This window comes from Sinohyriopsis cumingii, chromosome 8 (genome assembly GCF_028554795.1).
Source record: "Sinohyriopsis cumingii isolate HCF-2022 chromosome 8, ASM2855479v2, whole genome shotgun sequence".
Taxonomy (NCBI): Eukaryota; Metazoa; Mollusca; class Bivalvia; order Unionida; family Unionidae; genus Sinohyriopsis; species Sinohyriopsis cumingii.
Genome location: NC_142968.1, coordinates 116,095,471 through 116,167,559, shown reverse-complemented (window position 1 = coordinate 116,167,559; position 72,089 = coordinate 116,095,471). Strand labels below are relative to the sequence as shown.

At 34.9% G+C, this 72,089-nt stretch overlaps 2 protein-coding genes and 1 long non-coding RNA gene across 3 annotated transcripts in view; 2 read left to right on the top strand and 1 right to left on the bottom strand.

The window, feature by feature from the left end:
- Positions 1-2,902, top strand: part of LOC149794457 (uncharacterized) — a 13,072-nt gene extending 10,170 nt beyond the window's left edge. Inside the window, exons 7-10 of the mRNA XM_089966572.1 lie at positions 1,174-1,260; positions 1,568-1,667; positions 2,071-2,552; positions 2,714-2,902. Coding sequence (XP_089822698.1) covers positions 1,174-1,260; positions 1,568-1,667; positions 2,071-2,552; positions 2,714-2,740 — 696 coding nt within the window. The 3' untranslated portion in view covers positions 2,741-2,902. The remainder of the gene's footprint in view (positions 1-1,173; positions 1,261-1,567; positions 1,668-2,070; positions 2,553-2,713) is intronic.
- Positions 2,903-6,941: 4,039 nt separating this feature from the next.
- Positions 6,942-15,316, bottom strand: LOC149794456 (uncharacterized). Its single transcript, XR_016422630.1, has 3 exons — positions 15,214-15,316; positions 14,479-14,580; positions 6,942-11,211 (listed from the first exon to the last, which is right to left on the bottom strand). It is a non-coding gene; the product is annotated as an uncharacterized LOC149794456 (long non-coding RNA).
- A 26,237-nt stretch (positions 15,317-41,553) lies between these two features.
- LOC149794455 (uncharacterized) lies at positions 41,554-70,045 on the top strand. The gene is made up of 10 exons (XM_089968704.1): positions 41,554-41,678; positions 44,340-45,031; positions 46,303-46,612; positions 49,386-49,496; positions 50,224-50,424; positions 51,262-51,549; positions 56,371-56,597; positions 57,447-57,589; positions 58,315-58,375; positions 58,923-70,045. Exons 2-10 carry the CDS (start codon positions 44,438-44,440, stop codon positions 59,031-59,033), a joined length of 2,046 nt encoding a protein of 681 aa, XP_089824830.1. The 5' UTR covers positions 41,554-41,678; positions 44,340-44,437; the 3' UTR covers positions 59,034-70,045.
- Positions 70,046-72,089: the final 2,044 nt, after the last annotated feature.

Here is a 72,089-nt window from a genome sequence, read left to right as displayed (position 1 = left end):
CTTTGGTACACCATGCAATTCAACCACTCAGAAAGGAGCACTCCTGCACTGAATGTTTAAAAATGATAAAAATTATAACGATCACGCAATGACAGGCAAAACAATGATGCTGGTATACAGTGTCGATGGAAGCACGATATACTTTTCAAAATTCAAGGGGCAAAGATTAGCGTTGCATCATAATATTTGAAAACTTTAAACATTTGCTGTCTATTCCAATTTTCATCAAAATGTATAAAAAATTTTGTTTGTAAGTAAAATAGCTCGCTTGTCTGGTTTGTATTATTTATAAATATCATTATTAAACAAACAATCGAATATTTACGAGCAGCAATGTTCCAGGCGGTGACAAATTACTCCAAACTGTAGCGAATGGTGATCTGGGTACTTGCAGTTTACAGCTAGACTCATCTTATAAGCTAGTAAATACGGCAGTTTATGTCCCTTTTGGATTCACATTCGGTTGTAATTCGTTCAATATTTCTCCATAAATCATTTCCGCTTTATTTTGTTCGATTTCATTCGTTGTCTTTGATTTTCTTCTTTCAATAATTGAGCATTTCGAACTTCAGGCATGAACCTTAGAGACTTCAGGAGACTCCACTTTGACCTTAGTCTCCATCACTACTTACTTCAATATTTCTTTATGTCAATTCAGTTTCCTAGTGACGCCGTTTGTGTTATGCAATAAAAATCCTTTCGTGCACTTGACTCATGCGTCCGTCACAACAAAATAGATGGCTCTGAAGTTTCTTCTGTCCTGAATACGAACATGAGACCACAACCTCACGTCAAGATTTAAATTTAACGTCAATTTTCGGATCACCGTCCATCACTTCAATGTTTAATAATCAAATTACTTCATTGCACACTTCACGCCATCTTTACGAAAGCAGCCCGTAAGCTCTTGTGTGTCATTGAGGTTTTAGAACATTCATTTCACAAATTGGATACACTTCATCATCAGCATTATCACTATCATAATCATCGTCGTCATCATCATCATCATCATCATCATCGTCTTGATTATAGCAATAATTCTGAAAAAGACATTGGTTATACTAAGTGCAATAAAATCAAATTCATGTAAGGTTTTACCCTCAATAATGGATCTGAAAAAAAGAGACAAATTGTATTACAGAACTAATACAGAACGTTTCCCTCATATTGTAGGGATGTGTACATGCCTTGAATAATGCGTACTACTCAAGAAACATCGGAATAATATGGGCTGTGATGGGTATTGGGGAACTTATTCAGGTATGTACTTCTCTAATACTGTTTTAAGCTTTGCTTACCTTGTTCACCTTTACATGAACAAATGCATCCCTAAAAGAATCTACGTACTGCTTTGTTTACCTTGTTCTCATTTTACATGAACAAATAATATTAATTTCCACTTAAGAAAGGTACGCCCAGCTTTGTTTATCTTGTTCCTTTTTACATACACAAACAATATTTTTTTCTTCCTTTCTAAGCCACCTACTGCTTCGTCTACTGTGTTCCCCTTTATTTGAACAAATAATATTTATTTCTACCATCGTAGTTGCATACTGATTTGTTTCAGATACTTTTGATAGTCTTTGCTGTCACATTGATCAAGCACACTAAGAGCAAAATTGAACCCTCGGCCTCCTCTGCGACTTCTGAAAGCCAGATCTGGACAGGTAGGAGATTAGTATGCAACTTAACTTTAGGAAACCTTTACAATTACTTATATCTAAAATAGTTACTGTGCTTCTCGTTATGAAGGAATTTCTTTCAGACGGTAAGGACTTTTCTTTCTCGTCACATGACATGAACATGATACTTAGCTGAGTTAGTTGAAAGTATTTATATCGTTTAAATATATATAAGTGCAAGTTGTATTAGAAAACCTCGATAAAATTGTCATCTTGTGCTCCTCAATATGCCTAGCAATAACTACGTTTCAAGTTAACCGTATTTTATTGATACAAAATCTACAACTGTAAAAAAACAATACATAATGAAGCTTCATTATCACCATTTATCCTGTCACAGCATTTGCACCATAAAAGATACTGTCATTGTTTTCTGGGTATCTTTCAGCTGAGAGCGATGCAATAACAAGTGGACATAATCAGCTGCCCCCAATAGCAACGACTTTAGAACAAAAACCATCATCAGTTCTAATAAAGCAGCCCCAAGCAATGACAGCAGTTGCACCTTGCCAGCATTGCCTCACTTCCAATCAAACACCACCAACTACAATATTAGCAGCAGCACCACCACCGCAACCTCAACCAGCATTGCAGTCAGCTCCCACAGGCCAATACAATTTTAATCCCGCACAACCGTTTCTTCCAGGAGTAGCCATGCTCCTTCCATCACCTCTAGATTACAGTCAGATGACGAGGCAGAATCTTTACATTGCCATGGCGCCTATGGCGGCTTACAACATCCCGACAACCTACGCACAATTACGGCCAAAAACAGCTACGGTACAGGTAGCACCAATACCGTCAGAGCAACCAACTTACGTAGAGTCAACAGCAGTTATGCAGCCTGGAAACCAAAGGAGTTTGACAGTGGTATGTTTTTTCCATAAGACACACTGTGCCCCAAACCGTACTCCTCCCTTCCCACACACACACACACACACACACACATGTACACAGTCTTTATCAACCTATTTGTATCTGTCTTTATTGTGGGCATTAGGTCTTATGTTGGTTTTCTTTTCCCTTTCCAGACAGAAATTACCGAGGAGGAGAACTGAGAAAAAAAAGCAGGACATATTACCACAAAGATCCAAGCAAGAATGATGAACAATAGTTTATCATTTTGAACTTAGCAGAAACTCATTTTACAATCAATGAATTTGGAATATAATATTGTGTAGTTACTTTTAAAATTATGTAATCCCGTGTTATATATATATATATATATATATATATATATATATATATATATATATATATATATATATATATATATATATATATAGGAGAGAGAGAGAGAGAGAGAGAGAGAGAGAGAGAGAGAGAACATGTACTCCAAATATACATGTGAAGCTGTTTCTTTACCATGTTGTCCTTAATAAGAAGGTGAAAGAAACAAGAGCTACACTTACGTTATGACCGAAGTATGCCATTCATATTTGTATATCCCATAGGTAATAAGTAAAGAATATCTAACTCTTCTTCAAGTCTTCATTTAACAAAACTTCTAAGGTAGTGACGTTAGTCTTTTTACATAGCTATAATCAGGATGTTAAAAACTTGTCTTTCTAAAACCTTTTTATTTGTCGCTGGTTGGAGGACTGCGATTCTGAGGCTGTTCTATGTTGTTAAAGGTAAAGGATGCTTCCTTACTGGACTGTTCTTCGCAGCATATAGAAGATTAATTGATAATAATATACTCGGGACCCATGCTAAAGGGCGACAGTCAGCCGAACAATATAAGACTGTCGAGATTCAGACCAATACCTAAGTCTAGCTATAATACGAATTTTTTGTACCCAGAATTGCTTAAAAATTAAGTGTACCCGACAAGAATTGCATTCATTTTTATTATATCATATCCCATTTTAACGTTATGTACAGCTAAGCTAATCTGGGGGTGGGAGATAGGATGGGGTGGGGTTTGTGGTGATTTGGTGATATAGACTAAATCGTGAAAAACAGTGGATGTGGAACGAAATTCTTGATCAAAATTAAGACATAACTGGCTTCCAATAATAGATCTTGTCTACATCTCAGACGTCCTTCTTTCTTAAGTCATACATGGACTTCATCGTGCGCGTGCAGATGTAGTGATATTTTAGATGATTCATTGAATAAGGGAGTCGACACAAATATAGCAGATACATGTATGAGAGACACGAGAGCAAAGGAGAGTTTTCAGACATATTTCAGCTAACTTTGTCCAGCGACTGTTCGCTATAAAGGTGTGCAAATACGTGTTTTTGCTTTGCATCGCATCTGACAAAGCGGAGGTGACAGATAAATCAAGGAATCTCTTAACAGTAGTTTCTCATTAAAAAAAATCTTTAACTTGGATCGATTTCCTACATAAGAAACAGTATTAAATGTCTTTAAAGCAATTTCATGCAAGTCCTCTGTTGATAAATTTGTAAAGGATCGGTGTGTTTTTGTTGCATGTATGTTCTTGCGTGAAATAATAGTGTAAGGCTATTAATTATTTCTTTTTCATTCCAAGCACTAAATAAACAGCAACAAAAAGTAGCAAACGGGAGCATATGCACCTGAAAATAAAACTCATAACAAGAGCACGGTGTAATTTGCAATTTTCAGTTACTATCTGGATTCTGTGGATTTTGTCACGTTTCTTGTTGGTCACCCTGACCATTTACAATGCATGCCTATATATACGCAATGAGCAATGGCGTCTGTTTTTTTCAATCTGCATGAAAATATTGACAGTTGACTGAATGGTCAGATGTGTACTTTTATTCTGTTTCCATTAAAGCATGCGTGTACTATAATTTATACCGAAAACAGTGTTTAAACTATTCTTGTAAACACCTAGTGTACGATGACTTAAGATTTAGTTAAGGCGTGACGGTCCGCCTACCTACGGACAGTTTTATTAAGTAGTGAAGCGTGACTGTACTTGCAGATATAGCTTGTTAAGTTAATGTGTATGCATGTATCAATAAACAATTTTTTCCATACGATTTTCTATCTATGTTATTTCCTACGAATAAATTCGAATGTATGTATTTAAGCACACATATATGAGTTGTTTGCACGGAAATACACATATTAAGTACATATATGAATGTTTCATGTTTATGCAATCATTTACAAGTTAGCAGACAGATTAAATGAAAATACAAAAGCAATAAAACCCCAAAACAAAGCTAAACAAACAAAATAAAGCAAAACAAAATAAACAAACAAAAAACAAGAAAAAATAATACAAAGGACAAGAAAAATAATAACAGATTCAAAGGCTAGGTTTGCACTCCCACCCACGCCATTTCCTGGCAAGAACAATTTTTTAAAAAATCACATGATTGCGGATTATTTTTTTTTTCGCTGTATGTTTTATTTACCATTTGCATGTTAAATAAACGTGTATTGGACGCATTTAGAAGTCTTGCTTGGTCATAAATATTATCCAGTTTAATTATAATAACGCTTTTACTTATAAAGTGACTGTTGTGTCCGTGCTATTATATTAAAATGTACTGCGGAAACGAAGTTTTGAACCATCAAAACTGTTACACGTGTTTGGATAAGTGCCCAACTATCAAGCAATCACTAATTCAGTAAAGCAAACAAACATTCAATCTACCCATGTGTCTAACATTTTAAGTGTTCGTACAATGCGTATGTTCATTATATCATTCATTCTACATTATAGACCACAAGTGACGAAATAAAAGTGAACACATTGGCTTTGCACATCCAGTACTATGGGTAGGCGCTAATAATCTGCATTCCTGAAGATAAATAGGAGAAATTAAGGAAATAAAGTGAAATTTACAGTCACAAAATAACTTGAATAGTTGAATAGTAACTTTATTACGCATTACAAGCACGATGCTCGCTCTTTTCTTTGTTTTATTCCACTGCTCTAGGTACACTTTCCATTTTACTGAATGACAACTAGTGTTGTTGTTTCTGTCTTCGCATGTTCTTCTACCAGCTTGATAACGACGAGAAACGAAATTCGACATTCTTGGTGTCGGTGCAATGTTAAGTTGCACATCCTGATACGGTCATACAAGGGAGAAAAATGTTTTTATCTTGAAAAAGTGACAGAGAATTCAGACAATAATGTTGATATTAATGACGAACTAATTTGTTCGGCAGAAAGGAACAATGTCCGCTATAGGCATAAAGTTGATTTGATTTGAAAAATAATAAGTAAGTCCCTTCCAGGTAATCAGTATAGATATCAAGGTTATTTGCTGGCTTTCTCGTTATTTTATGAATGCAGTGCCGACAGATTCTAGTGAACAAGAAATACTTAGAAAATGGTGCTATCGTATGCCTCAGTAACAAGTAACTAAAATTATATCATGCTGTAGAACTGAATATATTTAGAAGAAATTAATTATTTTAAAACCCGACTGCCTGCTATCATCATAAATAAGGCATTATTTCCGAATTTTAAGAAAATCGAGACACACAATATCAAGTCGTGTGAAAGTTATGCCTATCATTTATTTTCATTCGGGTGCTGTAGAATTAACAAACATTCGTGAGAATATGTCACCTTCAACATCTTTGAAATCAAGTAATATATATTTTCAAAAGTAAAAAAAAGAGTAGTGTATACAAAGAAAGCAAAATATGGTAATTTGTGCTCTTCAATTTAAAAAAAAATAACATCTCGGCATTTAGGTAGAAATTTTTCTAATATTCCCTCTTTTTTCATAAATCCTTCAAAGTAAATAAACCTTGCATAAAAATATTTGCATCATCTCAAAGCCAATAAACAAGAATAGTGTTACAACTCTATGGTCTTAAACTAGGTAAAATAAAAAGCAAAACCAACAAGTTCTGTAAAAATTAACAAATATCCTGTATAAGTTTTAAAAGCAAGAGGAATTTGCAGCATTGTGAACTAAATCCAAATTTGTTTTAAAGTTTTATCACAAGTATGAAAGAATAGAGTGTTCTAAATTAATTCCAAGTCAATAATGTACTGTCGTACCAAAGATCTTGATGTATTACAATCACATTGTCCAATACGCTTGAATGAATTCACAATAGACCCAAATGCTGCTTTGGTCCAGACCATCGTATGAGCACTTTGTAATTCAATAGTTTAAATAAAAAGTTCCTCTCAAACAAAATCCAAACACAATATTAAATACATCTGCAGAATGAATACAAAAGCAGGAAAGAGGAACCAGGAGTCAATATGAACCTCTCAATGACTCTACAACATCTCTATTTCGCAATTTCGGTACATAACAATATCATAAGTACTACCCAATTCTCGATAGTTGAATACTTTCTCTGGGGCTGATTTTGTTTGAAAGAAATAGCATATAAGATGATCTATACCAATTTTGTTTTCTTGAATTAATGCTCCACCAACCCTTACATCACTTGCATCAACATAAAAAATAACTTGTATGAAATATGGAGTTGAAAGAGCCTGTAAACTTTTTAATATGGTCTTTAATTTATCGAAATTCTTCTGACAATTGTTTGAACAAAAACTTGGTGTCCTTACTCAAAACAATTTGTCAGGGGCTCAGCAATTATGGAAAATTTTAAACTAATTTTCCTATCATATTCAGCGATACCCGAAATTCGCATCAGTTGCCTGTTACTTATAGGTACTGGAAATCAGTGTAGCCTAGACCTTAACTTCTACATGTTTGACTCAATTGTGTCCCACAAAATGTTCTAGAAAAGTAAGACAGTCACGGCAAAATTAACTTTTACTTAAATTATTTGTCAAATTGGTATCTCTCAATTGATCAGATAACTTCCGAGCGATTTCGAGGTGATAATTCCAAGTGTCGTTGTTTATAATGATGTCATCAGTGTACACATCAAAGCTATCTATACCATACTGTACCATGTTAATTAAGTGGTTGAGTGCTCAAGGAGAATTATTCAAATGTTATCACTTTAAATTGCTAAAATCGATCTGGAGTCGCAAATGCAGAAATTGAGTGGAATTTGCCATCATCTGTTCAAAAGGTCGAACTTGATGACATTTTACATTTATAATTTTGTCAGTGCAGTCCTCGATTATTGGTATTACAAATAAATCTGTTTTTGGTGACACTGTTCACTTTTCTATAATATGTACACAAACAGAAAGTTTTATCTGGTTTCAGCACAAGAATACGCAGCAAACTCCAATTAATTTTACTTTATTGAATAACACAGTTCCGCAACAAATATTATATTTCCTTCCTTTAACGTTCCTGTTTTAGAGGATTCATCCTTTAATAAAGCTATTTCACAGGTGTAGAATCCACAATTTCAAAGTTATGGTAGATTTTATTTGTTCGTGTTGGAACATCTGGAAACAAGTGCTCGTATTCACATAACAGTTGTTTTAGTTCACATTGTTTGTCCTGAGCATTCAGTATTTTCGAATTCTAAAGACTAGTTAAACCAAAGTCACTACAATCGGATTTTCACGCCCCAGTTTAAATAATCCTCACTATGTATGAAACATGCAACTCAGTTAACTGAAGGATTAACAGGGTAATCTCCATCAACATACTCCTACAACATATTTATATGACAAATTTGTTTCTGATTTAGCTTCGTGAATGTTAACGATGTAATGTGTCACTTAGCCTGGAAATGATTTTGAGGTATGGGCAAGAGAGCCAGAACTTTATCACCAGCCTGAAAAAATCATTTCTTCTGTTATACATTAATTTAATTTTTGACAGAGTAGAGTTTCTTGCTGCTTCACAAGCCTTTCACAGCTTATATTTTAAATAAGAGACATAGTCAAGAAGATTAATCACTGACTCGTCGGTTGAAAGAAGTTTCTCTTTTATGGATTTAAATGGTCTGCGGACAGTATGTCCAAAAACTAGTTAAAAAGCGCTAAAACCGAATGATTGTTGAACTGATACCCTAACGACAAACAACATTAAATGAATACCATCTATCCTACCTTGTCAAAGCAAAATGATCGAATCATTTTCTTCAAAGTCTGATGAACTCTTTGCCATGCCCCTAGACTTTCAGGATAATATCAGAAGATGTAAATTGTTGGATGCCTAATTTATGCATAACTTGTTAAAATTTCCATACATAAAAACTGAACCTAGATCAGATTGGAGAGATGTGAGAAGGCAAAAAGTACAAAAATATATAAAGGTTTTCACTATGATTTTAGTCTTAACATTCCTTAAAGGAATTGCTTCCGGAAATCTTGTTAACGCACACGTTATGGCCAACAAGTATTGAGTACATTTTTTCGCTTAATTGTTCGTCAAATACAGGAATAGGTTTCAGATGAGCCTTTGGTTTCTTCTGATTGGATTTGCCTACCATTTAACAAGTCTGACAATATCTACAGTAGTTAAAAACATCACGTTTAATTTTCGGACAATAAAAACGATTCATTATCGTGTGAAAAGTCATAATGACTACCAAATGACTAGCCTAAGAACTTCATTATAATACGATTTAGGAACAACAATCTGATACCACATTGACCACAAGTGGATGCTTCTGGTTGCCTCCAGATCCTCATAAGGACCGCTCTTCATTAACCAAATAACAACCAGGTGTTTGCCCAACGTCAGTTTTTTTTATAGCCCCTGATCACAGACTCTTGTTCCACAACGGGTGATTTTATGTTTTCACCTTGACTGAAGTAAAGAGAATGAACTGTAAAAAGAGTATTACTGCGATTTATTCCTCTTGACTTGTCAAAACCAGGAACGACATTAACCACATCAAAACACTGACCAATAATGTGTCAGTTAAAAGATGAATGTCCTGATAAACATCATTCTCTGGAGCTGTTAGTGCTATTCCTCTAGCACCTGCACAAGCAGGATATAAATTATGTATATTCATTTTCAATAGGATCAACGTTTTAATCCAAACAAGACTATTCAGTTACAAATGGATTGACCACAGCCTTATCTCCAGCTGATTCGTTGCCTAGCAAAAAATGAATACCCTCAGTATACATGGAAATCACAGCTCCGACAGTCGCCGGTCTTGGAACTAAGTCCGATGATAACTATATATTTGGGACAGAAATTTCAACAAAGCCACGCTATATTTCTTGAATGAGAACGCTTTTGCTAGAAGAAGACTTCTCAGATAAAGCATAGGTACCTGATAATGAAAGACACCGACAAGCTCTTGCTTCCCTTAAAAATCTAATCTTTTAATAGGGATAGGATTGGCAGAAACACCAATATGTGATATAGAACCTTTCGACATGAATGATCCGTAATTCACCGTAATATAAATGAATATAAATTCCAAGTTTCTACCTTTTTCTCATCATAGTATGTCTTGACATTACTATCGACGTGGTTCTTGAACTCCTCAATTAACATAAGCTGTCTAAGATTATTATAATCTTTATCAACCGTTTGAGATATACAACTCCCATCAAATAGTTGTTCTGTTTGCCCCAGCAATCTCAACAGATATTTGGCCAGTTTATTTTTTACAGTTCTTATTCCTCTGCTGATATGCACCAGGTGCCAACTCATAATTCTTCAAGATACTTTCCTTAACTTCATCGTAATTAGAACTTGCATGTAATAAGTTCACGCTGTAATAATAAAATCCAATTCTCTCTTGGCCATTTTAAACTTTCACAAGTTTCTCAAAATGAGGAAAATAATGGTCAACTAATATTTTTTGAAAAAGGAGATTATGACATAATATTGTTGGCAACATTAAAATCTAAATTTGGGAGGGAGATTTTTCTGCTTGCTACTTCTAATTCTTTTAATTTCAATTCCGTTTGCATTATCTTGCATCGTTTTCTCTTCTTTTCATTTCTCTTTCCCTTTTTGCATTTTAATTTCAATTTATTTCTTCCTTCTGCGTTTACATTTTCATATCTCTGTCTTCTTTTCCTTTTTGAATTTGCTTTTGCTTTTTCCACTTTGTTCGTTCTCTCTTTTCTTTCTTATTTTGAATATGCATCATTTCTTTATGAAGTGGAAACTTTCTTAAATCTATTTCCATCTGGTTTTAAAATTTCAATTCTTAAAATTGAATTTGAAAGCCTGAAATAAATTTACCAATCAAACTCAAAGCACTTATTTCAAACAGATCTTTTTGCACCAATTATTGAACCAAAATATTTATTATTTTTTGTTTCACAAAAATGCATTTATTCCGCTAATAGAATATTGTTTGACAACCTCAAACAACTCGTCCTTTCTAAAGATTCTATTCTCTCAAAAACAATTTTAATTTATCTGTATTTTTCTGGAATCCGTTTCACAGACGGGAACTAAGTTAAAGAGAAAGGAAAACCATTAAGTGTTGTAAAACTTATCAAATAAATTAATTATTCAAGTTAATAAACAAAAGATTTAGAGAAACTTATAATATTGTGAACTAAACATAAAATTATTTAAAATTTCCATATCAAGTCCAAAAGAATAGAGTGCTCCGAATATAATCCAAGTCCAGAATGTGCTGACATACCAACAGTCCTGATGTAACACAATAGCATTGTCCAAAACGTCTTTGAATGAATTCCTGTCGAAGAAAATCCAGACACTATATTAAATGCTTCTGCAGACTGAAAATAGAACACAAAAACATGAAATAGCAATCAGGACTCAGTCTCCATATTAGTATATCGCTACGATTTTGTTTCGCACTAGTACTACCTTTTAAATAGTTCACATCTTATCCGAACATGACAATTTTAGCAATACATCTGTACGTTACTAACTTTGCAGTACCCGCCTGTCATAATCATCCAATCAGAAAATTAATCCAGACTATACACAGGATCATTATATAGGATAAATCTAAAAGTTGTAAACAACTCATCGATAGATCTAAATAAAAATTAAAATCTACAGTCATGGATAAAAAGTTACAAACTCAAAAATATAGATATACGTATTAATAGCAACATATAAAGAAACTAATAGTCACGTCAAAAGTCTAATTTTGTAGCTGTAGGACACACGTCACAATTTAAGAAAAAATAAAAATAAAAATACTCATTTTCATGAGTGTATAATGGTATGTACGCTGTGTTTTTATATACCATGAGATGCATACATCATGCATTAAACAAATAGAAGCTTACCGAGTGGGATGAGTACAACTGTGAACAACATACACACATAATAATGACGTAAACTTGCATGTTGACACAAGAGCTGATCTATTTCAGATAAGATTTTTCTCTAAGTAGATAATCAAGCCTATATCATCAACTTATCCAACGAGATCTAGAAGTTGATGTTACATATGACTGGCTCGTAGTTCTGATATAATATTTAAGAGGAGCTTATATGTTATCATTGTGTTTTATCTTGAGCGAGAGTTCTGCTTATCTCTGTGATATTCCGATTCATCTGGTTCGGTTTTCTACTAAACTAGAGCCCGTATTTTTTTATATAGAATTTTTGTCCAACTGAATAAATCGATGTATACCATTAACACCTCTGTTAGCGCGAGATCTTGTATTATTTGTTTGTGATCTGGTGTATCAATGGCTGAACCTACCAACGCTCTAAGAAGAATTTTAATAATACGACGTTAATTAAACTTAGGTCATCCAATTAATAAATAATTTGATAATGAGCAAGATATAAACATATTTATTAATTAATATTGTAATTAATTGGCTGAGCTTGTTGCCACCCTGGGACCGAAATTCGATCGGACTTTGCTCCATCGTGCTCGTAAACCTTTTATTATTATTGCCTTAGGTTTTGTAATAAGAGAGATGTTAAGATGCTCTTTCATCTGACTGGCCGAGTCTATTGCCTCTTTAGACATCATCACGATCTTGATAATGAGAATGGACTATGCATATATGCATTTAACATTGAATATTTATATTTCTTAAATAAAAAAGAAGGTAATATCGGCACCGTATAAAATTTGGAAGATAAAATTCATGAGTAAACGAAACAAGTCACCCCTGCAGCTGAAAGTTTCCCATGAATTACGAATTTCTTTAACTTTCCATGGTGCGATCGAGCTAAAGTTTGATGATCTAACTGATACGTTGCAATGTTTGACCCAAATGTTTACTTCTATAGTTAGATCAAGAGTTGTTAGGTTTATATTGTCATATTTACAAAACGATTGCTAATTTAACTATATGACCTTTTTATTAGTATGCACGCGTTTTTCCTTTTTAACATTTCAAAAGCAACATTGGATTTTTGAATGGTTTGACCTATTTTTTTGAGAGCGATAGACTTTTTGTGCGTCAAAGAATACGGGAATCACCCTATCAGATAGTAATAAATACTATAGTGCATTAATTGGTATCTTAGATGTCTAATTAATGAGCTTTATAATTTCCGTATATATTCTATGTTATCTCTGCAATAAAATATAATAGAAATTGAACGATTTTTCTGTATCTATCACTTCCATATATAATTCCTTCCAAAATTCATATGGCTCTAAAAAACATGCGCTAGAAGACATTTGTGAAACAGATTTTCATATCAGAAAATATATCATACGATATAAAATGAGAGTTTACAGTTGCATTAATAATGTAGGTCATATCACTATTACAGAAGGGCGACATAAATTTTACATACATAAAGCAGACGTACTCAGGTCTCATATAACCTTCTACTGTGTGTGCAATCTAATTGTTAGCTAAAGTTTATAAACTCAGCGGGAGCCAAGTCAGAGCTAATTTGATTATCCTCTTGAGATGAAAACTGTCATTCTTTTAAACCAATACGAAATATGTTACGTCCAAAGTGGGGATGGTATCTACGATCTTGTTATGAGATTATTAATGGATGGATGATTATGGATGGATAGCTAGCTGAGTGAGTAGACGGATTCATGGATTGATGGTTAGTTTTTACTTCAATGTGGACAACTCAACTTGAAATATTCCCACTTTGCTTCAAACACAAGTCATGTGATTCAGTTCAGACGTTTCACTTTGTTAAGTTTAAAACAGGTTGATTTTTTTTAAAGTGGTGCTTTTGTAGAAATGGTTTATATTTGTTACTGTTTTTCAAATGGAAATTTAGGCACCAAAACGGCTATTAATAAAAGCAATACTTCAAAGATCACGGATATAATGCTACTATAATTAATATATATATATATATATATATATATATATATATATATATATATATATATATATATATATATATATATACATGCATATCTAGATCACATATTAGAAAGGCATATCAAACTTGAACTATGTTGTATTATATTGAACCATGTACAGATTATCGTTTTAGTCCAGGATGTAATTCAAACGTTGTGCAGATCTAACGAAATATGTGATTCACTTAAACTGTTAAGATGAAGTGAGACATTGACCATTTAAGGTGAAGTGAGACATTGACCATTTAAGTTGAAGTGAGACATTGACCATTTAAGCTGAAGTGAGACATTGACCATTGGTTACTGTACTAGCAAAAAGCAAAACTTAAACTTGATCAATGTACCGTATATATATCCTTATACCATTTACTTATTTCTCCGAACACAAGCAGATCATGGATTGGGTCCTGCTTATTGTTCCAAAAAAAAGGCAGATTATGGACTGGGGCTTAATTATTTCTCCGAATATTTTTTTATGGACATGGGCTTAATATTGCTGGAGTTTAGTATTATCAACGATAGCTCCAGTCCATAATCTGCTTGTGTGAGGTATAATACGTTAACATTTTAGGATTAAAAATATGCCCCATTTAACTTGAACGTTCTAAAATTATTATAAGTGTAAAGAAATTAATATAGACGGAAGAGAGACAAAACGCCTACACCAAAGATGTGGATGAATAAATTCAGATATCATGTCAATATGGCGATCTATGTAACTACTTACATGATTCATGTGATTGCTTTATACTGAGGTAGGATTTTTGGGATTGTCATTCTGTATTGTTGGCGTGCTATCAGAAACTTTAGTTGATTACTTTCCATCGTGCTTCAAATTAAGGCATATGTGACAAAGTGTAAATAAAGATGCAAATTGACCAAAAAGGCACAAAGATAGAAAAGACGTTTATAACACCTATTGCTAGCTGCAGAAGTGTGCTATTGTGAAAATCGTTATGTGAACAGAGGGGTGTTATTCGGGTCATCTTTATGTCAAATGAGATTTTTTATCCAAGCCACCCTTGTGCCAACAGAGGGGTTGTGTTCTTGCCATATTTATATCAGCAGAGGGGTGCTTTCGATGCCATCATTATATCAACCGAGGGGTGCTATTGTAGCCATTTGTATGTCAACAGAATGGAGTTATCCATGACATCTCTATGTCAACAAAGGTGTGCTGTCCAATACACCTTTATGTCAACAAAGATTTGCTATCCGGTTCTGTTTGACCTAGATGCAAGTCATACTTAGGTATAGTATATTACTAGGTATTTCCGTGTTTTCTAAAATCATTTATTGTCTACAGTGAGAAAATAAAAACAAACAAATCAAACAAAATATTGAAAGCTTATAAGAATTTCCAGTAAGTGAACCGCTTTCACCTTAATCACCTGATGTTTCATATAAATAAAAAAATCTGAGAATCTCTAGATTTTGTTCTACCAGTTGAAATATCTCTTACCGTCCAACCCATCCATTCACCCATGCACTGAACTGCATATGCACGAATCAATTCCTCCCTTCATCCATCCAATAATCAATCCTAAAACAAAACCCTCTCGACCGTCGAGGACATAACCGCAAAAAGTTAGCACTTATAAGAAATAATAAATACAGTATTAAAATGAAACGACAAGCTTGCCTCCTGCTGAGTATTTTAATTAAGCCACGCATACAATAGAAACATTTTTCAGATCCGGGTATATCGGCTTGAAGCATTCAGCATTGATGCCATCAAAGTATTCAAGGTAATTGAATTATTAACATTGGATTGAAAAGGACTCAACGTTTCTGTAAATAATTTATATGAACTCGAATCTAGTTTATTACGATAAGATCAATGTAACAATGACATAAGAGGCATATAAAAATACATTCTGTAAGCAAATTGTATGTAAAAAAAGGTACACCAATTGCAATAAGTTATATAATCACGTAAGTAAACAGTACCATGGCATAAGCATTCAGCTTAGTATTATTAGAAAAATGTGCTAATATTTCAGAACACCTGCTCACTTTTACTTTGAAACGGGTCATCTGAGTTCAGAACATTTGGGCGTTTTCAACTCAATTTTTGTAAATAAAATTTTGTTTTCTTTTGGAAAAATAAATCATGCACATAAGTAGTGAATGTTATCCTCAATATTATTTACCTTATCTCCAAATCGTACTTACGCCATCCTGCCTCTTCTAAAAGCAATCAGTGGTCCTAAGATTTACAGAAATGTTTTCTTTCTTTACTATGCAGAACTGCTAATATCAGAAAGTCAGCCTTGTCAAATGCGAATCCTCCAGTGTAGTTCTCGTAAATGTGTTATAATAATGACAATTTCAGATAATATAAAGTTGAACCACAATTATTCAAATTATTTGTAATACACGTTATTTACTTATTACATAATCAACCATTCCTAATTAGCTCACATACAATGTTAAACACTGCCGTTGCTGACAGCTTCATTTCATTTCCAAGCATTAACTTTCCCCAGAATGTGTGTGTTTGTGTGTGTGTGGGGGGGGGGGGATGGAGGGTGTGATTTTGATTTTTAACGTAACTTTAAAGATTTTTCAGTCATATCGCTGCGATGTCTGCTGTGTGGCACTTAATATTGAAGTCAAGCACTGAGGCATCATGCCGGAAACATGTAGCACCATCTTCCGCCAAGTTACATTATCCTGACACCAGGCCGACAAGCCCTAACACTAACCTCTTAATGCTGAGCTGCTTGTACCATTTGTATAAGTCTTTGGTATGACTCTGCCAGGGTTCTAACCCGCGACTTCCCACATCCGAGGCGGACGCTCTAACCACTTAGGCCACCGGAGCGGTCTACCCAAGAATCTACTATATATATATATATATATATATATATATATATATATATATATATATATATATATATATATATATATATATATGTGTGTGTGTGTGTGTGTGTGTGTGTGTGTGTGTGTGTGTATTTATGTAGCGATATCGTAAGCGACGGACGAAATCAAGCTTTAATTTCAACCCATAATTCCCCACCCCCGAATTTGTAAACATTAAACTTAATGTTGGAAAATTATAATTACATTCAAGCAAGTAATACTGAAACATAGAAAGTTACATATACATTTCTACATGGATTGCTTGTGCAGTTATTCGACCGCTAATTGAATAGACAAAGAGAAATATACAAGCAGAGATCTTCAAACGTATGACTAGAAACAAAACACAGGAAGAAATTTAAAGAAGTACACCTATGTGCAGAACGGTAGAAAAATCAAGGCAGTTAGTACGTCTTTGCGAACTATAGAACAAACTGTTGATATAAGCATGACAAGGGTAGCACACCTCTGCTTCCATAAAGATGGCCAGGATCATAAATCAATAATACATATAATACTTTAATTCCGTTGTATTTGTATTAATCCTTGCGCAATTATATTTTTAATCTATGATGTACTTCTAACTTTAAGTAGGTCTAGCTAAGTACTTGATTCAAGGTAAGTTCAAAGTAGAAGTTTTTTTGGGGGAGACGGGTTTGGGGGAGGGAAAATTATTGTGCACTATTCTCTTTATTAATTGGCTGCGATCGTGGGAAAACTATTTTAACCCCGCCTTCTGGAATGTTTTATTTTCAATGAACATTTTTGGCCTCCATTTTTCGAATCGACTCGCAATAGGGAATTGGGAAAAAATGGTATCGCCGGTTTTAATATGTAATGTCCATTTTTTGCGAGCTAAGTTTCGCAAAAGCTGGACATTATTCAACTCGTTTCATAAATTCATTATTAAATCATTACCCATTTGAGATCCTCCATGTATGCTACGAGCGAGATCTGTTATTGATCATCAGTGATCTTCCACGTGACTGAATGAACCTGTCAGAAATGATTAGATTTTGATCAAATTTGTTAAATGGTCCTATATCATACAGATTATGGATTGTATCTGATTATGAGCATGTTTATAGGCATATTTATGAAGTATTCTTGTATTTAAGTGGCTGAAGACGGTAAATAGGCGTTATCGTCATTATCTGATACAGGTCTATAATTAGTGAGATGTTAATAAGATCACTTTGCATCTAATTGTCTGTTCTTTTACTTCTTTAGATCTAGAGACTAGGAATTGGTAAAGATGTTGATATCATCCAGAATTTGGATGAGCGCCATAATGAGCAAACAGACTATATGTATTAATTATGACTTTATTGTGGCAACATGTTTCATTGTTATTTTCTTCTATTTTTTATCACACATTGGTAGAATAGGTAAAAGCAAATCGACATAACATTTGGGAGGTACATTACATAGGGTTGTATTCTTACTCCCCTGCTAAATAAAATGCACTAGAAACCCCCCTTCACAGCGCTCAACTAGTTTGGATAGATGTTCAACAAAGTATTTTTCCCTGATGCCAATTTCACCATTTTGGTTTATAATAATTATTATATATGCAAAAATTTATAGTCGCAATACAAGTTAGGATTTTCCAACCATTTTCCAAGTTTTCTAATATCTAAGAGATCTCCGACTTCAATAGCTTTCAACTAAATTCCGGCTGTATATTATTTAATACCAGGAATTTTCAAATCTGAATCCAATTATCTTGCTTAAAAATGACGACACTCCTGAGCGTGTGAAATCCAAATGATTTGGGCATGTACAGTAGCATGTAACAACTAGGGTCCAAAGTAGCAACGGATGTATTTCAACTTTTAGTTTAGGTTTCAGTTACTTCTGTAATTTATTTACTCTGGAAATGTTTTGTCCAGAGTTACAATTGAACGAGGTGACAATTTAAAATCTACTTCTGAAGCATAATTTCAATAATTTAATTTATCAGTTGTATTTATGGTTTTTAATTTTTGTAATATTCTGAAATTTTGAAATTTTGTACTCGTATATGTTATATATAATACATTTTCATGAGTTTGAAATAATTATCCATTTAAGACTAAGTTCATTCCCTCTGAGATGAATAGTCTGCAAATCCTAGTTGTACAACTGTTAATAAGTTTGCTTTGACGTCGAGATACACTGTAAATGTACATCTTCAAAAAGCATACTTTCCAAGAGAGAAACTCTGAATTTCACGAACTTCTGTGAGTTCGTTGGGCGATTAGATTTTCCTGTAGATACAATACAGTGCTCCAAGCAGCCATTGTACAGGATATAATTCAAGGGACTAAAATCATTTCTGTATTGGAAACAGTCGCATATTAAGTGGCCTCCCTCGATCGAATGCTCTCCCTGTAATTCCCGTGTTCCTACCTACCAGAGCGAATCTGAAGTAGCAAATTCGTCCTCTGCCAACGACTGTCAATTGTACCAATACAGAGAACCCTTTAAATACACTCCTACCCCATTATCTACATACATATAATAGAGAAATACGAACTGATATGGATACAAGTCACACAAACAGAAAAATAGTGTTATTTGTTTCCATTTGCATCGCTGCCTGCGAAGAGGTATAACAATCAATCGTAGAAGGAACATACCTAAATATAAGATCCGAAGTGAAAGTTCTCATGTCCGCCGAAGCGACCAGTTCCCAAGAATTCCAAATAACTGATAAATATTTAGGCAGATGGAATGAGCTTATTCTGAAGGTTTGGTCCAATTAGCGTGTAAAGGACGTGGTATCGACAGGAATTGTGTTTTTTACTTTTGACGATCAGTAAAGTATTTCTTTGCATAGAAGTGCTTTCATCAGCTTAAAATACACCAGAATTTCCCAGAATGGCCCAGACGCCATTGTATTACGATCTGTAGCTTTCTAGCATGATGCGCTTTGTTTTCTGGATGCTATATCACTGTTCTCTTTAACGTAGGATTTTACTTAAGTCCTATGATGAAGGTAGTATTACTAGGGTACATTAACACTTTTAGAATGGATAATGAAAGATGATCCTAACAGTTATTACTAAGCAAGACACAGAAAGTACAGGAATTATTTCAAGTTATCATCATGAGTATGATCAGCGTCGGCAGCACGACGACAAAAACGATGACGACGATGATGATATACTTTTGCTAAGACTGTGTTGCGACAGATTGTAGCAGTGTTTTCAAGGATTGTCCCGCATAAAGTCGTTAATTTTACTGTATCTAGTACCTAGAAGAGATTCCTTTCCAATTTTCTCTAAAGAACCAACCTTATTCATATCAACGGGTTTTATTCTTTTTCTGCTGAACATTATTCGGTATTTTTCTTTATTCGTTGGTCTGTTAAAGGAACGAATATAAATATGCTCTATTTGGAAGTGTACATAACATTCCAGGGGACTTCGCACTTCAAGAAACCTTAATGAATTTCCACATACCTGAAATAAATTAAAGAAGCAAGTGAACTTCTAGAACAGCGGGAGGCCCATCTTGAAGGTAGTTTGCCACGTATATCAAAACTCAGACATACATACAGATAGACAAAGAGTGTGTTTCGTTTCTAATACTGGTTATCTAAACTTTCGTCAAACCGACCCTTTGTGTGAAGAACTTTGATGGACGTAGAGTCAGCATTAGTAATTGTTATGTATATTTAATTTGCGTTGCTTGTTATTTTTTTATAACTTTTTTAAATCATTACATGCTATGGATAATTGTATTTTATACTTGACCTTGTCCAAAATCAAGTTCACTGTGTTCTTGATTAGAGACACTGATGATGTTTTTGTTTCAGTAAACAAAAAATTATACATAGCTCGTATGAGTGTGGGTTTAATATTATGATCATTATCAGTGCATGTAAACATATTTACTAGAGTCTGGGTCGTGGTTATCGGAATTCTCCCATACAAATACTAACATACATGTTGTTTACCACATTATATATTATAAATTTAGAAACAGATTGTTCTAGAATAGAAAATACAATTATGACCTAATATTTCCAGAAAATGCTAATTGTGACCTAGGGCAAGTAGAGGCCTTTATAATCTTCTTTATCAAGAAATTATTCGTGCTGTAACATCCTGAAGTATAATCAGTTTTATTGTTGTGTTCAGTATTTGATTTAGGCTAGAATTATTTATTCCAATTAGTATTCTCTGGAATTAACAATGGATATTTTGAAACTTTAAATCTTCTTCTAAATTGTGTATCAGTATTATAGGTTAAATGGGAAGCAGGTGCTTTTAGTGAACAATTTATTACAAATTAAAAATGATTGATATATTTAAGTTCGCAAATGCGTTCAAAGTATATGGCTTAGAAGAATATTTCTGGTTAATCCAAATGGAAAATTTAGTTACAATTTTCAGTGTCAAATATTGATTATTTTATTTTCATTTCGAATAGATTTTCTTAAATCAGTTGTTATGTATATCTATATTTTTGTAAATCCTGTACATGACTTTGCATAGTTTTCATAATTTTTATTGATGGCTGTAAACTGGTTAGATTTCGCCTATGTGACGTGAGTCTGTTTTAGAAATGTCAAAAGAGGAAAATTACATGAGATACATAAATAGATGCTTTTAGGTATGTTGACAATTACTAATAATAATCATAATAATAAGACTTGATGATGACTGGGTTAATTTCTCACTGGCTGATGGAGTTTGGACGGTTCTAGAGAAATTCTGTAACTTCCCATTGGTGCGCTACGAGTAGTGAATAGGGTCACCCTAGCCTCAATGGAAATTAGCATTACAGGACCCCTTGGGTCACTCTAGCCTCAATGGAAATTTAACATGGGGAAAAATCATGGGTCACTCTAGCCTCAAAGGGAATTTAACATGGGGAAATAGTCTTGGGTCACTCTAGCCTCAAGGGAATTGAACATAGGGAAAAAGTCTTGGGTCACTCTAGCGTCAAGGGAAATTGAACATGGGGAATAGAGTTTGGGTCTGTCTAGGGACAAGGGGAATTTAACATGGGAATAAATCGTGGGACTGTCTAGCGTCAAGGGGAATTTAACATATGGAAATTGAACATGGTGGGTCTGTATAGCGTCAAGGGGAATTGAACATGGTGGGATTGTCTAGGGACAATGATGGTAGAGGGTCAAACACAACAGAGACAGAGACAGACATACACTAGTCCAAGCGTGAGATTTATATATAAAGCATTACCAAGACCTGAAATCTTGCTGGGGTGTTCAAAAATTTGCATAATTGTAATGATGCTATAAATAGCTATAATCAAGGAAATGCTCAACGACAAAATGGATGTGACTAAAAGTAACGCTAAAATGACGAAATTGTCCCAGAATTTAAAGGAAAATAAACATATCCCCGAAAATTAAGTTACACTGGTTTAGACTAAAATGGATAAAATTAGTAACTACTTACAATATCAACTTGTGTGACGATCGTGGATAAACACCCATGTATCTATTTATAGCTATAATCAGCTAAAATTCCTATGAAATCCCACTATATATTTATACTAAAACTTGTGGGTTATTCCTTTGGAAAACCTCACTATCTTTTTATAGCCTCAGCTTGAGTGACGTTCCTGTTTATGAACTCTAGTACATATGTATAGCTACAACCTGTGGAAATCCCCCAAGTCCATATTTATAGTCTCGAAATTTCCAGCGTCAGTGACGTCACTGTACTGAACACTAGGGGATAAATGTCAACAGTGTTGCAAGTGGCTGACCTGAATACACGCTACTGCAGGTAGGTAGGTAGAGTGTATCTGATAGGGATAAAGTGAGTTTTATAGGGACAAACAGAGACCAATACACACACACACACACACACACACACACACACAACGTACGCGCGCAGACATACGCACACACACACATACACACACACACACACAGAGGAAAAAGGATAAAACAAACCACAAATATACTATCAACACATAAGGGAGATAATAAAAACCCCAAATAAACTATCCACACAAACGTACACGAACGCATACACACCCCAAATATACTATCCACACAACCGTATGCAAACGCATACAAACCCAAAAATATGCTATCCATACAAACGTACGCAAACGCATAAAACCCCAAATATACTATCCACACAAACGTACGCAAACGCATACAAACCCCAAATATACTATCCACACAAACGTACGCGAACGCATACAAACCCCCAATATACTATCCATACAAACGTACGCGAATGCATACAAACCCTAAATATACTCTCCATACAAACGTACGCGAACGCATACAAACCCCAAATATACTATCCAAACAAACGTACGCGAACGCATACAAACCCCAAATATACTATCCATACAAACGTACGCGAACGCAATACAAACCCCAAATATACTATCAACACAGAAGGGAGATAATACAAACCCCAAATAAACTATCCACACAAACGTACGCAAACGCATACAAACCCCAAAATATACTATCCATACAAATGTACGCGAACGCATACAAGCCCCAAATATACTATCCATACCAACGCACGCGAACGCATACAAACCTCAAATATACTATCCATACAAACGTACGCGAACGCATACAAACCCCAAATATGCTATCAACACAACGTCGCTAACGCATAAAAACCCCAAATATACTATCCACACATCGTCGCTAACGCATACAAACACCAAATATACTATCCACACAAACGTAAGCAAACGCATACAAACCCCAAAATATACTATCCATACAAACGTACGCGAAAGCATACAAACCCCAAATATACTATCCATACAAACGTACGCGAACGCATACAAACCCCAAATATACTTTCCATACAAACGTACCCGAACGCATACAAACCCCAAATATACTTTCCATACAAACGTACCCGAACGCATACAATTCCCAAATATACTATCCACACAACGTCGCTAACACGTACAAACCCGAAATATACTGTCCACACAAACGTACGCGAACGCATAAAAACCCCAAATATACTATCCACACAACGTCGCTAACTCATACAAACCCCAAATATACTATCCACACTCGGGAGGAAGAAGAAAAAAACAACCAAATATACGATCTACACAACGTACGCGAACACACACACACACACACACACACACACACACACACACACACACACACACCACAGAGGGAAGAAGAAGAAAACCATTATACACTATCCACACGGAGTGAAGAAATAACCCTTTATATATATATATGCAATGACCAACTCTACACACCACCCCCACTCACAACACTACAAAACCCATTTAACCCGTTATTTTATGGCATCAGTGTGTGATTTAGGAAACATCAAGACACCAAATGATGGATGAATAGACTGACTATTGTTTACCGACTTGCATGCCTAAAGAGCGTGCGTGAAGGAAAACATCCTTCCATTTCAATTCTAACTAAAACATGATCCAGAGGGATAGAGAGAGGTGAAAGAGCACAATTTCATAAAGTGTGAGTAAAAACAAAACACGCCATCCTTATTATACAATGTCAAGACCAAGAGACACTTACGTTTTCTTTCTGGTCTATTCTCTTTTAGAAGGTAGTATGAAATTTCACATCAGGGCCAACGCATCGGCTCACATTGTCAATTTTTCCATTTCCATGTCTTTACTGGCACAAGTTCTTCATCATCTTCAATTTCTTCTTCTTCTGAATCCCTCTTCTCTGTTTCGTCTTGTTGATGTTTCTTCTCTTTTCTCGTAGGGCACTCTGAATTCCAGTGTCCTTTCTCCTGACAACGATATTAGGTATCTTGACTTTTGTCTCTCTTTCTTAGACGAAGAAGGTATTCTGGAGACAAATACCCATTTACCTTTGCAGATATAGCAAACTTCATTAGCACTTACACACTTTCGTATGACTCTCATCAAATCAACGACCAAAAGAGTAAGTTTTGTTGCCACTTTCGCATGTGAATTATGCTTTCGTATGACTTTTAGCAAATATTTGACCAGCAGATCGATCTGTGCTGACTCTTCCAGCTTCTTGATCGTTTGAGAGTAAAATGAATATTCTGACGCTAAGGCACACTCCTCATATACAGGGACCTGCTGCATATGAAACCTAGTCAAATGTAATTTTGCAATAAGATGAAACGATTTCATTGAGGAGGTAAAAGGCAATGATGTACCGTATCGCCTCACACAAAACCTCACGTGTTAGTTCAAATCCGTGTCAGCGATTTCGAAGACGGCATAACTGAGCTTTAATCAATGCTCTCCAATTATGCCACAAAACCACGAGTCCTGATTCACGCCAAAAGAAATTTCGTTCGGTCCATAAAAAATAGCATCACATCTGAGAAACGCAAAAACGAACTTCCAGAAAACTAAGAACGACTGCTCACACCTACAACGTAAATGTATGAGTTCAAGTAGTGCGTAAAACTTAGTCAAATTAAATTTTTATAGTCAAGACGAAACGATCTCTTTTCGAACAAGAAAGCAGACACCAAGCGACAATGGCGATCCGTGTCACACAACACTTTTCAAAATGTATATTATCAGAGGTTTGTTCTAGCGATCTGCACGGTTAAATATAATGTTGATGTATTTTGCAATAAGACGGACACAATTTCCATGGGATCGCCCATGGTACGATTGTTCGTGCATTAGTTTAAGTTTTAAAAATATTTTTTTTATGTAAATCGCCTATAGGATAGACCCAGTAAAGCATGGCCATTCTCGTCACTGTCTGAATAGCTGCTCAAGTCAATTCGAAGCGAACGCGGTAAGAAAATAAGTATAGCCAATGAAATGGCTTACAACGGCTGATGCATTGTTTTGTTCTAGGACTGTGTGGCATAATAATCCCTATGTTCTTGCGTTGTTACCATTACAGTACAGACAGACTGAAATGTGAACTTACAAGCCCTCTTTGTGTGTGTTGTACCATTTCTTCTTACCACATCAAAATACTGAGCGTCACAGTATTGGTTCGCGTTTTCAAGCTGACCATTTTTTTATGTCTCACTTAAACATTTTAACATAAACACTCACACTCACATCGGTAGAGTCAGAACAGACGTGTTACAGTATTGAGGGGCATGTTATCTTTTTTTTTCAAACTAATAAATTTGGGGTTTGTATGAAGTAAAGAACCGAAAGTACAGTGAAACTCAAGGATGATGACCCAATCTGTCTGTCTATTGATGAGTATATTTACTTAAGAAGAAATATGACCTCTAAAACACAAAGAGATACGGCAAGCATGATTAGATTAAACACAACGATGTTTTCCTTCACGCCCGAGTAATATAGAGTTTCAATCGTCTTTGAAGACAAACTTGGTCTCCTTTTGTAGGGCTTGAAATAATAAAAAAACTGAAAAATCTTAAGCACTTTGCTATAGATAATTTCATCAACAGACTAAACAACATAAATACCGTTACAACAATAGAAAGCCTTAAATCTTCTATCAAAAAGAAATGCATGAAAAAATTAAAGATTAACGATAACTAACCAATGAAACCGAATTTAACAAAGGCAATGACATGTGAAGAAATGCCTCTCACTTTGGAAAGGTAGGCGAATGTACTCTGTCATGCACCATCAACTTGAAAAAAATTATAAACAGAGAGAAACCTGAATTCAAAATTCAGTTGATTTTTTCTTCAAAATTGTTTCGTTTCTTTTTTCTTTTTTTTGGAACAAATCTAAGCACTAATATAGAGTGGAAAAGGAAAAATGCACATACAAGCTTTGATATTTCTGAAAAAATGAGGGGATATTCCTAACGTTCATAACCACCTATATATGCTTGGACTTGTCTGTGACTTATCCACAAAACAAGATGTACATATTTCTGGTCAAGCAGGAAGTGTGTGCGTGTTTTGAAAATGGTAAAAATTGGATATACAATTTTCTCGTGACGCTTATAAAGTGAAGAGTCTGTGCAAGTGTCAAAAGCCAAAGTCATATAAGTTTTGTATTTTGTACGGCTTGTAAAGATTTCCACTTTAGAAAATGTGAAGTATCACAAGTTATTATCACAAACAGAAGTGGAACATAAGGGCTTGCAAGAAAGAAAATAACCCAGACAGTTGGTGTCATCAAGAGTGCTAGTGAGGGTACCCGAACTTGCTTGCTTGCTTACTTGAATTAAAGTGATTTTCGCTCTAATGGAGCATGTATCACTGGTTTAATAACGCACCGCGTGATTTTGAATTACTCCTGGTGAAGGAAAGAGAGCCTCATCCCCCAGGCTTTTATGTACTCACAGACTATTTTTAAATTTAGCCACTCAGGTGTAGGACTATCTAGTCCTTAACAACCTGACTGAAAGGCTTTAAACATGAGTGGGAATTGTCTCACCACACACTCATTTTTCTGTCCGAGCGTGGTAAAGGAGGAAAAAGGTGCTCAGCAAGACAGCCATGGATGTTAAGTACTCACCAAAACGCTAGCCCGTACATATTTCAAATCAAGTCCCGTTTTTGCTAATGGACAATGAAAAGTACCAATAATGTGTTAACCACCTGTGCAATTAGTTCAAATCTAACGAGTCTGTTAAGTTTCCTACTTCCTAAAATATCTGTCTAATATTAGTACTTAGTGTACATAAAAATAGCCATACTGATCTTATTTAAAGTATTATGTCTAAGCGACATATACCAGTTTGGTCACTGTTAGGTTTAAAAAGTTAAGTTTGTTGCGGTGTTCCAATGGGTCAAGTTTGTTTCGAGAATAGTTTAGTCAAGGAGGGATACCAAGCCAAATATGGTTCCCTATTTAATAAAAAGCAATCTTTTGGAGCCCTAAAAAAGTCTGTCTTTTCTGTTAGAAGGTAACACGTCTCTCTTTTGCTTTCACGTTCTTTCCCGCACTCCTAGTCTCATGATTCTTGATATCAGGAAATGCGTAGCCATGATGGGCGGTAATGTAAGCAGCGGCTTCTACCAGTTGACTGAGGGGGTATCCAGTCTAGGCTTGTCTGTAGAATTGGGGAAGAACTCTTACCCCTAATCCCCATTGAGAAGGTCTTGGTTTAAAGGTGTCTAGAGATTTGTAGGCAACGTATTGTATGGCTCTAATAAACTGCCCTGCTTTGTTGATATCATACATTGCTTGATCTAGCCCCATTTCGGTGTACTTCTCAACGAGGGTCAGCGTCCCCCTCCTCCTCCTCAACCGCCTCAATTTCCTCTTCTGGTTCTGATACTAATTCTTCACTTGAGGTAGATAGTTTCAAATCCGCTGCTATGGTGTCTGTCGCTGTTATTGTTGTTGTGGTTGTTCTTTCAGCTGAGATTGCCTGTAGTATCGGAGTGAGAAAAGAACGTAGTGCCTCCGATAATTACATTTGAGTTTGCCATACCGTTTGTCTAACATAATTGGCCCTTTGTTTTGCCACCACTCTTTCCGGGACGGGTTGTTTGTTAGGTATAGTCGGCTGTTGACTAGATGTTATTTGTGTTCTCGAGGTGGGTGGAGTGCTAACTGGCTAGGTCTGCATTTCTTGCTCCCGCTGCTGTTGCGTATATTTCTTCCCTCCACACCGAGTTCTGGGCCTAATTCTTTTAATTTCGTTGTACCCGAACTTACATTATCCATATTATCACCAACAAAAAAAAAACAAAAAACGCACAGACCTAAAAGAAACACTCACTCACTTTTTACAGAACATTACTATTTTTAAAATTTTGATAAGCGACGGAAACGAACAACTTAGAGTCACACTTTCTAACCAAGATAAAGAAATCATGTGCTGATAGACTCACTTCTGTATTTTTTCTTCTAACTGACTAACATATCATAGGCAATGGAATGTTATTTCTTTTCGAGAGTATGGGGTAGCCCTGAAATTTTTTTTTTTTTTTGGGAACTTGAAGCTATGGCGATCGCTTAGGTTATAAGATGGCGGCCTCCTCTGACGACAGGCTTTCTCACAGGATAAGGTCTGCTTCTTCGGAAAGAGAATAAGAACTCTTTGGTGTCGATACCACTGAATACAAAGCCTCTGTCAGGTTCATGCTGCTGCTGCTGTTGCTGCTCTCTCTGCTGTTTATGAAGTCTGTACTTCTCCGTCCATTCTTCTTTCTCCTTCTTGAATTCCTCCTTGAAGAGCTCTTCTTTCAGGTCTTCAGTGACTTTCAACATTATGATATTGTCTATCTCTTCAGGTTTCGGTATCAGACTTGTAATGACCCTATGCAAATTCACATAGGCTTCGTTCAGCTTGGCTAATCTTGAGCACATCTTCGTAGGAAGATGAGTCGACAATGGATGGGCAGACTGGAGACTGCCCCGTTTTTATTTTCAAAGCGCGGACGTGAAGGAAATCATTACTACACGGTTTTCGAGTCGAACCGTTCAAATAGTGTTATGGGAGGGATAGAGAGAAGTCAAAGAGCATGAATCAGGATACCTATAGTTAAACAAACCACAAAGGCATTTTTTTCTTCAAAACACAACATTTTTATTCCAAATTACTTAACACTAACAAACAACTCTAACATTTTTTAACAATAATCCAACAATATAACATCAAACATTTTTTTCTAATCACAAACATTTTTTTTCAACTCACACATTATTTTGGACAGGGCTGACAACGTTGTGAATGAAATTGTGATTTCCACTGTTGTAAGTCATTAGGCCATTGATGGACACTACGTTTCCTAGTTAGAGACAAAAGATAAGCATACTGGTCACAAAACCATCGATGTACTTTCTCATCGTTTCTAGAAGAATGACGATCAAAATAAGTCACTAAATGTTCTAAAGAATAGCCCAGACTACGATGATGCAGAAAATACACACAATATTGTCCACACACCAAGGAATCTGTGCCTTGTTATTTCACATTATTGAATCGTGTGGTCTGAGCATTTCTTCTCATAAAGTCGATGATATCGTCTTCCAAAGGGGTCAATCCATACGAATCGAATTATTCCACACATCCTTCTTGAGGAAAGTAGACGGCTACCCAGTGGGTTCCTGGGAGATGACTGTCGTCCGTGTTGATCACATAAGCTTGATGGTTTTGAGGTGTGCAATTCGGGAGTTCATCTTTAGCACAGACGACAGGATTCCAAGAAGCAGTGTACGAACTGTGGTTCAAAAGGTAATAAAGTTCCCAGGTATCCCTGTTTTGTGTGGGTTTTTTCTTCACAGGTAATGATAAGTGATCAATTCGATCCTGACTTTTTGGTTGAAAATGTCTGACAAGTAACCGTTTCTTCGCCTTGTCTCCCAACTCTGATCCAAGAGAGCTTCGATGCGATGGATCTCTTGAGTTGTTAATGGAGGACAATAATGTTCACGCAAGCCTTTACACCACTGTTGTAACACGTCTTCTTCCGAGATGAGACTCCAAGCTTCGTCCAGATATTCGTCCAATTTTTCTTCTTGACTCAGGATCAGGCATTTATCGTGTTGAATTTGACTGGGATGATCGTTATGACATCCATAGCAATCTTTCTTGATCAATTCCTTAATTTTTTTCTGTCAAGACTATAGCATAACAGGAAATTAAATGTGATTCTTGTTCTGGCCATCTAGACTTCATCATGATGACTTCTTCGTCTTTGTCTTGGGGTTCTCCTTCCTCAGGATCTTCACATTCCATGTCCAAAGAATCCCTACTATATAAACATTGATAAAAGTCTTCCATGACTTCTAATAGTGTAGAATGACTTCTCTCAAACTGTTGGTTTATATCGTATTGTCCAATTCAGCATACAGGATGACGTTCACCGTATTATCTGCGCGTAGATTTTCTGCAAACTGAAATTCCACACGCATCTGGCCGGATTTTATAGGGTGAAAATGTCACTCGTCGCTGTCTTGACTTACAATTCGTTAGAGAACTTTTTTCGAAAATGGAATTTCACTGTAACTTTCCCTTTGGAAAATGGAATATTTTGTCCCAGATCTCCTTTTATAACAATGTTGACAGTGTCTAAATACGACTTACTGACGGGCAAATAGTGAGGATGTACAAATTCACGGTGTACGTGATAGGTGTTTGCACCTTCCTGGTCATTGTTTGTGGTACTATCCACTTTGAAAGGAATGACACGCAGTAACGGCACAGAGGTGTGCCCCACCACGTTGTACTCCACCACATCGGAATACACAAAGATCAAATTAAGTCCCTGGTTCAGTTCTACCGGGTTTCCAAAAGCTCTGTAAAAATCGATATTACTTTTGATCTTGGGGCTCAAATTGTTTGCGATCATTTCTGCATGTCCACCCAAAATTTCAAACAAACTGCCATTGAACCTGAGGGACAATGTGTCCGTATCTTGAAATTTGATCATGAGACGATGAGCCACTTTATGGTACTCAATCTTTACACTTTTTTTTGGCTCTGTTCAGTGCTTTGCCAAAGGCTAAGTTGAACCTGTCCGTAATAGTGTCCACCAAATGTTCACCACTAAAATAATAACCTGAAGGAATTTTCAAGGTGTAGATATGAAGGCTGGATTGCTGGCTGGTCTTGTGTCCCCTAAAAACCTGATTTTATTGATTTCTTCCTCCAATTGGGCATTCAGGATTTCCACCTCGAAAGTGTTTTGCTTTTCGGTGATGTTTTTGATTTGTGTTGGGTGAATGATTTCCACTAAAGCCACTTCCCAATAGGCCTCGTGATCTAACTGGATGGTCTGAGGTAATTTGGCCGTGTAACAGCACAACGTGTTCTTGGGAAACACCTACATCGAACTGGGTAAGGTTAAGTAACATTGGTTGTTATTGCTCATAATTCCAAAGTTCTGTAGCTCTCCGAGGTGTTACTGGAAGTCAGAGGAGTGTCTCCGCCCAAAATGGAGTTGTTGTTGGAGTGGTGACTGGCACTGACACTGGACACAAGGTTCCCGTGGTTCCCGTTCAAGGTGAATTTCAGGGAGGGATTAGGAAGCAGGTAACCGATGCAACTGCTCAATACAATGGTCCACAATTGTTTGTCTCCTTGTTGCAAACTCAAATTGGCGATGGCTGCACCGATGACACAATACAACACAAAGGTTTGGCAGAAAAAGACGATTTGCGTTTTAGGCACACGTTCTCCATACCACACCCACAAGGGTTGTTTTTGTAAGTCTTGGAGAGAAGAATTGGGTGAAGGAGTGGTCGCAGTAGCTGAATCTGTGTGAAAGGGAATGATGGTCACTTCTTTTTATAGTCGATGACGTGCGAAGCGTCGATCCAAGAATCAAAACTGGGTGGATATCCTTTCCAACGTACCTTGAATTCTTTGACACGTCGTTTGCCCACTTTACGGTTTCTGCGTTTGACAATGCCTTTGATCTCGTACACGTCGTCTTTTTTGGTGACACGACTTGATTTGAAATAAGTACGGGCTAGCGTTTTGGTGAGTACTTAACATCCACGGCTGTCTTGCTGAGCACCTTTTTCCTCCTTTACCACGCTCGGACAGAAAAATGAGTGTGTGGTGAGACAATTCCCACTCATGTTTAAAGCCTTTCAGTCAGGTTGTTAAGGACTAGTTAGTCCTACACCTGAGTGGCTAAATTAAAAAATAGTCTGTGAGTACATAAAAGCCTGGGGGATGAGGCTCTCTTTCCTTCACCAGGAGTAATTCAAAATCACGCGGTGCGTTATTAAACCAGTGATACATGCTCCATTAGAGCGAAAATCACTTTAATTCAAGTAAGCAAGCAAGCAAGTTCGGGTACCCTCACTAGCACTCTTGATGACACCAACTGTCTGGGTTATTTTCTTTCTTGCAAGCCCTTATGTTCCACTTCTGTTTGTGATAATAACTTGTGATACTTCACATTTTCTAAAGTGGAAATCTTTACAAGCCGTACAAAATACAAAACTTATATGAATTTGGCTTTTGACACTTGCACAGACTCTTCACTTTATAAGCGTCACGAGAAAATTGTATATCCAATTTTTACCATTTTCAAAAACACGCACACACTTGCTGCTTGACCAGAAATATGTACATCTTGTTTTGTGGATAAGTCACAGACAAGTCCAAGCATATATAGGTGGTTATGAACGTTAGGAATATCCCCTCATTTTTTCAGAAATATCAAAGCTTGTATGTGCATTTTTCCTTTTCCACTCTATATTAGTGCTTAGATTTGTTCCAAAAAAAAGAAAAAAGAAACGAAACAATTTTGAAGAAAAAATCAACTGAATTTTGAATTCAGGTTTCTCTCTGTTTATAATTTTTTTCAAGTTGATGGTGCATGACAGAGTACATTCGCCTACCTTTCCAAAGTGAGAGGCATTTCTTCACATGTCATTGCCTTTGTTAAATTCGGTTTCATTGGTTAGTTATCGTTAATCTTTAATTTTTTCATGCATTTCTTTTTGATAGAAGATTTAAGGCTTTCTATTGTTGTAACGGTATTTATGTTGTTTAGTCTGTTGATGAAATTATCTATAGCAAAGTGCTTAAGATTTTTCAGTTTTTTTATTATTTCAAGCCCTACAAAAGGAGACCAAGTTTGTCTTCAAAGACGATTGAAACTCTATATTACTCGGGCGTGAAGGAAAACATCGTTGTGTTTAATCTAATCATGCTTGCCGTATCTCTTTGTGTTTTAGAGGTCATATTTCTTCTTAAGTAAATATACTCATCAATAGACAGACAGATTGGGTCATCATCCTTGAGTTTCACTGTACTTTCGGTTCTTTACTTCATACAAACCCCAAATTTATTAGTTTGAAAAAAAAAAGATAACATGCCCCTCAATACTGTAACACGTCTGTTCTGACTCTACCGATGTGAGTGTGAGTGTTTATGTTAAAATGTTTAAGTGAGATATAAAAAAATGGTCAGCTTGAAAACGCGAACCAATACTGTGACGCTCAGTATTTTGATGTGGTAAGAAGAAATGGTACAACACACACAAAGAGGGCTTGTAAGTTCACATTTCAGTCTGTCTGTACTGTAATGGTAACAACGCAAGAACATAGGGATTATTATGCCACACAGTCCTAGAACAAAACAATGCATCAGCCGTTGTAAGCCATTTCATTGGCTATACTTATTTTCTTACCGCGTTCGCTTCGAATTGACTTGAGCAGCTATTCAGACAGTGACGAGAATGGCCATGCTTTACTGGGTCTATCCTATAGGCGATTTACATAAAAAAAATATTTTTAAAACTTAAACTAATGCACGAACAATCGTACCATGGGCGATCCCATGGAAATTGTGTCCGTCTTATTGCAAAATACATCAACATTTAATTTAACCGTGCAGATCGCTAGAACAAACCTCTGATAATATACATTTTGAAAAGTGTTGTGTGACACGGATCGCCATTGTCGCTTGGTGTCTGCTTTCTTGTTCGAAAAGAGATCGTTTCGTCTTGACTATAAAAAATTAATTTGACTAAGTTTTACGCACTACTTCAACTCATACATTTACGTTGTAGGTGTGAGCAGTCGTTCTTAGTTTTCTGGAAGTTCGTTTTTGCGTTTCTCAGATGTGATGCTATTTTTTATGGACCGAACGAAATTTCTTTTGGCGTGAATCAGGACTCGTGGTTTTGTGGCATAATTGGAGAGCATTGATTAAAGCTCAGTTATGTCTTCTTCAAAATCGCTGACACGGATTTGAACTAACACGTGAGGTTTTGTGTGAGGCGATACGGTACATCATTGCCTTTTACCTCCTCAATGAAATCGTTTCATCTTATTGCAAAATTACATTTGACTAGGTTTCATACGCAGCAGGTCCCTGTATATGAGGAGTGTGCCTTAGCGTCAGAATATTCATTTTACTCTCAAACGATCAAGAAGCTGGAAGAGTCAGCACAGATCGATCTGCTGGTCAAATATTTGCTAAAAGTCATACGAAAGCATAATTCACATGCGAAAGTGGCAACAAAACTTACTCTTTTGGTCGTTGATTTGATGAGAGTCATACGAAAGTGTGTAAGTGCTAATGAAGTTTGCTATATCTGCAAAGGTAAATGGGTATTTGTCTCCAGAATACCTTCTTCGTCTAAGAAAGAGAGACAAAAGTCAAGATACCTAATATCGTTGTCAGGAGAAAGGACACTGGAATTCAGAGTGCCCTACGAGAAAAGAGAAGAAACATCAACAAGACGAAACAGAGAAGAGGGATTCAGAAGAAGAAGAAATTGAAGATGATGAAGAACTTGTGCCAGTAAAGACATGGAAATGGAAAAATTGACAATGTGAGCCGATGCGTTGGCCCTGATGTGAAATTTCATACTACCTTCTAAAAGAGAATAGACCAGAAAGAAAACGTAAGTGTCTCTTGGTCTTGACATTGTATAATAAGGATGGCGTGTTTTGTTTTTACTCACACTTTATGAAATTGTGCTCTTTCACCTCTCTCTATCCCTCTGGATCATGTTTTAGTTAGAATTGAAATGGAAGGATGTTTTCCTTCACGCACGCTCTTTAGGCATGCAAGTCGGTAAACAATAGTCAGTCTATTCATCCATCATTTGGTGTCTTGATGTTTCCTAAATCACACACTGACGCCATAAAATAACGGGTTAAATGGGTTTTGTAGTGTTGTGAGTGGGGGTGGGGTGTAGGTGTTTGGCAGAGTTGGTCAGTGCAGGTGAGGGCTTAGGTGCTTTCAAAACACTTTTTCTTCTTCACTCTGTGTTGATGGAATATCATGGGTTATTTTCTTCACTCTCTGTTGATAGCATATATAAAGGGTTATTTCTTCACTCTGTGTGGATAGTGTATAATGGTTTTCTTCTTCTTCCATCTGTGGTGTGCGTGTGTGTGTGTGTGTGTGTGTGTGTGTGTGTGTGTGTGTTCGCGTGCGTTGTGTAGATCGTATATTTGGTTGTTTTTTCCTTCTTCCTCCCGAGTGTGGATAGTATATTTGGGGTTTGTATGCGTTAGCGACGTTGTGTGGATAGTATATTTGGGGTTTTTATGCGTTCGCGTACGTTTGTTTGGATAGTATATTTCGGGTTTGTACGTGTTAGCGACGTTGTGTGGATAGTATATTTGGGAATTGTACGCGTTCGGATACGTTTGTATGGAAAGTATATTTGGGGTTTGTATGCGTTCGGGTACGTTTGTATGGAAAGTATATTTGGGATTTGTATGCGTTTGCGTACGTTTGTATGGATAGTATATTTGGGGTTTGTATGCGTTCGCGTACGTTTGTATGGATAGTATATTTTGGGGTTTGTATGCGTTTGCGTACGTTTGTCTGGATAGTATATTTGGTGTTTGTATGCGTTAGCGACGTTGTGTGGATAGTATATTTGGTGTTTGTATGTGTTAGCGACGTTGTGTGGATAGTATATTTGGGGTTTTTATGCGTTAGCGACGTTGTGTGGATAGTATATTTGGGAAATGTATGCGTTCGGGTACGTTTGTATGGAAAGTATATTTGGGGTTTGTATGCGTTCGGGTACGTTTGTATGGAAATTATATTTGGAGTTTGTATGCGTTCGCGTACGTTTGTATGGATAGTATATTTGGGATTTGTATGCGTTCGCGTACGTTTGTATGTATAGTATATTTTGGGGTTTGTATGCTTTTGCGTACGTTTGTGTGGATAGTATATTTGGTGTTTGTATGCCTTTGCGACGTTGTGTGGATAGCATATTTGGGGTTTTTATGCGTTAGCAACGTTGTGTGGATAGTATATTTGGGGTTTGTATGCGTTCGCGTACGTTTATATGGATAGTATATTTGGGGTTTGTATGCGTTCGCGTACGTTTGTATGGATAGTATATTTTGGGGTTTGTATGCGTTTGCGTACGTTTGTGTGGATAGTATATTTTGGGTTTGTATTATCTCCCTTCTGTGTTGATAGTATATTTGAGGTTTGTATTGCGTTCGCGTACGTTTGTATGGATAGTATATTTGGGGTTGGCATGCGTTCGCGTACGTTTGTGTGGATAGTATATTTGGGGTTTGTATGCGTTCGCGTACGTTTGTGTGGATATTATATTTGGGGTTTGTATGCGTTTGCGTACGTTTGTATGGATGGTATATTTTGGGGTTTGTATGCGTTTGCGTACGTTTGTGTGGATAGTATATTTGGGGTGTGTATGCGTTCGCGTACGTTTGTGTGGATAGTTTATTTGGGGTTTGTATTATCTCCCTTCTGTGTTGATAGTATATTTGGGGTTTGTTTTCTCCTCTTTCCTCTGTGTGTGTATTTGTGTATGTGTGTGTGTGCGATGTCTGCGCGCGTACGTTGTGTGTGTGTGTGTGTGTGTGTGTGTGTATTGGTCTCTGTTTGTCCCTATAAAACTCACTTTATCCCTATCAGATACACTCTACCTACCTACCTGCAGTAGCGTGTATTCAGGTCAGCCACTTGCAACACTGTTGACATTTATCCCCTAGTGTTCAGTACAGTGACGTCACTGACGCTGGAAATTTCGAGACTATAAATATGGACTTGGGGATTTCCACAGGTTGTAGCTATACATATGTACTAGAGTTCATAAACAGGAACGTCACTCAAGCTGAGGCTATAAAAAGATAGTGAGGTTTTCCAAAGGAATAACCCACAAGTTTTAGTATAAATATATAGTGGGATTTCATAGGAATTTTAGCTGATTATAGCTATAAATAGATACATGGGTGTTTATCCACGATCGTCACACAAGTTGATATTGTAAGTAGTTACTAATTTTATCCATTTTAGTCTAAACCATTGTAACTTAATTTTCGGGGATATGTTTATTTTCCTTTAAATTCTGGGACAATTTCGTCATTTTAGCGTTACTTTTAGTCACATCCATTTTGTCGTTGAGCATTTCCTTGATTATAGCTATTTATAGCATCATTACAATTATGCAAATTTTTGAACACCCCAGCAAGATTTCAGGTCTTGGTAATGCTTTATATATAAATCTCACGCTTGGACTAGTGTATGTCTGTCTCTGTCTCTGTTGTGTTTGACCCTCTACCATCATTGTCCCTAGACAATCCCACCATGTTCAATTCCCCTTGACGCTATACAGACCCACCATGTTCAATTTCCATATGTTAAATTCCCCTTGACGCTAGACAGTCCCACGATTTATTCCCATGTTAAATTCCCCTTGTCCCTAGATAGACCCAAACTCTATTCCCCATGTTCAATTTCCCTTGACGCTAGAGTGACCCAAGACTTTTTCCCCGTTTTCAATTCCCTTGAGGCTAGAGTGATCCAAGACTATTTCCCCATGTTAAATTCCCCTTGAGGCTAGAGTGACCCATGATTTTTCACCATGTTAAATTTCCATTGAGGCTAGAGTGACCCAAGGGGTCCTGTAATGCTAATTTCCATTGCGGCTAGGGTGACCCTATTCACTACTGCTAGGTTTTCGACTTTCATATAACTTTATCAGGATTATTTGGGATTCACTTTAAAATATTCTTAGTTCCTCTCATATTTTCATTTATAACTTTGATAATTAAATTATTTTTTAAGTTTTACAGAACTTGCTGGTTTTTGCTTTATGTTACTTTGTTTCTGAAAATAGAGTCGTAACACATTAAAAAATAGATCTTAATCATTTTTGGCTAGACGTCTTTGACGCATATATAGAGCTAATTATAGTCACAGATGAATTTTTTTGGAATCATATTTATTTTTATCCTTTTATTACAATATAAGAGAAACGTGTGTATTACAAACTGTACAGAAAAGTTAAAAACGAATATTCAACGGGGCTATTTTTTATTTTTCCCTTTAAACATGTCCCGAAGCTCCCTAGAGTCTAAGAGAAACCATGAAACTTTACGTAAAATGTACACATGTAGGAAGGCCACGTGGTGCGTTCGATCACTGTACCTAAAACAGTTCAAACAAAAGTGTCACGAGCAGAGCTGAGTTTATATAACGGATTCTGAGATGACCGTTTTTCTGTTTCTCCAAAATGTGGGTAACATAAATACTGATACTAATGCTATTTTATTATTGTTATAATTATTATTATTATTATTATTATTATTATTATTATTATTATTATTATTATTGTTGTTGTTGTTGTTGTTGTTGTTATTATTATTATTATTGTTGTTGTTGTTATTGTTGTTATTATTATTATTATTATTATTATTATTATATATCCACTAGACTTACGACGTTATAGATTTTTTGGGAATTACCTAGATGTGAGTTATTTTTATGGATATGCGATCGAATTGTAAACATGTTCGCATTCAAATCATTCTAAGTTTTTAAAGATGTTTAGGCGTTGAACTCAATTTTAATCATCATCGTAAGAGAGCAAGACAAAGGTCAGGCAGGCAAAAACTCCGTTTTCACAATCCTCAGTTACGAACATGATTCAACTCAGGTACACAATATAAATTAAATATACAAAAAATAACAAATTAAGCGTGTATGTCGCTTAAATGGTAACCATCACGATTACAACGTATGATATCATTTGTTGAAAATTAAACTTTGGACGAAATACAAATCCAACATTTTAGTATAGTGATGAAGTATATAAATTATGCAAATGGGCAAAATATGTTTTAAAACACGATTTTATCTTTCATCTTCTGATAAAACCAGTAATCTGATCGCTTCGTTGCCCCTTTCCTTTTGGTGAGAAACAATTGCGTTATGCATGTATAAGTCCTTCACACAATACACTCTTATTCCAGAAAAAATCTTCGTTATAACGATTTGGCTGCCATGATTTAGTGACAGCGCTTTGTTCTTCCGCTCTCCAAGGTCATTTAGTACTGGGGGTGGGGGATCATGGACCTTCATCCTCTTTTCTGTATTTCCTGCTGCTACTTACAACATCTAATGTGTAACTGTCATCTCAAACTAAGTACTGATGGCAAATATTTGCAAATCAGTCTTTTATCACTCATGCGCTTCTTGACCTGAACATAAATTTATAATATAAAAGTGTGCACAATTTCTTGCTCCATGATAAGACAACCTGCCTCGTAATCTCAATATCCAGCATCCGGTTTACATGTCGTCCTGCCTGACCTTTCGTACTTTGCCAGATACATATTACCGACTTAATACATGAATGCAATATATTCAAACAGTCAACGAAACTGAAAGCCCCCCAGTATTTAGCTCCTTGTGATAAGACGTAGAGCCGTACGGGTCATGTGATAATAGAAGATAAGTGTCTAATCAAACTATGTCGTTCCGAAGAACGAGATACAAGCATATAACTTAAGATAAGCTGGAAGTCGGATGATTTAATTTGCATTATTTCAGTGCCGCGCTATAGATGCGCTCAGATATAACTCGAAAGGTGATAAAGTTCAATATTATACAATGTCTTAGGGAAGCTACTAAACAAATAAATAATACATTAAAAATAAATCAAACACTCGAAGTACAATCCAAGAGGATGCATTGATATTTTACATATCACTTTGTATTTGCGAGATAGCGTGACTTTTTTTAAGTACTATCATTTATATGAAAATGGCAGCAGCGTTGCTTTCTCGGTACCTCTATTTTGAAAGTTAACTAGGCAATCAATCTTTATTTCATCAATTCGTTTATACGGCCTTTGCCCCCCCCCCCCTTAATATGTCAACTGCTTGCTGGTATGTCAATCACGGGTAATAACTGCACTTTATGTAACGACGATGATTAATGTATCAGTTTATCTAAGATCTTGTTAAATTGCAAATTCACAGTAAATTTGGTTGGAATTATAAAAACTGTAACAGCCGAAATATTAACAGTTCATTGTTGTATTTCGGGTATATGAAGGGCAATATCGTTGTATAAAATGACAATAACACAGGCGGTTAATCGCACTGATCGTACATCATATAGATGCATCCACAAAGTAAATTGTATTAATACTATCAAAACTGGTACTGCCTGAATACTAATAATCAAGCCCGTTATACGTCGATCATGATCTCTTACTTAAAATTGCGCGCTAATGAATGAAGATTCATCTGTTCTACGAAAAAGCTTGACAGATGATTTGATGAAATTTAAAACATAAAATGTTAAAACCTACAGGGTTTGAAATTTCCTAGGTTGTAAGAATTTCGAGGATCAACAGTCTGGAGGAAAGATCAACACTATGTCAGTGACCGAATCTAATATATTCTGGGGATGAAACGTCGATGCATGTTTGGTTGAACGAATATTATAATGCCTGATTGCCACCATAGACTTTGAATGCCTACTTTTAGACAAATATGGGCCATTACTAGCACAAAGTGGTAAAAATGTATTGATTATCGGATTGATATTTGTCAATGGGTTGTTGAAAGGTTTCGCTGATATTTTTGGATGCACTCAAACAATACAAGAATGTGAAGAATGTTCAAGTATTCACAAGGCTTTTGGTTGTGCCATAATCGTAGGAAATGTAAATTCGATGTTCACTTCATTTCTTACCTGGGACTGAAGCAACATAGGGTATAAGATAAATGAACAATAGAACGCTGGAGTGATCTGAGTCTTAAGAAAGGACGAGTAATTGGCTAAAGAATGAAAGAATAGAAAATTAAAAATAAAGCAAAATCAACATACAGTGACTGTTTTAATGCTCCCTGTGCTTAGCGATGGACGACAAAATGCAAAAGAGAACTCGTGACACGTAATGCACACGTAATGCACAGATGAAGTATCATTAGAAATCCAACATGATCTCTGTGTATATCTGCCTGTTTGTATATACCACATACATTGAAAATAACATGGCCTTTAAAGTGTCGGTATAAAGCAACTTTATATATCAATAGTATTAGTATATGAAATTGTGATTTGCCCATGGCGTATGAATACGCATAATGAAGATGTTTTTATAGCTATTATACTCTCTAAACATGCATATGAATTTCTAGTAACATTACATTTAAGAAGGAAAAAATAACAAGATAATGATTTTCTTGTAAAATATTTTTTATAGAAACTAACATTTTTATACAAAAAACCCAACCATACTCAATCCAGGAAATAAATATTATTGAGCTCAACCCTGTGTCGTCTCCTGTTATCTCTGTCAACACTGCTGTTTCCAGTCAAATGCTGCTTTAAAGAGTGCTTAAGCTGTTACAACTTCCTTTTCCTGCTTGGATTCTGTAGCGTGCATATAGTTGCATATATATATATATATGTCGTTTAAGAAAGACATGGATAGCGGATACAACAGGATACTTATTTAATAGGTAAGATTTTCAGTGTATTATTATGATACCTTAATTATGATGATAACAATCCTATTTTCCAATTGATCATTTTCCTTTTCAAAATGTTGCATAGGGAATAAAAATGACTTTGCATAAGCACAATCTTTATTTTCATAGCAGTGGATAAAGCAAATGATTTTTATGTAATGAGATCATGGAGAGCATCCCAACGTGTTACCGATGGAAAATTTAGGTTACAACATCTCTCTCCCTCTCTCTCATATACCACCAGCTTAATGGCATGAAAGCATAAATGAAAATATTTTTAACAGCTTACAACTCTTGACTTCTTTACAAAACATGCAATAAATTATCAAGGATAAATCGAAACATACTTGTAAAGAGCTCTGTATGGCCCATTATGCTTAGATTGAAGCAACAGTTAAAAAGTAACGTGCAGGTCAATCTTGGTTCTGAAAGTTTTCTCCTGGTTGCGTTAACTTCAAGGACTGCCCATTTGATTTTCAGGAGACTGGAATATTTTACCCTCCACCCCCACCCCCAAAACATAAAAATGTCTAGCTTTCGGATAGTTCCATTACTGGCCAAAAGAACTTATCATATATAATTATATTAGTTGAAACGAATAAACTATACTGATGTAATATAACAACAAACTTCTGGTTTGAAAGAAACCCTATGGCGCCTTCTCCCTCTGTACGAAAATAAATGGTTGATCTAAAAACAGAATTTTTTTTGTTTCCTATAAATGCAGCAATTCTAGAGCGTTTAAAGAGTTTCTTTTATTTATAAAGTTTGATTTAAAGTGCTATAATAGTTTTAAAATGTTAACAAAGGTTAACAAGGATACGATAAAGCTGAATTCAGTGGAAATAATGAGCTACAATAAAAAAGCGAACAACATTGGTTGCGTTTGTCCGAATATGGCAAATTTCACGCTACGTTGAATTCTCCGAACAAAAAACTGAAACTATAAATGTGAATAAACTCGCTGGAGTTTTGCATAGTAAAATCGAAAATACGGGAAAACCGAGAAAATTGTTAACGCTGTTCAGCACGAAACATACCGTTTATTTATAGTAACGCCCGGAAGTCTGTTGTAATAAGACAGTCCCGTTTTACACTGTTGCTGTTACAGGGGATGTTGCAACTCCACCCACCAGGAAAAATTGGTTTAAATATCAACCTGTAGACTACATCATTACTTTAACTCACCTCTCTTATGAGAAAAATGTCGACAATAATGGTCTCTCAGATGACAAAATGTTATGCAGCCACAACCTTCTTCCAAGTCAAATAAGGTGAATACCCGGTCACAAAAGAATATAGTATGCAAATGACTATTAATCTAACCTAACTGTCAGAGACATTACATTTAGTTTTAATACTATCTCTGCAGTCATTACTCATTCCTTCAGACACATATTCAACCACAGGAATTGCATTTATTCTGCCATATCTAATATTGCATCTGTAAAGACTGTATACAGTGGAATAAAGACACATTTCAGTGGAAAAGTTGTAATCAGTCTTATTGAAATCAGTGTATATGGGGCCTCAAAACTCCTGCTGACCTGAACGGATGAACTATGTGAAATCGCACATGAATTTCTATTAGATATAGTGTTGAAAATTTATATTGTCTGTTTCAAATGTTCTATTGATTGGAAGGCTAGTTGCACTCTGAATTGTAATTTGTAAGAGAACGTAAACCAAAAATGTCTTCTATATGTTATTGGTCATTGAATTGTACACTATTGATTAAAATGTGTCTGCGACTATATATTTTTGTCCACGTGCAAGAATTGAAAGGTGCATCGTCTGAGACAGAATTAAATGTTATTTACGACTCACAAAAAGGGTCATGTGATGAACATAATCTCAATGTGCAGTGTTTCAATATTAAAATAATGAAACTGGTTGAATATTTTCCATTTGTTAGACAAGGATAGAATGAAAATTATTCATCTCATCAAACGAGAACAACGCTGAACTGTCAAAGATGGCCTTGAACCCATCTGTTTAACAATATTGTTACCATTTCCGGTCAACTGAAAGTGTACTTAACCACTTTTTTCGTCATTCACAAAACAAAATAAACATATGCACGATAAGAATCATCATATGTAATGACCATTTGTATCATCTGCAATATATAAAAATGGATAGTTTATTCCACTTTCCTTGTTTGATGCACTTACTAGTCAGGTAACTGACTGTTTCGTCATTGGCCCTACTCACTATGTACAAAAGTGAGCAGTCTTGAATTTTCGGACCTATTTTGTACCTCCCATTAATGAGTTTCTGGTCTAGAGATACGTTCTTTCGTTCTTCTGTTCTCAATGTTGGCGGCATTTTCAAGTGCCATATTTTTATAGTAGTAGTAGCAATAGTAGGAGTAGGTACTTAGGCTTCAACGAAGGACAAAATGATTCTTGAAAATAAACTTCACTGAAGAAACTTGATTCCGTCTCTTGCGACAAATAACATTATTGGGTTTTCGTTTAGTCTTTTATTTCGATATTTAATGGTACTAGTCAATAACGGGTTCTTCAATGAACGGTCATTCCACATATCCTAGGGAAACAAATTATCATTAATCTCTCTAAATAATTATACAAAGTTTGGATCTTAATTATCAGAGAGAAGATTTTATATAACTAAATGTTTCTTTTCTAGTATTATCACTAGCAGCTAGAGTTCATTTCCAGCAACAGCAGTCTGCTCAACCACAAGACCTCCCTCATAAAACGATGAAACAAAGGTAAGACTTCGGAATGGAAGAGCACAGGAAAATCGTTAAGGAAGGTGTGACAAGAGAATGGGGGAAAGAAATGTTACAGGGAAAACCTGACGAGGAGGAAACAAACCTTGGAATAAAAAAGGACGGAATAACGGATGAAGTTAAACTGAAAAAGGACAATATATTTCGACAATTGATAGATGCAATAGAAAAAATTCAGACTCTAAAAAGTTTAAGGGATGCAGAGATGAAATGGAATGAAGATTTACTACATTCCCTTCAGGTGATAAATAGAGTATTTTTTGACATCGAGAAGATTTACACCTTGTCCTATGATGTCGTACTAAAGTATCGCCTAGAAGCTGGCAGGCGTTTGCTGGAGACCAAAACTCTGAGCGTTATGTGTAACATCATAATTGATGGTTGGCGGATAGATTTTAAAGATGAAGAGGGAAATATTGTACCCTCCAACCTTGAAGTCATGAAACGAGCACTGACACCGTTATTGAACTACTCTGACAGTCATCCCGATGTTTCAAGCCATCTTGTGTCGGAGAAAGACTTTTTGGAGACATTGAAGAGCTTATTGATATCGTACCTTCCGGAAAACACAGTGGAAGAGAAAATGGTAAATTGTTCATGTAGCAGTTGTGAATATTTACATTACAACAAGAAAAGTATGTTGGTGATGCTAACACCATAAAGGTAATAAATGACGAAAACAGACTTTGAATTTGTACAATATTCTTGATTTTAAATAGATAATCTTTGATAACTGCCTCTAAAATATCTTCGCCATATATTCATGTTTTGTGAGACAATTTTATTGAAATAATACAGATACTTGAGAGTTTGAACTAGAGAGATGATAATATGATTGCCCCATGCTGAGCACCGAAGTGTGTACAAACTCTCCTTTTTGCCAAAATGAAATAATTAGCTATTATGTCATGCAGAAAATGTACCAAGTAACATGCTAGTAGTTTATGTAACCAAGAAAAACCCGACATAATTTATATTGCTCATCTCCCATTTTTTGATGGTCCCAGTGGATTCTGGAATTTAAAGATTGGATCTTTGGAGGGAGGGGTTGTATTGTTACAGTCCAAACTGCGTCAGAAAAATAATGTAATGTACCAAGAAAACTAACAACATGTGACATTTTTATTACACAAAAATCATTGGATAGTTTTAAAAAATGGCGTATCTCACCTGGTAGCAAGTCCAGTTGAAAAGAAATCAATAAAAGCTTGCATTGATTGGCTTACTTTGTGTATTTTAGATAAAGTATGGGGATTCGTGTATTTTGGGTAAATTATTGGGTTTTTAAGAGATGACAATTGTGTTTTTTCTCTCATTCCTTTTTGTTTTGCAACTGATTTTCAGAAAAAAATTATGTTTTACCTGCTTCGATGTTTCCGAAAGGGCTAAAGCCTTTCGAGATCACTATCATATCACCTCTGTCCAAGTGGGTTCGATTCTCGGGTTCGGCCAACACTGCTCCGTGCGTATGCTTTTCAGTAGCTTCGCGAGGGTCTGTGGTACTACTTGTAGTTTCCAGGGTTCTTCCTCTACCAAATATACTGGCCGCCATGTATAGGATATCATGTGCTAAAAAAAATGGCGTTCAACCAATAACTACAAAATCTGCTCCAAACCTCCTCCTTCAAATAAAATGTTCATTTTTAAGCATTTAGAATAAATTAAATATATTTCATGAAATGGCATTTTTGCATCCCTCTTATACGCCATTGTTGTTGTTTTGTTTTTACTTGCTTGCAACACGATACATTACTGTATTTACACTTACACCATATCACTTAAAGGCACCAATTCACCAAAACAAGTAGGTTATTCAATAAAATCTATAATTGAAATTCAATTTTATTGCATTTTCAGACGGACATGGAAAAACGCCTGGTAAATAACACGCTGTCTATTTTTTACAATATTTCCCAAGTTGACACAACCATTCCGCGTCTTCGCAGTCTGGACATTGTCACTACTGTAGGTTTCTACCTGATTTCAAAGGATAATGACAATCGACTGACTGCACTAGCCCTCCTGGCAAGCATCATCGATGAGAAAGAAAGCGAAGTTCTACAGGATAAGCACGATCTACTGACGTTTCTGATGAACATTTTGGGATCGGCACTGAAAGACAAATCTCACGATTACGATGGGTGGTCAGCATGCGAATGTACAATGAGTGAGTTCGTACGTCCTGCATTATATATATATATATATATATATATATATATATATATATATATATATATATATATATATATATATATATATATATATATATACATGAGAGGAAACTTGACAATGAACAGTGCAAAACTAGTTTCTAACTAACCTAAGCGTTTTTGACTCTAACTGAGTCTCTTCAAGGGAAAACACAAAACAGAGACAAGAGAAATAACAACCAAAAAAGAGTTGAAATTTCAAAACGTTAGATAATTATATTTATTGGAAGCAAAGCTAGAACATGTTTGATGTTTCTACTTGTTCGCTTCCACATGACTAATGATGTTGTAAGCTATTTGACATTGACCTACAAACGGATGACCTATATGACCATCTGTTATGTAAATTGGCGTATATCACAAATATTTCATTGTTTTAGTAGTAAGTATGTACGCGAGTGAATAATTAGCATAATGAAACAAATTTTAAATGAAATTGTGCTGGTTGTAAAAACCTATGATGATTTTAGTTGCACGTGGTTGACATTTTCTAGTCTTCTTGGTTTTAGTCGATTGCAGTCAATGTTCTTTTGCGTTGTATCCAGTAAGATTCCTTTTGTTACCTGCTTTCGGAACTTCAGTTGGATTTGTGAGCAATTGCAATTAGTTTTAGATCGCTTAAAGTGTGGCAAGGGAAGAGAAGTACTCTGTAACTGGAATTCGGTCAAGGTGTCTTCGCCATCTAATCAGATCTGAAAAGATTCATCCTCCTGTGTGGCTTTTCAATTTCTCCGAGATACTGAAGGACAAAGATCTTACATTGATGAGACAAACTATATTCTCTGCTTTGCATGTTCTGTTTGGATCACGTGTGTTCAATTTATGTTCGTCGCTGTGCTAGAGGATGTGTTGGTAGGTTTTGCACCTTTTATCACCACAGTGAAAAGATTTGGTAGGGTCGTTTTAGCTTGTTATTGGCGTTAGCTTTACTCTGACAATGATGTTTTTGAGGTTCATTTGTCTGCGACTACTTTTGGATTGTTTGGTATGATTAGGTTTAGTGTCCTAAGATTCCACCATAGGACAGTATTGATGATTGTATCTGCTTTGTGGTTGTCTGGATGATAGGTCATGATAAATGGTATCCGATCAATATATTCCTTCTCTCTATATTTTAGTATGTTATTGCATTTTGTTTATTTAGCCCTTTGTATTGCGTCTGATGTCAGGTCTTTGTCGTAGCCTTTGTTCATCAAGTGTTCAGTTCACTCTTCAGATCTTTTATTTGGAATGTTTCATCTTTTGATCAGATTTTGTGTATCCTCAGAGCCTTGTCATACGGGATGTTCCAAATCCATTGTTTTGGCTGGCAACTGCTTGGGTGGAGATAATGGCGCAGATCAGTTGATTTTGAGTAGATGTCTATATGGCGTTTGTGTTCTACCAGTCTGGTTGTTATATCCAAGAAAACTTGGTTTGATTTGGAGTCTGATGCCTTAAATTTTTTTGAAGGGTAGAAATTGTTTTCTTTTAGCATGAAATGATCCAGATTTTCTACCCCATATTTCCAAATCATTTTTATAAATTGATAAAGCCTACAAACTGGTATGGTGTTGCACCCATGCTAAAAGTTGACCCTCCTGTCTACCCATAAAACCATTAGCATTCAAGACGGCAATTTCTGTACCCATTGTTTATTTGGAAGTAGTTTTCTTCTTCGAATACAAATTTTTTCCATCTCAGTTTAGTTTAAACAAACGAGCTATCATTGTCGTAAAACGTTTAACATGGTGAGTTTAGAACGTTATACCCGTGAACTGTTATATGCGGTTTCATCGTTGTTTCTGTTGATGGTTTGTTTATTTATTTACTTTGTACATATCCTTTTGATAAGTTCAACACATATGTAGTAAACAATTTATACTCGTATCATTACTGTCACATGTCGTTTATATGGCAACAATTTTTGAAACAACATGGATTTGTATAACTATATGTCATGAAAAGTAGAATAAGATTACAAACAGCCAGTGTTATCATCCGATGAAAGTGTCAACGTACTTGTATATGTACCAGTAGGCGAACGATACATATCAATTTTATGTTGAAACCTCTTTGTTCAATGACTCGATTGTTTCCTGGCAATCACTAATTTCACAGATAATATTCTTGTGATACAAATAAATTTAAATTTATATTGTTGGTATCACAGATGTAATAGTGACACAATCAAAATTAAAATAATGGAAGAAATTAACATACTCGTTACCAGAAAAAAGTAGACATCACACAGCATACCAAAGCTAACATCGTCATCGGCATTGATATCACTGGTAATGACACCTGTTAGCTTACTAAACACTGCCTTAACAAAACAGTATACAACGTAATGTGTGGGAACGTCATATTAACTGATTATTAATGACGCCTGATTATCTCGCTTTTGTTACACGTGGCGTTCTTGTTACGCTTTTCTTGATTAATCAAATTGTGTATCTGGCCTCGGCGTGAGATGATCGAAACGTTATAACTGAGCAAGGTTTTTCAAGAGGAGCAAACAAATAAAGTAATATAACCATTTAAACGTTGTAACGAAAACACATTATAACCAAGCCTTTGAAATACATAGTAATTAGGGATATGTCCGTGGAAACTAAAGTTACATGCTCTAGCATAGAAACGATTGTAATCAAGAGCAAAGTAAACTATATATATATATATATATATATATATATATATATATATATATATATATATATATATATATATATATATATATATATATTCCAGCTGTGCGCCACTTAGCCAGAAATGATGCCAACAAGAAGATTCTTGTGGAGATGGGCTGCCTGCCTCATTTAGTAGAACTCGCCAAATGTGGGACTATACAGGAACAAAGAGGTAAAGCCACTGAACAAACAACACTGTTTTGGGCGTTTTTACGTAGATCGAGAGGTTTCAGACTACATATTTTTTAAGCTGAAACGATAGAAACTAAATTAAATTAAATTAAATTTCTTCCTTACCTGAAAATTTTTTTCAGACAATACATAATATGAACTAACATCTTCGGTGGTTCCTGTTTACCCTTAGGTTCGTTACATATCCTTCTGTATACTCGAAACATATCGTTTTCATCCACTTACAAGTCACTCGTATGATTTAACAGTTATACAACTGTTGGTTTAAACATTCTTTAACATTAAATTCATCATTAATCTATTTCTGCTACCTATAATAAACAGTGTAACGTTTTTTTAGAGACATTACTAAACAAATGCGTAGTCAATATTGATAAAATATTTGTCAGGGAAAACACGGATTGAACCCTGTAAAAAACTTCAATTTTTCTGAGTCAAATATAGAAGTTTTCATTTCCATTTCACTTAGTAATAAATAAATGGGCACTGTTCATGCTGTCGTAAGTCCCTAATTACCCTAATAGAAATGAACATAAATAAATGATCACATATTCTATCCGTGACAAAATATGGGTGTGACAGTGATGCTTTTACATTGACCTGATGATAAACAATAGTAATGGCATGTTTGTGAAAATAAATACTTTCACAACAATTGCAATGAAAATGTCCTAAATCGAGTGACTTCCACTTATGTCGTGTTTTAGAGGCAGTTGGAGCCATTAGGGTTCTAGCTTTTGACAAAGACAACCAAAAACGGATTCTTGAAAACAATGACCTGAAGATTGTGGATCTTTTGATTGATCTGAAGGAGACGTCAACGGACCATGAGATCAAAATGAATGCCGACGGTACACTGTGGAGCTTACGTAGAGATCTTCAAGGATACGAGAAGTATAAAAAATTCGGTATGGTTTAATAATGAAAGTCACAGTCATTGAAATTACAATTAAATTTGTTTGAAAGGTTATTTTCTCTAACGAGGTACTTCTCTGTTAGATTACTGATTTCCATGTGGCAAAATATACACATGCAAATAACATTAATTTGTATCGTGCGATGCATGTTGTCATTATTGGAACTATTCTGGTCAGGCAGATTTCCAATAATGTTTCCAGATGCAATATTATTCGTATATCATGCTGACAAATTCAGAAATATAATGACAAGTTATTTGTTGACAAAACAGTCAAAATAGGCCTAGGTTACACTAAAGTAACAATGAAAAAAATAACACATTTTGATCCGGTGCAATGATCACTTGAACATTATATTGCCCCGTATTAAATCTATGTAATTGCTTGCATAGAAAGCAAGTGAGGTCCTTTGGAACTTTTCTTTAGCCGCGATATGTGGTGAAGAATTTATCCATCACCATTCATCTAAAATCGTTTAACCTAGCAACGTTTTATATTTGTCTTTGGGTCAGAAAAAAATTCCTTCATAAATATGTATCTTATATTTTATTATGATTGCGTTGCTTTGATTGAAATCATAGCCAAATACCCAATGCATACAATATGTACAGATTTTATTGATTCCAGATTTTTCTAGACACCGTATCTTGAATTGCAATAAGACGAGAAGAAAATACTAATTGATTAAAACATACACTTAGCTTCGGCAAATTTCAAAAAATGTAAATGCAACTCTCATATTCCTTAGCATATTTAACAAGAAAAGACACAAATGCATAACCACAAACAAACACACACATGCTATAATCGTCGCCTTCTTTTTTTCAGCTGTTAGCTGGAGACAACTTAGCAGCAAAGGAAAAAGTAGAGTTATTTCTGGGGAGACAGACGAAAAAGAAATAAGTGGTCACATCATGATCAGCTATAACTGGAGTCATCAGAAGGAGTTGATAAAAATAAAAGACATGCTTAGAGAACAAGGATACACTGTTTGGATGGATATTGACAACATGTGTGGGTCTACGCTTCAAACAATGGCGGAAGCTGTAGAACTTGCCCATGTTATTCTTATTTGTATATCACAGAAATACAAAGATAGCCCCAATTGTAGGGCAGGTAAGTTGTTATTAGTAAAGAATGCATTAGTATTTGATCGTCATGCCTTAAACCACATATTATCAATTGATCATGAAGTACATTAGTCACGGAGTTAGCTCGAAGCTGTTCTCTACGATGTATTATTAGCTATAATTTGCATCCTTCGAGTTCGAAGTGACCATGACATCACAAAATGGTTTGTTTTCTGTAAGAATGTGCAATACGTATCAGGCCAGTTTGTGGGCTAAACTATCTGTGGCACATTTGAGATGCCGCTTGGGGATGCTTGATCAATATGGTGGCGCTCACCAGATAATATGTACTTTTGAGAGAGTGACGTATGTAAGGTGAAGTAGTTTGCATTTAAAACATGCACAGTGGAGAGAATGTTTGCATACCTCTATGCTACATTAATGTAATGTGGATGATATTTCTTTTGGATATTGTACTTTTGGAAATTTTACATGATTTAAGCACACTGCTAACTAAAATGACTGCTCCCTTGTGTTAAAAAATCAGTCTGAATTAGTCTAAAGTACACTATACATAGCAGCTATTAAAATAGGGAAAATGAATTTTGCCAGACTAGACAATACCAGCTTCTGAAAGTGCAATGAATGAATTACCAAATATATAAAATGTAAAAAAAGTTATCGGCTCTTTTTTATACAATTGACCTCTGAAGTTCAGGAAGTGAAAATGACCAAGTAGAGCTAGCACTTTTTTGAAAGGTGCACATTTGAAGTAAGGCCAAGCTGTATACTCTATAACCCATAGTACACCCATCAATCATACACCAAAATAAAGGGAATTAAAGGTTCTTTGCATTATACCTAAGATATACAAGGTCTTTTTTAAATAGCCAGTATAACCAGTGAGGAAAGCCGGGGACATTCTTTTTCTTTAAATTCCTAACCCTATGCAAAATGCGAAACTGTATAGCGCCACCTATAGTACGTGCTTCAGTTCAAAGATTTATGCTGCTCCCACTTCAGCATTGAACCTGCAATTCGCCTCAGTACAATGTATGTAGCTCCAGTGTGAATACGACTGCGGCAGATGGAGTGATTTTGTGCGACATATGCCTCAGATCAAGGGTAGTTTTTGAAATATGTCAAGTATGACTTGAGATAACTTTGAAGCGATTCTTCTGGTCACACTGAAATCGCTCTCCCTACTTCATCTTACCATAGAAAATCCTGGTAACGTGACCTGCCCATTTCAAGTGTGAATTCATTAGCAGACTATGGATGCTTTGAATGCCTCTCTGTGTGGGAACCTCTGTTTTTGTGGCCCTGTGTTGCCATATTATCCACATCTGTTTCATCGGGCATCACGTTCGGAAATGGTTCATCATTTTGGCACGGCGTCTGTACACCGTCTAGATTTTGCATGTATGTAACAGAGTCAGCAACACAATGACAACGACTTGTAGACATGCAGTTTTATCCGCAGAATGATATCTTTGCACTCCCACACATTTGAGCTTAGTCTACCAAAGAATTGATTCGCTTTAGCAATTCTGGCGTTGGTTTTGACATTGATGTGAACTTCACGTCACAGTGTACTGCTAAGATAGGTGGACTTATCCACTGCAAAGAGGGTTCGGCCATTCACAGTAATGGTAACCATTGCGTAAGGCTTTCCTGGTGCAGTTTGGTACATCACCTCTGTCATCCTGATAATGACTGTGAGACCAAAATTGACGGAAGCTGAAGAGAAATGGTCATGCTATGTTGCTTGTCAGACCCATGTTAAAAAATCATGGAGCAGTCGGGAAATGGGATCAAAAATAGTCACTTCCTGTAATTTAGTTTTTGCATTGTAGTTTCCTCAGATTGAAAAACTTGAAGCCGCAGTTGGTCGTGATCAATGTGATGCACAAGGCAATTCAGCATACTTCCGGCGAGGATTTAACTAGCAAATGGCAGGAAGGAGATACCCCGATTGCTTGTTGATTCCCGCTTGTACAGGTGGACCATGGATGTATCCTTGTACTGCCTGTGTATAAGTCCTTGCGTCCACATTGACTGGAAAATTTGAGTCAGTCTCAGTGCCATGTACGAGCCTATGGCTTTGTAGGCTTAACTACTGTAGTTATAAATAACTCTATTATCAATACCCTTGACTAAATGGAATACAATACATTTGACAAATAAACCAACATTCCTCTGGTTGGTCCCGTAACTGACATGTCTTTATTTTGCAAAACCAGTGAGAAAATATCGTGTGTTTAAATATGCTAAACAGGAAACTACTCCAAGGGAGTGTTCAAGGGCTGACACTATTTATGATGAACGAATAGCAGATACATTACCATGATGAAACAAAATGGTACTGAAAAGAAGTATCACTGTGTGGAAAACATGAAAGAACAATCAAATGTTAAAAATGTACAACTTCTAATTTAAATGTCACTAATATCAAAAGAAAGAAACAAACAAACAAAAATCGTTCAAAACAGGCAAATTTTAATACCTCGGGAAAATATAATAAATATTCCCATAGTTTTAAAACACTGATAGTTTGTTTATATAGGACTACATGTGTGCTGTAGAAGTTTTATCATGCGGGTAAACTGGCTTTCACTCGGAGTAAATTACCTGGTCGTTACACGCTGTGAGCTCAGCCAGCCCTGTCGTCGCGGTGAAACGAGCGTCATGTCACAAAGTCTGTGTTGCTTGGTAACATGAGAGAACAATTACAAATCCATATCAGATCATGTGCCAAAAAAAATGTATACATATAATTTCACATCCAGAAAGTGTACTAGTGATTAGAGTTTTAACACTTGGTGCCCTTTTCTGATCTTAAAATCTAGCACACACAGACACGAACGCCTGTATTCGATCGCTGCCCACGTTGGTTTGAGACTATGGCTCGGCAAATGTGGGATGTGAAAAAGCTTCAGTTGCTTCCCTTGGATCAAGCAATAGAGGTGTTAACGTCATTCACAAGATTATAATGGATTTTATATGAAGCAGAACAATTCGACTGAAATGATATTAACTGACTTACAAAACGCTTTTCTATAACATCAATCATTGCATATCTTAAAAAAAGTAAAGTCACTTTTATAATTCCATGCCAGTAGAGTGGATTAAATCTTCTTTGACTCAATAAAAAACAGCTATCGGATATTGTTGGGGCAGGTAGCACTGAACTTCTACCGTATGCAGGTGATATTTCTATTATATTTTTTGACATTGATGTTACTTTAATTCAATGATTTTTACGCATGGATCTGGTGCTGTGGCTTATAAATAACAAGTTATCTCTTAGGTTAGGTAAATCTGAACCTATCATGTTTGGAACTTGAGAAAAATGTAAAGGAAGAGAAACACTTTAACTATTACTTGCAATGATTCAGACCTGTTCCGAAACTCCCGTTCCATATGCCTGGGATGATTTTCGTCTGCTTTTAATTGGGAATTGGTGGGAATGACTATGATACAAAAATGCAAGTGTCTTCAATAAAAGGTCAATATATAACAATTAATACAAAGTGGCTGTTGGGATGTGCTCGTATTCAGTGTCATTTTGACTAGGCGTGTTCTTCCTGGTACTCATGGCAATCACAAAATTTTCCAGACTTGTTATAGGCATAGTACCATGCATGCATATTGGTACTGGTCATCTCTCACAAATCCAGGACTGCCACGCGAACATCTAGTATTTAAAATGAGACTTTGCAATGCTTCAACCACTGACATAAAGTTTATACCTAATGTCAATAAGATGAAAACGGTTTTAAAGAAGTCGTTTTTTCTTCAAATATAGGGTTGTCAAAAACAGCGATTGATTTATATATTACCGAAAATATTATCCATCATTCTAGCTTACAGGTATGATCTATAAACTATGTAATGAATTTTAGCTGAAATATGACATCTTACTTAAAACAAAGTATCGTTGCATTGCCTACGATCTTTGATGGCATTGATTTATTTCTATTTTCTGATTAAATTTTGATAATGACATTTGTTTTACTAATTTGCTGTAGTTTAGATCTCCAATATGTTAGTGTTTACATGATTTTAAATATAATGCTATGTTGTGATTTCTCTTTAAATTTATATCAAGACTTTTTGATATTTCTGTTTATAATACCCGTTGGATATCATGTAATAAAGAGTAAAAGAGCGCAATGCAAATAAGTGAATGCTTATTCGTTTATTGTGTTGTTATTCTTAGTATCTTTTATATAATGGTGCGTTGAACTTTGTACTGCTTCATAATCTATACTAAATAAATCTTATCTTCTGATATAGGCATTCAGTTCCGGAACTATTTTTGATTTACATTTCTCCATTAAACTGCGAATGCCGATCTACAATTATGATATATAGGTTACAATGAAAATATTTTGAAAGAGCCTTTATCTGTGTTTGTGTCACATGTTCAAGAGAAGTGTAAAACTCCAAACTCTCTTTCTGTAGTAAGTCTATTCGGAAACAACTTTTGACAACTAACAAATGCGCTGATAGGGTGCTTCGACACGGGCCGCCGCTGTCGTAGCATGTGAACACAGAAACCCCATATATATATATATATATATATATATATATATATATATATATATATATATATATATATATATATATATATTAGCTATAGTACGTTAAAGGAAATATGCAGTTCACACTTATTCAACCTAACCCCTCCGCCAGAGAGGTAGGGCAAAACAGGGTAGAACCAAGATATATATTCGTGACAAATAATCTCTAGTTTGGTACGATTTAGATCTCTTTACGTGATTTACATAATAGATATGTCGACTTACTATTAATTCGTATTATGTTATACTGCATAATGCATGTCTGAAATGGTAAATTCCAGAGGCGGAATATGCATTTCAACTGAGGAAGAAAATTATTCCTCTGAAGATGGAAAAGGAATACAAACCAGATGGATGGCTAGGCTTTATCGTTGGAGTAAATTACTTCTATGAATTCAGTGGGATACATCCGTTTGACGCAAAGTTTAAGGAACTTTTGAAAGGACTCGCTGTTTGCTATGCTACTGCAAAGTCGGAAACAAAGAACATTTCAGTAACAAGTCATATTGTAAGTACAAACTCAGTAACAACCATCACTTGTCTACGTGTCTTTCTTGTTAAGCTACAATCTACAGAATAATAATTGTATGAAGAGTCACGTAAAAGTCTCTTACCTATTTTTTTCTTTTGTAGGAATAAATGAACGTGTATGTCCAAGTTGCAATGATCATGAAACGTATCCTGTAGCTAACGATATGCCTGGCATTAACATATTTTAATCTTTAAAGATTTAATTGCAATTAAGTAAGAAATAAAATATGCTTCCCCTTTCAAACACTTAGTGAAATTAATTTTGACATTTTACATGAATTGTAAAATCCATAACTTTGAATTTTAATGCCGTCTTTGCCATGAATAAATATGATGTATCGTAATTCAGAAAGAAAATTCATATTTAAAATTAATGATATATTATATTCAACTACAATTATTGTGGGCAAAAAATACATATTAATATGATAACCAAGACAATGGTAAGGTATATAGTGTTGCCATTGTTAGTCTGTACACCATACGTCACACCTAGATATGGCTCGAATTTGTACCAATATCAACACGGTAGGGTGTAGTAGTTTTGGAACATATTTATTTTTATGTTTACATTCACTGTGATTATGTACATTTATTTAGCACTGTGCAAAGCAAAATAACAGGGTACATACTGACTGTAACTTAGAAGCAAAACAAAATTACAATCATTTGAAAAGAAATTATTTTCTTGGTTAATTTCTTCACTTGCTGATTTATCATTTATATTGATCACATTTGAAAAGTAGTTGAACGATTCATCAAAGAATGATTGCAAAAACTTATACATCTTAACTTGTTATTAAATACAAGTGAATGTTTGCTATAGGCTGAAGGCAAAGTTGACGCGGTGCCTCTACCAGTCACGACTATGGTTGTTGCACGTCCCAGTCACAAGACGTCTCTGGCCGCCTTACGTACATGGACATCAGAAGATGTAGATCAGTGGCTTCAACAACACAGTCTGCCTAGGTACAAACCGGAACAGTTGTTTTTGCTCTGAGCGTGCAAATATCCACAACATGTAATACCTAATACATCTCAGGCAGTCTATACCGTAAAGGTTTAACGTATCAAGCATATATCATTTCTTCAAGTGTGCAACCAACGGTCTAAATATAAATCATAATTTGATAGTGAAAATCAGGTCCTCGTTTTACATACACTTGATATCTATCAAAGATTGTAACATTAGTTTCTTCTTGTGTGGTCAGAATCATATAACAATATAAATGTGTGTATGCTTTTACCATTGTCAGAAATCTTAAATACAGTTATGGTGAGATTGTTGATTTATTCTAATCTATACGGAGGTATTACAAACTATATTGAAGTATTGGAAACTATAACAAACCAAATTGAGGTATTCCGAACCGTATTGACGTATTACATCTATTGTTTGTTTTGTAGCTGATGTATGTTGATCTTTGGTGTTAATGCTTACTCAGTAACTGATATATGTTGATCTAGGGTGTTAATACGTACTATGCAACTGTCAATTGCTGAGTTTGGGTGTCATCACTTACTCTATATATGTTGTCCTAGAGTGTTAATATTTACTCTGAAACTGGCATCTATTGAGCTAGAGTGATAATACATAATTCTAACTTTTCGATTCGCATACCCTAATCATGCAGAAAAACATTCATAAAAATGAATATAGTTTTATATTCCTTAATTTTATTTTGTTTTGACAGAGAACAGTTGGGGCAATTGACAGGCAGAGACATTGCAGCATTAGTCAAAATGAAAACGCAGGTATGAGATAATCACACGGAATCGTTTACGTTCTCACGATATTTTTCCAATATTCTCTCCTTCTCTCAAAGATTGATAACACCTCTACCTTTAATTCCTGATTGTGTTCTGAGAGCTATCATCCGCGTTGCATATTTTACAGCACTTTATTGGGGAGGTGCCTGCAGCTAAAACCAGTCGATAAACCACTTGAATGTACACAACAAGTTAAAGGAAATGGATTGACAAATATTCGCTAGACTAACACACGTCCATATTAATCGTTCTAATATGCGAAGATCACCCATGGAGTCTTCGGAAACAGGCAAAACAATTGGCAATTAAAAATATATAAGGTTTTACGAACCAGTTACCTCATTCTGTCTCTCTATGTATGGTTTTGTCTATCATCAAATCATTACAATATCCCATGCATATTTTTATTTGTAAAATAGTTATCTGAATTTGCTAATATGTAATTATATGGATGAAATCCTATGTATGTATACAGATATTTTCAGATCGTTATTACCACATAAATCCTTGCCTGGTATTTTTTTTATTTCAGGCTCCAGAGTTTTTGTACTTCTATGTATATAGAGAATTGAAAATAAACAGTTTGTCAACTATGGACATGCTAACAGAAGCTCTTGAAAGTCTGCTGTATGATTCAAAATAAACGTTTTCAGTCATAGAAGCTTTGTCATATCTTGCTGTATGAATTCCAGGTGCCAGCATGTGGATTATCGACAAAAGGAAGCTGTGGAGCGACTGACTGTAAGATTGAAACTAAACAGATTGTCGATTATTGACATACGGACATTCTGGGGGATGGGGTGTCTGACTCTATAATTTAAAAGAAACATATTGTTTATTATGGACATACGTGCAGAATTTGTGTATGATTTTCTATATGATCAAAACTTACAAGGAATTCGATGACGAGCCACAAATATGCAAGCAAAAATATTAAATGTCTTTAGACATGCTAATGTTGCAAATTTTCAATCCCAGGAAGGACTAAAAAACTTTATTAATCCTACTTTTTGACTTGAAACGAAATAGAAACATACAAATGACCTCGTTTGTTCGTGGCACTGACAAGGTTACTCAGAGACTTGATATACTATTTGTTTTCTGAGTGATACTAGTATATTTATATTCAAACGCTGCATTAAACTTTATGTAATAAAACTTTTAACAAAGTGAACTAAAATTACAAAACAACCATCTAATTCTTCATATTTCGAATGTCTCCAAATGAATACATTCCTGCCAGAGAAAGGCTCAAAAGTTTTGAACAGAGATAAAATAACAGCACTTTCTGTCTTAGACACTTACATGCCTTTTGAACAAGCACTGTGTACAGTACATTATTCAGCATGATAATCTAATGAAGTTTATTTTGCGGGTGTTTATACGTATAAAAACTTCCTATGACCTGATTCCATTTTTTTCTTTCTCACAAAAGTTTACCGAATGACATACGAGTATATTGTTTTTTTAATTTAATTCCAATTTAGTATTGCGGTAGTCTTCTAACCTCGAACACAAGTTGTGTATCCAATCCAGTAAGGAAACAAATGCAGGTTTAACTTTTTCCTAAGTAAAATTGAAACATCTACTGCTATTACTACAAGTATTAGTAGTAGTAGTTGTTGGTATATATGCATCTAGCTCATGTTTCTAAAATATAAGAGTAAGAGTTTACTCATCGCAAAAATTATTTTAACAAATATACGCGACATTATTTGCAACGAAAATAGTCCCTAGCTTCCAAATTCGTGATTCCATATGCTGCTTGACAATCAGTTGTCAGTTTCATCCATGTAAGGTGTTGGATTATAAACGCATATTCTCTTGTATGCAGCGAGGTCTTCGCCTTGCATTTAATAAATAACATTTTGCAATTAAATGGCAAACATAACGCTTATATTAACAACACTATAACAAAACTGTTTCAAATAGGAAGCGTTGGTAAACATGTTGGCAATGAGTATAAAATGTAATATATTTCACACCACATAGAGACATTTTATGCATACTACCTTATTTACATATTAAGGTAAGTGAATGAATAGTAATTTGACATAAAGGTATGAAATTTACAAGAAAATAATCGAATATTGTACAGGATTCATGAAATTACCAAGCTTGATATTGCTATTCCAGTCCAGTCTTACAATGGTATCATAGTTAGATTGTTATGTATATTTAATTTGTATTTTGCAGTTTTCTCCCAGGATTATATGTTATTTTGTTATTGTATTTTGGACTAGATTTTGTTTGTAATCAAATTCTTTATGTACCTGACTAGTAACGTTTACTTTGTAAAGAAATAATATATAGTTACTATTTCTCTATTAGTGTGTATTAAATATTTGGATTATTATGAATGGAATTAAATATGTTCATTTTAATCTGCGTCTAGGACACTGGAAATCCCCGATGATAAACCTGGTCTATCTCATGTTTATTATGTTCTATATTATAATTTCAGTAATAGAACGCATCTTCTTGACAACTTTAAATATTCAGAAATGAACTTTTGACCTTCATCCTGATCCTACTTTTGTGTCTTAGCTTTTTAAATAATGATGTTTGCTTGAGAAATTACTCATTCTTGCATTTAACATATGAGGCAGAATTAATAGTATTGTTGTGTACAATATCTCATTTGCATTGAATTATTTATTGAAATTACTGTTCACTGGAAATACAAAGTGCTATTCTAAAATACTTTTGGACTGGAACAGTAACTTGGAATTATAGTGAATTCGGAAAAGAACAATTTTGAATTATATTATTATGTTACATCATAAAACTGTTAGCACATTATTACACTCCAAACCACATTATTACGTTCGAGATTACAGCCCAGTGATCACACTCAATACTGGAATTTATTTAGATTCAATATTGGAATTCGGTTGTAACTTTATACATTTGGACTTGTGATAAAACGCGTAGGACTATTTGGGATTTAATTCTATACTAAAGAGCATAACCATAAGTCAAATGCATTTATCGTGGCACTGGCCTTGAGATGACACAAACCAATTTTCAGATCTCTACCAGAAAGACTTAAATTATTCGGATGTTTTAAAATAAAGCAATACCTATCCACAGAACTAATCTATTCCAAGAGTTATATTACCAAGTTTAGAACCACTATGTATATCATAAGACTATCCACGTTCATATATTAAAGTCTGTGTCTTCATGGTGTAGGAGAAGTATTGCTTTACTATTGGGGGGGGGGGGGACAGAAACGGCGACACAATCCACATCTTTAAGAGATACATGTCTATTTTCCTTTTACTTATTTAAATATTATGATCGTCAATGATTATCATGAAAAGGTTTCAAAGACTATCAATAAGTCTATCAATAAGCAGAGAAAACTCTTTGGTTTCCATAATCACAAATTTCAGTATGTTTCGTAAACAGGAACTAAACCCAAAACTTATCGGACGCACTGAAGGTAAAACGTCAAGTCAAAAATATACGTAAAATCCGTTACTGTCAGAGTTAAAATTCTTTCATGATAAACTAAGTTCACAATGACTCTAAATGGACAAACATGGTGTGGATTCTAAGGTTCACTGTCAACTATGTTTAAACAGTGGTATTAAAATTACTTTTTCTGATGTGATACTCATTATGGAGGAATGGATATGCATTCGATATAATGGATAAAGCTATCATTACTGGAAATGAACGTGGAGAGTGAAAACGTACATATACACATCAGTTTGATCTTTAATTGAAATTTTGCTTACAGTGGGTACTATCTACATAACCAGAAATTGATTCTGATATTATCAATACTGTTACTGTTAAACTCCGTTTCGCTTACCTTTCTTCGTTGCCCATTGTATGCATTACAGATACACTGAGCAGGGCTTTATACTTAACGATTTTTAAAAAACATTCATTATTCATTATTTTTCCTGTATGATAGGAGTTATAAATTTAGGTAATCCTAATTATCCGTATGGCCCTCAGAAGCAAATCATAAATACTCATGGAAGAAATAATTATCTCTAGAATAAACTGTACTGAACTGTTAAGACACGATGATATCGTTGACCGTCCTATATTCGTGCCCGTCCTTGAATTGATAGGAAATACCATACACAATAATACGGAAAAGCCACTCGAGAGAAGCCGCGAGAGGAACGCTAGTCACAGTCATTATTGGTTGGATGCAAAACAACAACTACACCAACAACAGCTCTATTCTAAGTGGGTGAGTTACACATTTAAAATGTTACTAAAACAATCTATCTACTGAAAATACGAGCCTAACATATTTCTGAAGATTTAAACTGTTTTCTTCCGCCTCGGAGCAACATCGAAGTTGATGTCACAGATAACATTTGAATATATATATATATATATATATATATATATATATATATATATATATATATATATATATATATATATATATATATATATATCACTTAGGTCAGTGGGATCTAGATATATCTGTGTTGAACACAAGTATTATGATAATATAAAAAATGCAGCTAACTTACACGTAACTCATGTATATCTTGATATCACATCGATTTATGTGTGCTGTTTCTGTTGTTGTACTTGATTATGTCCTGTTTTTATGATTGATTTAAAAATGAAAAATAGAAGGTTGATAAAAATAAACATAAGAATATGTGTTTCTATTTTTAAATTTCCTTGCATTTGAATACTTTCGCCCAATATTTGTGTTTATGATAGTCAGAAATATAACACTGATGACTCGGTGTCACGACTTTGTCCCGAATAAGTAAATGATTATATCAGTATCGGGGTTATTTAGTTGTTTAGTTTCAGAACATCCTATGTAGGCAAGCGGTATCAATCACATACAAAGCGTCCAACAAGTCCGTTTTAGACATGTACACATGGTCTACAAACTAATAAATAATTAACATGTCATTCATTGTTCTATCGTGGGAAAGTCGTGTGTTTGAAATATTCGCTACACTGCCTATCAATCCGGCTGCGCACCTCTGGACTATTTCAATTTTGTGGCTTAATTTAATTTTGCGATCGCTGTCAAACAGAGAAATAGTGTTCTAGTTGCGGTTGAACATATATACAGTATGGTATGGACTCTTTTTTTTCAAAGTTTTGTTTCAGTAGTTTCGATTCTGTTTGATAACTTTCAGTGACTTATTTGTCTGTTGGCGTCAATTGTCCGTCAGATAGCTTACTTCTATTTCAAATATATATGAAACAAATTGGAATAAGAAATAAATCCCATTCCCTTTGTTGAACTCATCTTTAATCAACACACCATAATATATTCACTTTTGAAACAAATTTTAACATATTTCTCCATTGCAGGTTGCGGATGTAATTTATTATATTTTGGACCTTTCTCCATGACTAACATCAATTTCCATACAGTTTCTTGTTTCATGCGATTATATTGAGCTTTTCCACGTTCAGTGCTTCTTTGGGTACCATTGCATTATTCCTTCACAGTTATGACACCACATGCAGAATGTTCCATTGTTTTCACGTTTTTCAGCCTTTGGAATGTCATATTTCTTGATTTATCCAACGAACCTCTCATTCTCTTAGGCGTTTTGCTTTAGTTATTAAAAATATATGTATATACTCTTATATGTCGGCTAGTCTAGCAAGAATCGTGCTCATCTATAGACACGCTTGGCACCAAAGTAATTACGAAAAGTTGCCATCGAAATGGTACACAGATTATAATCACTTGGAAACAGTGTATATAGTTACCTGACACTGAATGCGTACGACTATACGATTTAGGACGATGAATATGAGGGTTCATCCTCAACTGACCTACAAAAGAAATAGTAAAATCTTGGCACTGTTTTTATAAATACGTTTCTATAAATAGGTGCAAAATAAGATCCAAGTGTTCCAAACACGGTATAAAGAATTGTAATATTGTGCTGACGAATGCTATTTCAAAAGAGGTGTCAAAGCACCACAAATGTGTTAATTATTTTTTAAAATCAATATGATCATTAGAAACCGATAATCCATTAAAATCTTTTTTAATCTACCTGTCTGCTAACATGCAAACTATGTGGCTTCACATAACACAATTACAGTTACCAGAACTTTGCTTGATAGTTATCACACTACATAATTGATTCTTGCTTAGAAAAAAATGAATCAAATAAATTAGAATTTTGGCAACATAAAAAACTTGCTTACTGAGGACTCAGCAGCCGGAATCCTCATGGGTTTAAAATTAAAAGTATGCATGCCATTACGTTGATGTCAACGTCCGAGAGAAAAATGAAATATGCAAACAACATGAGCATAATTACCTAAAATTAAATTGTTTCATATACTTTGTATGCATTTAGAAAGTTACTTTTTAGTTAATTTGTTACATAGAACATTCAATTATATTGCTTATCTATGGGTCTTAGTCGTGACTGTTAAACCAAGTTCTATTTGCACATTTTGTTTTATACATGATATGTTTAAGAATTAATTGAATTAATCTCTGAAATACGAACAGATGTTCAATAAACAATCATTTTAAAGACATTTTATTACAACTGTTAATTTGTGCAAACATACATCATATAACATCCGGTTATAACGTATATTAGAATAGATTCCTTGCTAGAGTGTGTCCTTTATAATGAATATGAAGAACGGTTTCCTCGTTAGAGTGTGTCCTTTATAATGTATGTGTAGAATAGTTTTAGTGTTAGAAAGTCCTGTATAATAAATGTGAAGAATACATTGCTTGTTAGAGTGTGTCTTTTATAATGTATGTATAGAATACTGTCCTTGTTAGAGTGTGTCCTTTATAATGTATATGTAGAATATTTTCCTCGTTCGAGTGTGTCCTCTACAGTGTATGTGTAGAAGAGTTTTCTCATCAGTGTCCTTTATACTGTTATTGTAGAATACTGTCATTGTTAGAGTGTTCTTTACAATGCATGTGTAGAATACTGTCCTTGTTAGAGTGAGTCCTTTATAACTTATGTGTAGAACAGTTTCCTTTTTATAGTGTCCTTTATAACGTATGTGTAGACTAGTTTCCTTGTTAGAGTGTGTCCTTTATAATGTATGTGTAGAATAATCTTGCTAGAGTGTGTCCATTATAATGTGTGCAGAAGTTTTCTTGTTAGAGTATGTCCTTTATAATGTATGTGTAGAATAGTTTCCTTGTTAGAGTGTCCTTTATAACGTATGTGTAGAATAGTTTCCTTGTTAGAGTGTGTCCATTATAATGTATGTGTAGAATAGTTTCCTTATTAGAGTTTCCTTTACAATGCATGTGTAGAATAGTTTCCTTGTTAGAATGTGTCCTTTATAATGTATGTGTAGAATAGTTTCCTTGTTAGAGTGTGTCCATTATAATGTATGTGTAGAATAGTTTCCTTGTTAGAGTGTCCTTTATAACGTATGTGTAGAATAGTTTCCTTGTTAGAGTGTGTCCATTATAATGTATGTGTAGAATAGTTTCCTTATTAGTTTCCTTTACAATGCATGTGTAGAATAGTTTCCTTGTTAGAATGTGTCCTTTATAACGTATGTGTAGAATAGTTTCCTTGTTAGAGTGTGTCCATTATAATGTATGTGTAGAATAGTTTCCTTATTAGAGTTTCCTTTACAATGCATGTGTAGAATAGTTTCCTTGTTAGAATGTGTCATTTATAACGTATGTGTAGAATAGTTTCCTTGTTAGAGTGTGTCCATTATAATGTATGTGTAGAATAGTTTCCTTATTAGAGTTTCCTTTACAATGCATGTGTAGAATAGTTTCCTTGTTAGAATGTGTCCGTTATAATGTATGTATAAAATACTTTTCTTGTTAGAGTATGTCCTTTATAATGTATATTTAGAATAGTTTCCTTGTTGAAGCTTGTACCTCATAATGTATGTGTAGAATAGTTTCCTTGTTAGAGTGGGTCCTTTATAATGTATGTGTATAAATAGTTCCCTTTTTAGAGTGTGTCCTTTATAATGTATATATAGAACAGTTTCCCCCTTAGAGTGTACCCTATATAATGTATGTGTATAATATTTTCATTGTTAGAGTGGGACCTTTATAATGTATGTGTAGAAGTCTTGCCTTGTTAGAGGGTATCCGTTAAAACGTATGTGTGGAATACTTGCCTTGTTAGAGTGTGTCCTTTTTTAATGCATGTGTAGAATAATTTCATTTTTAGAGCTTGTACCTTATAATGTATGTGTAGAATAGTGTTCTTGTTAGAATGTGTAATTTATTATGTATGTGTAGAATACTTTCCTTGTTAGAGCATGTCCTTTATAATGTATGTTTTGAATAGTTCCCTTGTTAGAGTGTGTCCTCTATAGTGTATGTGTAGAATGCTTGCCTTGTTGGAGTGTGTCCTTTATAATGCATGTGTAGAATACTTTCCTTGTTAGAGTGTGTTAGAGTGTATCCTTCATAATGTATGTGTAGAATAGTTTCCTTGTTTGAGTGGATCCTTTATAATGTATGTGTAGAATAGTTTCCTTCTTAGAGTGGGTTCTTTACAATGTATATGTAGAATATATTCCTTGTTAGATTTTGTACCTTATAATGTATGTGTAGAATGGTTTCCTTGTTACAGTGGGTCTTTTATAAAGTATGTGTAGAATAGTTTCCTTGTTAGAGCTTTTTCCTTATAATGTATATGTAGAATAGTTTCCTTGTTAAACCTTTTACCATATAATATATGTGTAGAATTGTGTCCTTGTTAGAGAGTGTCCTTTATAATATATGTGTAGAATCGTTTCCTTGTTTTGTGGGTCCTTTATAATGTATATGAAGAATAGTTTCCTTGTTAGAGCTTGTACCTTATAATGTATGTGTATAATAGTTTCGTTGTTAGAGTGGGTCCTTTATGTTGTATACTTCAATTAGTTTCCTTGTTAGGGTGTCCTTTATAATGTATGGTTTGAATAGTTTCGTTGTTAGAGTGTGTCCTTTATAAAGTATCTGTAGAATACTTTACTTGTTAGAGTATGCTTTTTATAATGTATATATTGAATAGTTTCTTTGTTATATCTTTTACCTTATAATGTATGTGTAGAATAATTTCCTTGTTAGAGTGGGTCCCTTTATAATGTGTGTGTAGAATAGTTTCCTTGTTAGAGTGGGTGCTTTATAATGTATATTTAGAACAGTTTCATTGTTAGGGCTTGTACCTTATAATGTATGTGTAGAATAGTTTCCTTGTTAGAGCTTTCTCCTTATAATGTATATGTAGAATAGTTTCCTTGTTAAACCTTTTACCTTATAATGCATGTGTAGAGTTGTGTCCTTGTTAGAGAGTGTCCTTTATAATGTATGTGTAGAATAGTTTCCTTGTTAGAGTGGGTCCTTTATAATGTATATGAAGAATAGTTTCGTTGTTAGAGTGGGTCCTTTATGTTGTATATTTCAATTAGTTTCCTTGTTAGGGTGTCCTTTATACTGTATATTTAGAATAGTTTCTTTGTTAGAGCTTGTACCTTATAATGTATGTGTATAATACTTTCCTTGTTAGAGTGGGTCCCTTTATAATGTGTGTGTAGAATAGTTTCCTTGTTAGAGTGGGTGCTTTATAATGTATATGTAGAACAGTTTCATTGTTAGAGCTTGTACCTTATAATGTATTTGTAGAATAGTTTCCTTGTTACAGCTTACACCTTATGATGTATGTTTTGAATAGTTTTCTTGTTAGAGTGGGTCCTTTATAATGTATATGTAGAATAGTGTCCTTGTTGGAGCTTGTACCCTATAATGTATTTGTAGAATAGTTTCCTTGCTAGAGCCTGTTCTTTATAATTTATGTGTAGAATACTTTTCTTGTTAGAGTATGTCCTTTATAACGTATGTGTAGAATAGTTTCCTTGTTAGAGTATGTCCTTTATAACGTATGTGTAGAATAGTTTCCTTGTTAGAGCTTGTACCTTATAATGCATGTGGAATCGGGTCACAATTAGTACTTCCAGTTCAGTACCCACGAATGTAGTTCTAGTCTATTTTTAGAACATTGTTCCTCTCTCATTTTGGTGGTGATAGAAGAGTTTTATTTAAGCATTTTTGATAGGGATTCAAAGGTAATTGTTTATTCTTGAGATTATGAGCTCAGGGTGTTGTTGTCTGTGTGTATTACGGCGACAGTGCACAGTGAGTAATAAGGACTTGATGATGATCCGGAAGTAAAATATGTGTTCTGTTTACATGCTGCTCTGTTGACAGTCCAGCGTCTCAAAAAAGAGCAGGTCAACCTTTGATGAGAACTTCACCGTGAAGTCATATTTGAAGGTATTTTAGATTATCATGATTTGTATAGATAGTCACACAGTGGAAAGGTCAGTACTGAGAAACAAATGTAGAAAACATATAGTAAAATTACTTGTGCTCTATGTCCATGTGTAGAATACTTTCCTATTTTGAGTGGGTCCTTTATAATGTATGTGTAGAATAGTTTCCTTGTTAGAACTTGTACCTTATAATGTATATGAAAAGCAAGTTCCTTGTTAGAGTTTGTCCTGTATATGTTGAACAATTTCCTTGTTAGAGTTTGTCCTGTCAATGTTGAACAATTGCCTTGTTAGAGTTTGTCCTGTCAATGTTGAACAATTGCCTCGTTAGAGTTTGTCATGTCAATGTTGAACAACTGCCTTGTTAGAGTTTGTCTTGTCAATGTTGAACAATTTCCTTGTTAGAGTTTGTCCTGTCAATGTTGAACAATTGCCTTGTTAGAGTTTGTCCTGTCAATGTTGAACAATTGCCTTGTTAGAGTTTGTCCTGTCAATGTTGAACAATTGCCTTGTTAGAGTTTGTCATGTCAATGTTGAACAACTGCCTTGTTAGAGTTTGTCTTGTCAATGTTGAACAATTTCCTTGTTAGAGTTTGTCCTGTCAATGTTGAACAATTGCCTTGTTAGAGTTTGTCCTGTCAATGTTGAACAATTGCCTTGTTAGAGTTTATCATGTCAATGTTGAACAACTGCCTTGTTAGAGTTTGTCTTGTCAATGTTGAACAATTTCCTTATTAGAGTTTGTCCTGTCAATGTTGAACAATTGCCTTGTTAGAGTTTGTCCTGTCAATGTTGAACAATTGCCTTGTTAGAGTTTGTCATGTAAATGTTGAACAATTGCCTTGCTAAATCGTGTCGTCTTGTATATGCTGAAATATTTTTTTTGTTAGATCATGTCGTCCTGTATATGTTGAACACTTGCCTTGTTAGATCATGTCGTCCTGTATATGAACAACAATTTATTTGTTAGCTCTTTTCCTTATACAGAAGATCAATATGGAAGATCTTGAGATTTGGATGAGTCATTTATTGACAAGTGTCCATAATATAGAGATCTCCTTTAAAGCAAAGTTTACTGTAGTTAGAATGTAGCTGTTTATCACGGCATCAAACCATATTCAGCTTCTGTTCGATTTTTTTTTATCTGCATTATTTCCTTTTAAAAAAGTATCGGAATCATGGCTAAAGATCTTACGCAAGAGCGTGTTTGAAATGAATTAATGAAACAAATGTAATAATGTATATTTTTAGTGTGCCATTTTAATCAAAAGAATGAAATTATTTAATGAAGGATATAATCTATTGAATGAATTTTGTAACTTTCCTTGGCATTGAACACATGTATATGATTCCTTTCATTACATAATGAAATATGATAATATTTTTTGAATAAACCACAAAATAGTGTTGTCAGATGATTTTGAATTTCGGGGTTCCGAATGGCCGAGCGAACTAAGTCGCTCACTCTTTCAGATTACCCACACTTCATGTAGATTAGAGTTTTAAGCTTGGCTAACGCGGGTATGTGAGAAAGTTTTTGAGTGGTTTCTCGTATGTAGGTGGTTCTTGAGACTATCTTCCATTTAATATTCAAAAACTCTAATCGAATCAAAGCAGTAATGCCATGATATTGCTGTCAAAATTACTTTTAAGCACTTTATCAAATTTGAACTAATTTACAACTTCAGGCAAAATGGAATTATGATAGCTTCAGCTGATCATCTAGATTTTACTTTCTCTGTGAAACATAATATTTCTTTGCTACTATAGTTTCTTCTTGTATAGCAGACACACAGATGCATCTACAGTGACCAATAGTAACTTTCTTTGACTATGATACCCATTTTCGAATCTCTGTACAGGTTGAAATGTATGCAAAACTATTCTCAGGGTTGAGCCTTCTCGTAACGCATCCTACAGTGATATAAAACAAAAGAAAAGGAAGTTTTCGATATCAAACAGATGTCACATATATGATGTTTCTCAAACTTCTTGGAGGCTTTCAAGGTGCCAGTAAATTTCCTTTTTTCTAAATATGACACTGACTTTTCAAATGTTTCTTGTTCTGCATAAATATTGTTGTCTAGTAGCACAGAGATATTCAAAATACATTATGGTTATTCATATTATAAAAGAATGATTATTTCATGAAATGTGATCTTATTGTTTTATGGCTCAGGATGTGCAGAGCGACTCACAGTGTATGGTTTTGAATATTGTGCTGTATTTGCATTCTGCATTAGAGGTATCTTAATGGAATCGGTTTTGAGTATATAACAACAGCCTTGTGACAATTACAAATTACTAATGGCGTTGAGAATTCTCCATGTAAATGTTGTATTTCACTCTCCTACCCATGAGTAATTTAGATTATTATACGCCTTAATTGTCCAAGATATTTTTACCGACAAGATTAAAAGGACATTTTCTCAGTACGAGAGACAAGTAAGATAAAACCTTTCTAATAGGTTCTACATGAAAAACAATATATAACGTTAATACATTCTTGAATGGGATTTTGATGCCAAATTTTGCTCTTGTTCAAGTTGCAGCCGGATAATAGCCATTGTTTTAGAATACTTTGAGACATGAGATACTGAGAAACATAATGGATCTATGAGATACTTGATTATTTTGGAAGGTCAATAATCAAAATTAATATTACTAGCAGTGTTCAGAACAATTGAAGATAATGCATATTTTAAACCTATCTCTGTGCATCTCAGGAAACTGCATTAGAATGTAACATTGGGTTGTATTATAGATGCAATTAACTTATGCAAATAAGTGAAGAAAAATATGAAACAATTTGACCGCTTATACTTTTGAAGATAGGCGAACGCCAGTCTTAGAATGTTTATATACATTGACATATAAATTTCAGTTGAAGATCGTCTCTCGCTACATGAATTTTTTATACACATTTAAATATAAATCTATTCGATGAAGGCCCTTTCTCACTGAATGAAATATAAATCTCTCAGAAAGCAGGACAAACTGCAAACAATCTTACAATATATGTGAGGAAAATACGAAGTTCAAAATGAAAAATAGTTGCAATAAAAGATTGTTCAACGGAAGGAAGGAAATCTATAGTTTACTCCATTGTGTAATATTGTTAAATATAAATGCCGGAAGTATCATGATGGACGTTTGTTATTGTTTGTTTGTAATATCTGCCACAGTTGTGTCTTGCATGTCATTTTGTATTCCTCGGTATATGTATGTAGCTGGAAGAAACAAACTACTATTAAAATATTTGTATCTATTTATATATTTGCAATTTTGTAAAGTCACTGTTTATCTATATTTTTATTTAGAATGTATATTTAGGACTACCAGCCTGTAACACGTCATATATTTGTATGAGCTTTATGTAAAATACACACATAAGTGCACTTGCTAAACAAGAATTTCAAAATTAGCCTCGTTTTGTTCTGACTCGGGCCAACTGTAC

Coding starts and splice junctions, on each gene's coding strand:
- LOC149794455 (XM_089968704.1), top strand. CDS start 44,438: ATGGAAGAGCACAGGAAAATCGTTAAGGAAGGTGTGACAAGAGAATGG. Junction 45,032..46,302: donor ACACAGTGGAAGAGAAAATG/GTAAATTGTTCA, acceptor TTGCATTTTCAG/ACGGACATGGAAAAACGCCT. Junction 56,598..57,446: donor TTTCAGTAACAAGTCATATT/GTAAGTACAAAC, acceptor TGTTTGCTATAG/GCTGAAGGCAAAGTTGACGC.